The sequence below is a fragment of the Astatotilapia calliptera genome, chromosome 3, assembly GCF_900246225.1.
Source record: "Astatotilapia calliptera chromosome 3, fAstCal1.2, whole genome shotgun sequence".
Lineage (NCBI taxonomy): Eukaryota > Metazoa > Chordata > Actinopteri > Cichliformes > Cichlidae > Astatotilapia > Astatotilapia calliptera.
Genome location: NC_039304.1, coordinates 9,976,989 through 10,049,077, shown reverse-complemented (window position 1 = coordinate 10,049,077; position 72,089 = coordinate 9,976,989). Strand labels below are relative to the sequence as shown.

The window sequence follows — 72,089 nt, the reverse complement described above, 5'->3', positions numbered from 1 at the left end:
GCTCTCGGGCCTGAGCAAACTTGATTCCCCAGCCCTCATTAATAATGTTTATGTCCGGCTGGCGCTGTTGTCTTTCTTCCAGCTCTTTATTTTGGGCTTCCATTCGTCTACACTTGTCCTCCAGTTGACGTTTTTCTTCTTCAATTTGTTGCATTTTTTTCTGGAGAAGGTAGTTTTCCTTCCTACTCTCCTCTAATGCCCTTTGGAAGGATGAGATGCCATTTGGGGAAATTGGCTGGCCACTCCAGGAAGGAGAGGCGGCGTAATCTTTTTGAATTGGTTGTTTTTTTCTTGGAAACATGTTGGAGTTTCTATACAATGACTTTGAAGAGCTTTCCAAATGTTTCTGTGGTGAACGTTTTGTATGCTGCAAACACAGATGCTGCTGAAACGAACTAAATCTTGCTGTTTCTCACCCCTATTTAAGGAAAAACATCAAAGGACTTATGACGTTCTATGACATCATCACTCCAATGAGATTGTCACAAGACGTTTTGGAATGGGGTGTTTTTTTTTAAACTGTTTTCAAACTTAACTTAAAATTTCAGTGTTTCCTAGTTGTGGACTATTGGTTAGTCCAGCCGATGATGAAATTAATTGTCACAAACATCCCTAATATTACATAACAGACAACAGAAAACAAGACAGTTTTTTTTCTAATAGAGGTATAATAAAAGTTTTTTTAATTATCCTACTTTTTATAAAAGAGAACATTTATTAAAGAGTATGTATTTAATTAAAAAACTCTGTTCATCTAAAGCAGGGGTCAGCAACCTTTAAGACCCAAAGAGCCATAATTGGCCTATCTGGGGTTGAAAGGCTCGATAAATGCACGGCGTTTCGCCGGGTACACCGGCTTCCACGAGTGTGATGCTTATTTTGAGCGATGAAAAAATAACAAAATATAATTTTATTTGTATATTGCAAAATCACAATAAGCTTCCAATTTAGAACTACAAGTTAAAAAAAAATCGAGAAGAAAAACGAAAGAAAAATAAAGTATCGCTATTTACCATCAACTAACAGAGTTCTGTCATGTTCTCGTGACAAAGTGCCAAACTGGCCTCAGTCGTGTTTTTCTTTCTTTCATCTTCTCTTCTTTTGTTGTTTTGTTTGAAGCATTTGTTTAATTGTTGTTTTTTTATTGTGTGGAAGGAATTTTTCTGAAAATATAGATATAGAGAAATGATATTATATATAGTTCTATATAAAATGTGTACAAAGGAGAAAGTATATAAAAGGGTTTTCTCAGTGGGGGATCTATGCATGAATTATTTTTAAAGACGCGGGGAAAAGGACACTGTACCTGTCGATGCACGTTTCCCAAAATCTAAACGAGTCATATCGCTCCATGTTTGCTACTTTTGGTTTTTGGTTTTCTCCCGCAGAGTAAGAGCATCGCAGGAGCTCCTGAAGTCAAACGACGCCTCCCAGCACTCATTTATTAAAACGGAGTCGATGCCAAAAGTCTTAAACGTTAGAATCAAAGCAACAGCTGTGAACTCAGTCATGGTGTCATGTGCAGCCTTCATCTTACTGTCACTACTTTTTCATTTTAGGGTACGTGAGGTAAAGCGTCCGTCGATGTAGCTTGACTGTACAAAATTATTTTTCTACGTTATTAACAAAACAGAGCAGAGACTGATGCTGCTCCTGTCTGACCCCCTTGTGTCTGGCACGTGTGTGTGTGTGTGTGTGTGTGTGTGTGTGTGTGTGTGTGTGTGTGTGTGGCAGTCGCTGTGTGAGTGTGATATCACATCTGCATCACTCAAGCGTAGACGGGCCCGCGTCAGACAACAATAAACAAAAAGCAGAAAAAGGCCAACAGTAAAAACTCAGACTCCAGCATGAGCTCCTTCCTGCTGCTTAACCAATCACCTTCCTCCATATCATCACTGCTCCCTCCCTCCTCCTCTCTCCATCCTACACCACCTTTGTTATTTAACACCGACCCCCCCAAACTGATAATCAGACAAATTCCCAAACACCTGACTTCACTGTGTCGACACCGTTCCTGACCATTTCTGACCTCAGGTCAGCTCTGCTATTATCCTCACATTAAGGGTTCGTTCACCTGCCTGCAGATGATCTGTGAGCTCGTCGGTTGTAAATTAAACTCTAAGCACACTGAGGGTAACCGGGAGGCGTTCAGGGCCTGCAGTGCAGAGCTGCAACATGAAAAAAAAGGGATGGGGGCTCAGATCTCCTGAACAGGGTGGAAACAACACGGTGGGTTTGTGCTGTTTGTGATTCCTGCTCCGTCACTCTGGTGGAGACGACTGCAGCTCAGCAGCGCTCCCTGCTGATCCTCTGATGAAGATGTCAACAGTATGTAAACTGAGCTGATGTGCTGCTGTTTGAGCCCACGTGGTAGCGTACGTCCAGTATGGGAGAACTTAGTCACCGGTGCTGTCTTTGCTTGTGCTCTAGCTTTAGCCTGTTTGATTGTTTGTTTTCTATTTTATTACTGCCTAAAAGGGGAGGTGGGGGAAACACATGCCTGACTTCTCCTGTCAGAGGTTTTGTAAGCTCACTGGAAGGGAAACGTGCACAATGTAAATCATAAAACAACTGACTGGGGCTGTGCTGCAGGTGGATCAGTGCTGTGGACAGTAGCTGTGGAAAAGAGACTGGACAAAGACTCTCAGCCTTAAATACAGGACAGAGGATGATCCGATCATCTTTCAGCTAACAGTGTCGAGCAGAAGGACGGCCGGCTGATGCGTCCGTACGAACCCTTTTGTACTCACTCCTGTGTATAAGGAGGCGGCGAGGGGTTGTGTAGTTAACCTCAGCACCACACAGCTACAGCAGAGGAGAGAACACAAACGAGTCCTTTCATTCGGCTCTGTTCTTTCTTCTTGTCGGTTTTATAAGCTAACACTAGAGGGCGCCATTGTGGCACATTCAGCGCTCACTCTGAGGTCACTGGACAGAGAAGAAAATACCAAACTGGGAGACGGATGGAGACGAAACATCTGGAAGATCAGAACTGTACATTTTTAAGTGTAAGAAAAAAAAAAACAGACAAAATATTTGTAAATATTAAGTTTCTTGTTTATTTATACATCCGGCCCTGTATGCTTCAGGAAAAACTGAACAGGATGGAGGTGGACCCCTGCCTGGTGGCTTGGATCTCCGACTACCTCACCGACAGACCACAGTACGCCAGGCTGAAGGACATCACGTCTGACACAGTGGTCAGCAGCACAGGAGCACCACAGGGAACTGTGCTGTCCCCTCTTCTCTTCACCCTGTACACCTCTGACTTCTCTACAACTCTGAATTATGCCATATTCAGAAGTTTGCAGATGACACAGCCATCATGGGGTGTATCTGGGATGATCAGGAAGAGGAGTACAGAAGTCTGGTGAGGAACTTTGTCGCATGGAGTCACACAAACCACCTGCAACTCAACACCTCAAAGACTAAGGAACTGGTTGTGGACTTCGGGAGGTCCAGAGAAGGTCCACTGCCAGTTCAGATAGAGGGGGAGGAGGTGGAGGTGGTCAATAAGTACAAGTACCTCGGGCTGTGGGTGGACAATAAACTGGACTGGTCATGCAACACAGAGCACCTGTATAAAAAAGCCCAAAGCCGACTGTACTTCCTCAGGAGGCTGAGGTCTTTTAACATCTGCAGGAAGCTCCTGAGGATGTTTTACCAGTCGGTGGTTGCTGGAGTACTTTTCTATGCTGTGGTGTGCTGGGGGAGCAGCACAGCAAAGAAGGACTCATCCAGGCTGGAGAAACTGATCAGGAAGGCTAGCTCTGTGGTCGGCATGAAGCTGGACACTCTGGTGACAGTGGCAGAGAAAAGGACATTAAAGAAACTGCTGGACATTATGAACAATGCTGGGCATCCTCTGCACATGGCCATTAACAACCAGAAGAGTCTGTTCAGTGACAGGTTGCTTCTCCCCAAGACAAGAACTAACAGACTTAAAAACTCCTTTGTCCCACACGCCATCAGACTGTTTAACTCCTCTCTGGAGGGGAGAGGGAGGGGAAACAGGAGGACAAAGGAGGACAAAGGAGGGTGGAACAACTAAGCTGTAGTGCCTCTTCACCTCACTGTACAATACCTTTGTGCAATACTTTTGTAAATAGTCAACAGTGCAATAGACCTCAATACTTGAAATGTGCAATTCACTTGTATTTTTATTTTTATTCCTATTTATTCTATTTATCCCCTTCGTATATTTTATTTATATTTGTCTCTGTATTTATGTGTGTGTGTGTGTGTGTGTGTGTACATATATATATATATATATATATATATATATATAACATTCTGTAACTGTAACTTCTGTCGGTGCTGTGCTTTTTTGGAAACCGAATTTCCCAGAGGAACCCACCCGAGGGATTAATAAAGTTCTATCTTATCTTATCTTATTTTATGTTTTGTTTGTTTGTTTTTTGGAGTGAATGAATGATATGCTTATTTTGTGATGACAAAAGACAACAGGTGCAGTTTGTAATGAGAAGAAAAAAATGGCCGTTAGCTTGAGGTTTCAAATGAGTTCATCCTTACCACCAATCAGTTTTGTCTTTGTTTTTTCAACATTTATTTTATTTTTGTCATAACGTTGATCGTTATCATGTGACCATCCTGTAGCAGGAAGGTCGCTGTAGCAGAAGTCATCTCCACTGAAGCCCCCTCACAGCAGAGGGCCAGTCATGCTGTTTATTAGGATTTGCTAGTTTTCAGTGAGAAAAAACATTTTCATCAAGTTTTAAATCCTTTCGTTGCTCTTTTCTCTGCGATTGTCATAAAATCGTCGTCCTCTTTTCAAGCCTTAGCTCGCTTTTATTTTGAAATATGAGTCTTGTGATCAGAGATGAATCTGTGCTGCATGATGTGCGTAACATCAGAGCGATAAAAGCCAGCTTTGCCTTTCAGTGATTCACAGTAAGGACATAAATGACCTAAACTGAGACAGAAAAAAGTGCAGTCAGTTAAATGTTAGCTCACCTAACATGTAGCAGTGTTTACATGTAGCCATGTTTGACAGACTCCAGGGCTTTGATACCATAAGATGCCTCATATCCTCACAGACTCATGAGATCACACAGGTGGTCTGACCTGCTCGTGTCACACTGTGCTGTCTGTCTGTCTGTCCGTTGTTTTTCTCCTGCAGTGATGTTATGTAGCAGAAAAACAGTTGGATGCTGGAAAAGTGCAGAGCGATGGGTGACGTGTGGAGAACATCACAGTCTGTGTGTGTTCAACAGCTGTTAGAGCCACACTTTGTCCTTTCTGTGGTATAACTGCTGGATTTATTTTATTCCAACACTCAAAAACTGTCAGCAAAGCAAAACATGATGATTGGATGATCCTGTGTCACATCCACAGTGTCAAACTTGCACAGAGACAGTGACACCCACAGAGAAACCCTCAGCTTGGTGTCCATTGCAAATCTGCACCTGTTGTCTTCTTTCTACTTTCTTTGTTGAACTCAGAAACTCGAGACTTGAGATGAAGAAAAATGTTAAATAATGGAATAAAAAAAAGATGATTATTAAAAAAAGTAAAGTAAAATTATATAAATAAATGAGGTGATGATATTTCTGTTTACTTTAGAAGTTATTATACACTGTATGCTGTGATTCTGATCTGGGAAACATTAAAGACATTCATAGCCAGACTGCTGACTTTGTGTTTTTATTCAGTCGCCTAACAGAAGTGCAGTAAGAAACGATTTAGCCCATCCTGATTTCTTAGCTATTTGCATATTTGACACACTTACGTGTTTCAGATCGTGAAGCAAATTTTTATGATAGATAAAGACTGTAGGTTATAAACTTCTATTTGAAAACTTCTCCTTTTGACGCATGGTCTCTCCCATGAGTCAACTCATCAGAACCAGGAGAATAACAAAAAGGAAAAGGTTAGTTACACAAATTCTCAGACAACATCATGGCTTCTCCTCCGGAGTAATTTCGCTTCAGCCCTGTAAACCCTGTGTTAAAGACTAACATCAGCATTAATGTCATGGTAAGTGGGTCTAACTCTTGGCTCTGCCTGGAGCCTGCATCCACACCACAATTACCTAGAAACCAAAATCGGTGAGTAAATATGAACTTCACACTTACAAACAACTGTAGGTTATGAGAGTAATAAGGCATCCAACACCACAGACAAAAGTGTGCCATATGCAGTTTATTTCCCCAAATCATTAAAACACTACTGTTACCATAATTTGCCCAAACCATGGATCATCCCATGTGTTTAATTAAAACTACTGTAACCAGTAACTTATCTTAAGTAATGTCACTCACTTGTTTTCACACTTTGAGCTCAACACTTAAAATGAATAATGATATGATAATGAGCCCCACACTAAGATGTTCTGTAATCACTGCACAACTGTCTTCATTTCACTCATGTCTGCCTGAGTGATGCCAGAACTCTTAGAGAGGGAAAAAAAACATTAGCCAGCGGTTTGTCCTGGCAGGTCAGGCCTGGATCAACAGATTCCAGAGGTGTTGCTGTAAATCATGTGGTCAACCCACCTTGTCTGTGAAAGGAGTGATACTGATTTTAACACAGTATGTGTTTCACATTGAATACACATTTTCCTCCTGTAGCATTTAACATTTGCCAACAATACAGTGTGTTACTGTAACCAACAAGCAGCCAGGAAAACACAGTTTTCTCCACACAAAATCAGTAACACAGAAAAGTGCTATCTAAAGGGTTAGGTCTGCAAGGCCCGCCCACACTCATGTGGACCTCCAGTCTCCCCCTCCTCTGGTCTCTGTCATCCTCCTGCTCCTGCAAAAACAAGCAAACAAAAACACACACATCCACCCTTTTTTCACTGTTTAGGGTTTATTAGGCATTAGCATTGATTAATCCTAAAATAGTTACCGTCTTCTCAATTTCAAGTCAGTCACACTTAGTCCACATCATCAGTCCAGCCACAGTCCAATCACATGCATTTATCCAGTCACATGCAATCGTACCAATCATTGCTGATAGTGGAAAACCGCGCATGAATTTAAATATCCACTGACAGCAATATTACATCATTCCAAAAATAAAAACAATTCTTGTTGCTTTTGAAATGGATTGAATCCTTTTAAACACAGGACTTACCATCTGATATGGTCAGCGTCCTAGGTAGGTGAATTTCCTCAGAAGCCCGTTGTAATCTAGAGAAGCTCACCTTATATTTGCTCTCAATTAAAGTATTTTATAGCGCTTTTATTTCCAATCTTGCAGGCCTGCTTTTAAATCATCAACACACAAAATCTGCATCAATTTCAATAGAATCAATAATTTTATTTTTCTTCTATAATCCCAAACTTCAGGTACTGGAATGAAATAACTCAAATCTATGTAAACTATTTACATACCATTTTAAAGGTGAAAGCTGTCAGCGTGATTTGTTGTGACAATATTTTTTTGTGTTGCAACTCACTTTTCTCCTGTGTTTAAGATGAGCAGGGTTAAGAGTTCTGTCTACTTGTGGGGTCTCTGGTTTCTACCTTCGCTGTCAAACCTGCATATAATCAAACTCATCACTGACTGGACCTGAGGACCATCAGAAACCTCTAATATCTCTAAAATTTAGAGTCATTCTCCTCACATACAAGGTCTTGAATAAACAGGTCTCATCTTATATTAAAGACCTCATAACACATTACCACCATAAAAAAACCCACCTGTGCATTGAATCATTAGTTGCTATTATTGAACTCTGGCTCTTTCCCATAGGGTCTTTTATCCTCTGCTCTTTTCTTTTTCTCCTCACCCCTAACATCTTGCAGGAGATTGCTGCCTGTCCCTGAGCAAGACTCTGCTGGAGGGTTCTTCCTGTTAAAAGGGAAAACACTGCCACTGAGTTTTTTTCTTTAATATTTTAGGGTCAATATAAATTACACATTATGGAGAAATACAAAACTAGATAAAAGATCTCTTCATCTGGTTTAAAGAATAACGAAGTAATGTAATCTATTTATCTGTATCTAACAAAGCTCTTATTTTCTCCAGATCTTTCACTGGCCTGCTAAAGATGCAACTAGAGCTATTTCTTAGCTTTAACCAATGACTTTATAGTAAATAGTGTGGCTCAACATGTTACAGTACTGAAAATTCTACAACAGCTTGTGCATCTTGCTCCGTGCAGACAGATGCAATGAAGTAAAAAATCATCTCACCCTGAGCAGGGACTTCTCATTATCAGCGCTGCGGTGCGTTCACGGTACATTGGTAAACTCAAAACTCAACACACAGTAACATTTAAAATAAAATAAAAATAAAATACCATTGCCAATAAAATAACCCTGGGTTACACTCAGGAAAGCAAGCCTGAGCTCTGCGTGATCCGCTAATGATGCTACTACTGAGAGTAAAGTCTGGATACACAAATACGTGAAATGTATAAAAGCCATTAATACAGGAAACCAGTAAAGGTACACAGCAAAATCTCCAGTGTTAAATTAACACTAGAGAGTGTCTATATGGGTCCACACCTCTGAGTGTTAAATACAACAGTGTTGAGTGTTAAATTAACACTTTTGACAGTGTTATATGTTTAAAAGTAACCCAGTCAGTTTTGAAGATTAACAATGGCTAACACTAAGCAGTGCTGGTTTTCTAACACTGGAATATTTCTAACATTTTGAGTTATTTTCCAGTGGACCCATATAGACACTCTCTAGTGTTAATTTAACACTGGAGATTTTGCTGTGTATAAATATAGATGGAACATGATGCTTATGAATGTACATCATGGACAAATAACGCCAGTATTATGGCTTTCATAATAAAGATGTCTGTGCTATTGACACGCAGATGTGGTTAGCCCAATTCAATGCAAAAATATGAATGCTGCAAATTACCATAAAAAATAAATGAATAAATAAATGATGAAAACATTCACAACAACAAGAATAATAATAATAATAATAATAATAATAATAATATCATTTATATGATAAACATCAGCATAAACTTTCTGGTGAGGGCATACTTGTATTTCACAAGAATGTGAGCAGGTTATTAGTCTGTCATCTTATTGCTGAAGAATAGAAACAATAACAGTAGTAGGTAAATGTCTTTATTGTGTGGCAGTTTGCAGTTTACATAAACATTGTTTCCACTTCTATATTTAAGTAATGGCAGAAAAATAAGTAACTTCTGGAAATGTATTCTTAAAAGTTGTCATCAGCACATATGAGTCTGCGCACAATGGTAGCTGATAGTGAAATGTTGTTTTTTTTTTTTTATATCAGACAGTAAAGAAGAATGACAGCTCTAAAAAAAGTTAAACTGAAGTTAAGAGAAGCTGTACTATATGAAATAGAAACTAACCACAGATATAAAAGATGCATTATTAGAGAAAAATTAAATGACTGACTTGAAATTTACAATTCAGCTTGCTTTTCCTCGAGCACTTCAATAATTCTTTTCAGTTGTCCCAGTTTCTTTTCACTTTCCTCTATTTTCTCACCCAACTCCTCATTCTCCCTGTCAATGTTAGCCTTACTTTCCTTGACGGAATTCTTAATGTTCTCCATAAATGTATCAACTCGAGGAAAACCATCAGGTAAAACTTTTGCAGATTTCTTCACCAGTGCGATCAACGGGTCCATAAGGCTCAAGTATTCACTCAACAGTTCAGAACCGAAGTTCACTCCTTCCTCACGCTCAGCCTGATGGGATAAAATGTAACAGTTTCATATTACAGGAATGCAGTTTACTATGTTGTAACGTTATACTGGTCACATATATCCACAAGTTTCTCATAGCGGTTCTCTGAACATGCACTGACCTTCAGTCTGTCCATTTGTTGTTTTATGTTCTGATAGTTTTCTTTGAGTTGTTTCTGAAAATCCAGCATATACAGTTATTAAAAGAATTTAAATTACACCAGCAACTTTGTTTGTGGTGACTCGCAAAATTACTGAAGCTTAAGAAAAAACAATTTACCAGCTGGTCCTTGTCTATCAGTGCACTTGAAAGGCAAACCAGAGACAGCAGGGTGAAGATGAGGAACAATCCTTTGGTGGTGCTGCAAACAGTCACTGATGCCATTGCTGTTCTTAGCAACTCTGTCTCTAAGTCAAAGTTGTACAGCGTTAAAATTTGAATGGAAGGTTTACAAACTGCAGCTGACTGTCTTCATTATCCAGTGGAGTTATCATTCAAAAAAGTGCAACTTTAAGGATTCACAAAGAATCACAACTGAAAAACTCAAATTACAAATCAATCCGAAACATTTTAATTTCTATATTAAAAAAATGTGAAGTCTGTATAAACCATGTTACAGTGATTTACTTACCTGTGATGTCAAAAGAAGCTGATGAATGAAGGAATGAAAATACAGCACATCACAAAGTTCTTTTATACATGCTTGTGGTTACACCTCCCATTTTGCGCAACTGTTTGTGTGTGTGCCACTGTCAGTGTAAAAAGTGGGATAATGGGTATCACACATCCTGTGTGTGGCATTCTTTCATTTCATGAGAAACTTTACTTATTGCTTGTTTTTTTTTTTTTCAGGAAAATGAAACTACATTTACAGGAAAACAAGATTCACAAAGGTGAGGATTTATGGCCTTGGCAACTCTCATTGTGTGAGTGCTTGTTTCTTTTGCTCTCCTCCACTCGTTGCCATCTGGTGTGAGTGTGGCTGTGAATGACAGGTGTAGCAGCCCTTGGCATCAAGAACAACAGAAGAGTCTCTAACGGGTGCAGCCATTTATTTCCTCACCAAACACGGCTCATTCTCTGGACATCGTTGAGCACCGTGAAAACTATAAAATAAGAAAAAATTGATACCTGTACAGTCCCCTTGAACCTTAACAATAAGCAACATCAACAAATGCGCTTAAACTAAATCAGGTAAATTTAAAGAAAAAAATTAAGTAATTCTGAGATTTACAGTCACTGCTTAAATAAAGCAAAAAAAAAAAAAGGCTGCTTAATCGGCATCAAGGTGTTTCACAGTTAAGTAAACGTATAACATCAGATCACATTGCATCACATACCTCAGTCCACTTGCCAAGGGTGCAAACTCCCGTGAACATGTAAACATTCGTCCTGTTTCTCATGGGGCGCTGCTAGCTTGAGCGACACACGTCTAAGTTATAAAGGGTTCAGAAAGTGTGCTTCTTAAACTAAAAAGGAAAAAATATTCCCATGTACCTAGGGAACCTGTTCTGCCATCATCCATTGGGGGCACACTGCACAGTTTGCCTGCCACCCGGGGGTAAGCAGAACTATTTCTTTACTTAGATGCTATTTTTGGTGGGACAATCTGGAGAAAGATGTGAGGAACTATCTCACGGCCTATTCCATCTGCGCCCGGAGAAAGAGTAGCACATCTCGAGCTGCCACGTTGCTGAAACCGTCTACCCACATTCAAGTAAGACTGTCATCCTCTTGGTTATAGACAGATCCCCGAAGGCTGCCCGCTTCATTGCTCTCAATAAACTTCCCACTGCTTCTGAAACTGCTAAAATCTTAGTAAACCATGTTTTCAGACTCCGCAGAATCCGTACAGAAATAGTTTCTGACAGGGGGCCTCAATTTGTCCCCCAAGCCTGGAAGGTTTTTTCCTGCTCTTCCTTAGGAGCCAAAGTCTGCCTGAGCTGTGGATTCAACTTCCAAACCAATGGGCACACAGAGAGGCTTAGACAAGAGCTTGAGGCCGCCCTGCAGCCCCAACCTATAACCCTTCCACTTGGCCTACTCAGTTGCCCTGGATTGGTTGCTGACAACTTTTTAACCTCTTTGGCTACAGGTCAGTCTCTGTTAAAAGCTTCTGTGGATTATGAACCATCTTTGTTCTCTTCTACAGAGTTAGATCTCACAGTGCGTTCTGTACAACTCCAATGTCAGCAGGTTTGTACATCCTCGCACCGCTTATGATAGAATATAAATTGCACTAAATGTGGACGTACATGGTGACGAAGGCCAACTGACATTAAATTTGCCAGTGCACCCACATGCAGGCATTGCTGCACAACTAGAGCATATTTAAGAATTATATCTTTTTAAAGTAATCACATTTTATATTAAATATAACAGAACACTGACCTTTGGTATTGAATCTAAAGAATACAGTTCTCCTGAAAATTAAGGTAGGACAGAAATCACTGGTGATATGATTTAAACAAATAAAAATGAAATCACATTTGTTAGAGTGAACTTTTAACAGACTATAAGTTCACAAAAACAAAAGCGAGGAAAACAGGGCTATTTACACACACACACACACACACACACACACACACACACACACACACACACACACACAGATAGGAAGAGGGGAAATGGATATAAATGCAGACAATCACAAGGGGAAGACAAAAGTCAACCGAAGACACAAAAGATGACCATCAAAATAAAGACAGGGGAAAATCCAATGTATAACTACTAACCATGAACACAAGAAACTCACACTGAACAGGAAAACATGACTTTGGCTAGTGTTAAAATTAAAACCTTGACAAACCCACTGTGCATATAAAAGAAAATAACAAAAGACAGATTTAAGGAATGTGAAGCATTTTATTAAGAATTCAAGGTAAATAACGGCATTGCATGCGCTAAACTTTGTGGAAATGAAGTTCGCGTTTTCCTGTAAAACAAAAGTGAATATTACCACTTCTAGAGAACATAGGCACACAGACACACCCACAGACAAGCCAAGTCACGCACAGGTAAGCTGTGTCATGGGGAAGGGGGGAGGGGACACTAGAAGCTTATAAAGCATTTTGTGGTGTGAGCCCTTTGTATTATCATTCATCAGTTCCCCTGTAGCAGGTGGAAAAACCCCAGCAACACTGTACTATAAGAGGATATTGCAGGTAGATTTTTATACAACATTTCCATTCAAATTAAAACATTTCACTTTAAAGATTTAAGAAGGAAATTTATAAATGTACTTTATGCTTTGTTTGTTTTTTTCCCAGAACAGTGATGGCAGCTGTGAACTTATCCAGAAGCAAAGGAGTGAGTGGTGTCACAACCATCAGGGGTTTATTCATCATTTTCACCCTGTTGGTTCTGGTCAACCTTTCAAGTTCACTGATAAAGAAGGACCAACTGGTAAAATGATTGTGATATATTTCTATCTATATTTTTTGATCTGCCAGTTGTAGTTTTATTTTTCTCCGTTACACTGTTTGCCTTCACATGTTTCACATGGCTGCTTGTGGACATTCTCTATCTGGATTTGCAGGAAGAACTGAAAGAAAACATTCAGAAGTTACAACAAGCAGCAGTGACAAGGAAGGTGAGTCTGTCTCTGTCCATGTTGTGCTCATGAATGAGTAATGTGGAATGTCTATAACTGCAAATATAAATATTTATAAATCTATTAAACAACCAAAGCTCCCCCCCCCCCCCCCCCCCGCCAAAAAAAAAAAAAAGAATATAAAAGTATTTTTACACATTTGTCTCGTTTCATTTTCTCCTCCAGGATAATCTCAAGTTAGACAGATTCTATATTCCACTATTCTATGATGATTTTATGCACTTAATGGACATTTTGTCTGAAACTCTAAATACAACAATGGGAGATTTTCCACCAGTGTTGGATTTAATGAATGACCTGAAAACATTCCTGAAAGCCACCAAGAAGTACATAGACAAATACCTTGAGACGACAGCTGGAGAAATCCAGGACTATGAAGAGAAACTAAATGTTGTGATGGAGCGGCTAACACGCCTAGAGAAACATAAAGATGAATTGTAACACATTAGTCTACATCCGTCTCTTATATTGTGTGTATTCTGTTTGTAAATCTTCTCCTTTGTACCGTGCAGTTTCAGTTTCAGTTTTTGCCTTGAGAGTGGCCTTGATATTTTAAATTGCTGAATAAAGCTAACTGTAAACTTGTGTTTGACCTGAAAAAATAACTTGTCAAGTTTTTTTTTTTATCATTATCTTCATTATAAAAAAATTGTAATGCAAGTACAAACCAATGATGATGGGGAGTTTGTGTGTGAAGTAGTTGATAGTTATTATTGATTTATATAAAATACTTTAATGTGAATAAAAATTGTTAATAAAACTGTTATCCTTTGCTTTTAGTTTTGCCTTTTTTCCCAGAAGGAAGTACGGCATCTGTGGCTGATTGGTGTCCATTGTTTACTGACTCACCAAATTTAAATTCTATAACCCACAAAGTAGAGAATATCAATCAGCTGTTTAGCTGCTTTTGACTAACTCGTTAATATACTCTATGTTTTATATATCCTTTCCTTCATTGCCATTCTGAAATAAAAGGGCCAGTCTATGTTTTCTAGTTATACTTCAATGAGGTGATGAGGATAATGAACTATCTGGTCAAGTTCCCTTTAATGCTACCGGACTAAAAGCACAGGAATATTGTAGACTAAATCTATGATTTTTATGAAAACATCAACCACCAAAGATGTACATTTCTTTGTCAAGTACAATTAGTAAAATGAACTATTTTAAAGGATATCTGAAGAATCATTGTCTGTGAATAAAGACATTAAAGTTGTAATAAATACCTATTTTTACAAACTGTGAAATTCACAAGAAAAGACGACAGCTGTGGCTGACTGCTGAAATTGGCAGTGTGCAAACCTACAACACATGCAATCATTATCAAATGATAACATGTGAGAAACACAGAAACACAAGTTTTTGCATCAAATAGATGCAAAAACTTCTACTTCTTATACTTTTGTTTTCAGTGTTTGCATCACATTATGAACACTAGTATCTCCATAGATAGTTACCAGGTTATAAATATATTACTTCATGCTAATGTTGCAATATATGTAGTGTCTATTTTAGTGTTAAGATATACTATTGATCATATGATAAAGATTATTTGAATATTAAATGAATAACTGAAAACTGGAATTATTGGAAAAGTGGAATATGAACTGGTCTCATTTTTAACAAAAGTGATGCTGGCTCTAACACTGGATTACATTTGCTTTCTGTTCATTTGTATAGTCTTTTACAATGTGTAAAAAAACATTTCTTTGTCTTTATAAGCAGTCCATGTGTTAAGCAAATCCAGTCTCAGGGCAGTTTGTAAAATAATCCCAGGAAAACCATCTAGATTTTCCTGTTCATGTACACAAACGGTACAGTGAGTAACATGCCTAAACTCCTCCCTTTTCTGCCACATGCTTCTGTCGTGGCTGCTGTTAATATATGGAATATTCTTCAGCTGTTTAACAGTCTGATGGGACTTAATTTCCATAAAGTGGATCATATTACATCTGTGAAATGAAAGAGAAAGCACAGCTCACTTAAAGTATTTGTAGTGTTTGAATCCCTTGTGTTTTCAGTCTACACCTGTACCGTGCAGCCGCTCTTTCTCCTTTCAGCAGGCAGGTAAGATCAGCAAAACTGCATCATAAGATGGTTTATAGTTAATACGTTTTATACAATATATTAATAACATAAAACAGGAAACATAGATTTAATTCTTCATTCATCATTTCATTTATTTCCTGTCATTTTCTCTCCAGAAGTTTTTATTTCACCAGTGATGGCAGCAGCAGGCGTCTCCAAAAGCAGAGGACTGACTGGTGTCAGAAACACCAAAGCTGTAATCATCTTCTTGCTGCTGTCCCTGGTTTATGAGGCAAATTCACAGACAACTGAGGAATATTTGAATGTAAAATTAAAGTCACTATAAGTTACTATAACTTTTTCCTTCACTTACAGTTGTTAATATGTAGTTCTTAGGCAAATGATGCATCCTGTTTTTTCAAATTTCAGAAAATCAAGGCCACCTTAGGAGAACTGGATGAAAAACTACAGTTTCTTCAGTCTATCCAGGAACTAATAAAGACATCATCATTTTCAGAGGATTTTCCACCACTGATGGATTTCACAAATAACTTGATTCACTTCATTGAGAAATCCAAGATGCTGTTAGAAAGAAAGGAAAACGAATTTGAAAGAAATGAAGGACAACCTAAAACTCAACGGAATGAACTTTAAACGTTTCTGTCTAACTTCTTTAAAATAAATACATTTTAAGCAGAGCATTTAGCTATGCTTTAGACTTTAGCATCATTGTTTTTTGTTGTTGGATGGGACATGTATTTGTTTTGCTTTTACCATTACTGAATTGTGATTTGTTTTCTTTGCTGAAACTCTGCAACATCATGTTTTGTCAACTTACGTTGTTTTTTAAACACAGAGGTGCCGTCTGCAATACTGGCATGACATGTTGACAGTAAAAGACAAATATCATTCCCATGTTTTGCAAACAGATTTTGCATTTTTGTCTTTGTATTGGATTCTAGTGATGTCTTCTTATGTGTATTAGTTATACAAGTGTCTGTATTGGTAATGTACCATCCATGAACCAATAAATTCCTGCATACAAAGATGTTTGCTTCAAGTGGTGATATAATTTGATAAAGGTCTTCAATGTACATCAAACCACAATATTAACCTGTTTGGACCAGATATCATTTGACCAGGGAACAGAACAAATTATTAGTATAGACATCTATATTAGACAAATATGACTGATATTTGTTCATCATTGTTTTATTTTGCGAGCTGGAGATGCTGCTCCAGCGAGCCAGAAAACCCCTGCCCCTCTCCTCCCTGTGTGGCAAGCAGCAGGCGCACTTCGCAAACAGAGGGCGCCTTTACTCCCCGCACATGGGCAATAGAAAACCGATCAATGACCATGCAATCCCCCAAATGCGCTGGCATGATTCAATTCAATTCAATTCAATTTTATTTATATAGCGCCAAATTACAACAAAAGTCAGCTCAAGGCGCTTCATAGATACAGAGAAAAACTCAACAATCATATGACCCTCTATGAGCAAGCACTTTGGCGACAGTGGGAAGGAAAAACTCCCTTTTAACAGGAAGAAACTTCTGGCAGAACCAGGCTCAGGGAGGGGCGGGACCATCTGCTGTGACCGCTTGGGATGAGAGAAGGAAGACAGGATAAAGACATGCTGTGGAAGAGAGACAGAGGTTAATAACAGATATGATTCAATGCAGAGAGGTCTATTAACACATAGTGAGTGAGAAAGGTGACTGGAAAAGAAAAACTCAATGCATCATGGGAATCCCCGGCAGCCTACGTGTATTGCAGCATAACTAAGGGAGGATCCAGGGTCACCTGGTCCAGCCCTAACTATATGCTTTAGCAAAAAGGAAAGTTTTAAGCCTAATCTTGAAAGTAGAGATAGTGTCTGTCTCCTGAATCCAAACTGGAAGCTGGTTCCACAGAAGAGGGGCCTGAAAACTGAAGGCTCTCCCTCCCATTCTACTTTTAAATACTCTAGGAACAACAAGTAGGCCTGCAGAGCGAGAGCGAAGTGCTCTAATAGGGTGATATGGTACTACAAGGTCATTAAGATAAGATGGGGCCTGATTATTTAAGACCTTGTATGTGAGGAGCAGGATTTTGAATTCAATTCTGGATTTAACAGAAAGCCAATGAAGGGAAGCCAAAACAGGAGAAATATGCTCTCTCTTTCTAGTCCCTGTCAGCACTCTCGCTGCAGCATTTTGGATTAGCTGAAGGCTTTTCAGTGAGTTTTTTGGACATCCTGATAATAATGAATTACAGTCGTCCAGCCTGGAAGTAATAAATGCATGAACTAGTTTTTCAGCGTCACTCTGAGACAGGATATTTCTAATTTTAGAGATGTTGCGCAAATGGAAGAAAGCAGTCTTACATTTGTTTAATATCTGCGTTAAAGGACATGTCCTGGTCAAAAATGACTCCAAGGTTCCTCACAGCGTTACTGGAGGCCAAGGTAATGCCATCCAGAGTAAGAATCTGGTTAGATACCATATTTCTAAGATTTTCAGGGCCGAGTACAATAACCTCAGTTTTATCTGAATTAAGAAGCAGAAAGTTAGCGGCCGTCCAGGTCTTTATGTCTTTAAGACATTCCTGCAGTTTAACTAATTGGTGTGTGTTATCTGGCTTCATAGATCGATAGAGCTGGGTGTCATCTTGATAGCAGTGAAAATGTATGCTGTCTTGTGATGATACTGCCTAAGGGAAGCATGTATAACGTAAACAGAATTGGTCCTAGCACTGAACCCTGTGGAACTCCATAATTAACCTCAGTGTGTGAAGAGGACTCTCCATTTACATGCACAAATTGGAGTCTATTAGATAGATATGATACAAACCACTGCAGTCCAGTACCTGTAATACCTACAGCATGTTCTAATCGCTCTAATAGGATATTATGGTCAACAGTATCGAATGCTGCGCTAAGGTCTAGCAGGACAAGCACAGAGATGAGTCCACTGTCAGAGGCCACAAGAAGATCATTTGTAACCTTCACTAAAGCTGTTTCTGTGCTGTGATGAGCTCTGAAACCTGACTGAAACTCTTCAAAGAAGCCATTCCTCTGCAGATGGTCTGTTAGCTGTTTGACAACTACTCTTTCAAGGAGTTTTGATATGAAAGGAAGGTTGGAGATTGGCCTATAATTAGCTAAGACTGCTGGGTCTAGAGATGCTTTTTGAGTAAAGGTTTAACTACAGCTAGCTTGAAGGCCTGTGGTACATAGCCAATTATTAGAGATAGGTTGATCATATTTAAGATCGAAGAATTAATTAATGGCAGGATTTCTTTGAGCAGTTTTGTAGGAATGGGGTCTAAAAGACACGTTGATGGTTTGGAGGAAGTAATTGTTGAAGTTAACTCAGAAAGATCAATTGGAGAAAAAGAGTCTAACTTAACATCAATGGTACTAAGAGTAGCTGTAGATAATATTACATCTGTGGGATGATTACTGGTAATTTTTTCTCTAATGATAAAAATTTTATTTGTGAAGAAGTTCATGAAGTCATTACTAGTTAACGTTAAAGGGATGGTTGGCTCAAAAGAGCTCTGACTTTTTGTCAGCCTGGCTACAGTGCTGAAGAGAAACCTGGGGTTGTTCTTATGATGTCAGGGCAGCATGGGTGGCAGCAACTTTTTTTTGACGATGCCATGATGCCGCCCCCACCACAATGCCGCCCTGGGCAACCGCCCATGTCGCGATGTCAACCTAAAAGCTCACTGGTAGAGTATCAAGTAGAAAAACGTGTCTTTACAATATGTTATTTCATAACAATAACTGATGGGCTTCTATTCCTATAAACAGGACTAGACAAACACTACTTTCATGAAAACAAAAGTGAAAGGGCTGCTCACATTCATAAGATGCAAATGAGTTAAGAGGCACTGTATATAAAGCATCTGTGGCATGTTATCTCATTATAGTTTCATTCTCCACCTGTATGGTACAGCAGCTCTTCTTACGTTCGCACAGCAGGTAAGAGGAGTCATCATGCACAAAAATATGATTTATTTTGATTAATATTTACAGAATAAGTTTAAATCAATGTGGAAAAGCATGTTGACTCTCTCTCTCTCTCTCTCTCTCTCTCTCTCTCTCTCTCTCTCTCTCTCTCTCTCTCTCTCTCTCTCTCTCTCTCTCTCTCTCTCTCTCTATATATATATATATATATATATATATATATATATATATATATATATATTCAGTTACTTATTAACTCCAAATGTCTATGACATCTCAACTTTTTTAAGCAGGGAGTTTGTTCCAGTTCTAAGAGCGATGGCAGCAGCAGCCTTTTCCAATACCAGGGGACCAGCTTTAGCCAACAAAGGCTTATTACTCATCTTCTCTCTGCTGTGTCTTGTTTCAGTCGCAAGTTCCCTCTATACCCAAGACCAGGTGATGAATTAATTTTTGCTGAATTCCCATTTATGATTCAACAATTACACACTTATTTGTATATATACAGTCTAAGTCAGGGGTCAGCAACCTTTAACACCCAAAGATCCATTTCCACGCAAAAGAAAACAGTGGGAGCCGCAAATACTTTTTGACATCTAAAATGAAGATAACACTGTATATATTGTTTTTTTACCTTTATGCTTTGTGTGAACAACTAAGGCGTGTTGCTTATGAAATCCATGAAGTGCTACAGAGAAAATGACATTTTATTTACGTAATTAACACATTTTGAACTCTTAAAGAAATATAACAAAAGGAAAGACACCCAGCTGGACTAAAATGATCCATGTAGCAAACAAAAACTGTTGTGAGCCGCCACCCTTATATCGCCTTTGGGCTTTTGGAGCCTTGACCTGACTTTTAAAAAATAATTGGAAAAAAAAAACACTATGCTGCTAAAAAATGGAAAATAGATATTTGCAAAATTATGCCTAAATATGTATTTTACCTGGTTAATGTGTGTGGCGGGGCGTGGTCTGCAGCGCCGCTGCAGGGGAGGCGGACGCACCTGAGCGGCACCCGCAATCACGCCTTGCCACCTTAAAAGTCTGTGCTCTCTTTGCTCTTGTGTTGTCGGGCTGTGAGCTGAAAAGCTACAGCTGGCTGTATGCGTACAGCAATCGTGTGTGAAAAGTGGTCAATAAAGAGATGCTGAAAAGCAGCAGGTTTGTCGTGATATGTTTACAATGGAATTTCTGCTCCTCAACCTCCGCACACAGCGTCTGCAAATCAGGGCTGTACGAGGTCACTTTCATCTTTACGGAGGACTGTAAGCTGTCATCTGTGAGGTGTGGGCGGTGTTTGTTTTTAACATAGTTCACGGTGAAGAATAGTTGCTGACATAATGTGGATCCAAAGATCCATAATTAGCCTTCCTGGGGTTGAAAGTCTCGATAAATGCACGACGTTTCGGCGGGTACACCGGCTTCCGCGAGTGTGACGCTTATTTTGAGCGATGAAAAATAATAAAATCTAATTTTATTTTTATATTTTAATATCACAATAATCTTCCAATTTAGAACTACAAGTTAAAAAAAAGAACTAAATACAATTAACATACACTTCAGCTAAATACTTCTAATTTATTTTCCCAAACCACCCGGAGCCGCAGTATAAGGACAAAAGAGCCGCAGGTTGCCGACCCCTGGTCTAAGTCATCACAAGCTCATTAGCTGCTGAATTTTTTTCTTTATTTGCAATGGGTCACACAGATGATGCTTGAGCAGGTGAAGAAAGCAATAAAAGAAGCAGAGAGATGGAAGGTGGGTCAGTCAGTCTCTAAGTTTTAAAATCTGCTGTGTGTAGGCAGAAATGAAGAGTTTAAAAAATACCTTAACAAATCCATTTTACTTTACACCATCTACAGTGATTGATTGCATTACATACAATGTAGAATAATATGGTAAATTTAAATGTTCTTATTTTTTTCTGTTAGGCAGAAGACAAATATAGAAAGGAAACAATCACAAAACTATTTGATCTTTCAAGTTCACTGACCCACAAGGACCAACTGGTAAATTAATATTTAATAACCTTTGTTCATTAGTTTGACATAAATAATCTCTTCCTGTAAGAATGCTCTTCTTTTGCTGTCGTTTTCATTGTGTTCTTCAGCAGCCGTCACACTCACCATGCTCTGTTTTTTTCTGGATAATATTCAGGAACTATTCCAGGAAACCCTAAGCAGCGCTGTAAAACAAGAGGAAACGCTGAAGGTGGGTCTGTCAGTCTCAAAGTTACTCACATGTTAACTGAGAAAGTCTTTAATTCATAAAACTAATAACTCGAAGCCTACAGTAACATCAGCATACCTTCAGGCATCTGATACACTGCAAATGGACAACAAATGGAATGAAATGTTATATCATTTGTGCTAAAATGTTTATTTTTCTCATTCAGGGAGGGGACGAGTTCAAAATGGCAGCAACAGTATTGGATGAATTTTTCGAGAAATACATTCATCAGTCAGAACTGAATATGTTAGCTCATTATCCACCAGTGAAGGAAGTAATTAAGGTTGGTTTGCACTTTATGAAGAACTTCCGAACTTACATGGACAAGAAGATGACTTTGCTACAAGAATAGAGAACAGGAAAGAAACTGGGTGTGATGGGCAGCTTCATAAAACTGTAGAAGAAACAACAAATTGAACTGCTTACATTTCTGTCTCTATGTCTGTTCTAGTTTGCGCATATTTAGTTTTTATGAAAACCATTTTTTGTTGTTTCTAAATCATAAAAAAAATACATACATTACATTCAAGTTATACATATGTGACTTCTTTATATTAATTTGGCACAAAGTTGTAGTAAACTGGGGAGTTCTTTTGTTTTACTGATCTTGGCCAGTGATTCTTTTATTTAGACATTATACGTTTCTATGCATTCTAAATAAATGTGCTATGTAAAGAATTTTTCTTGTGCTTCCTTTGTCAAACCCTAAAGTAAAAACGAAAAAAAATCAGAGATGATATATGTAGAAACTGTATCATAATCCCCTATTTACTTATAACAAAGATGATGACAGGGTTTTTTGCTTCCTATGTTTTGATCATAAGTCCTTCAGGTCAAGCATAAATGATGGAATCATTAATCCATTTTTAGATATTTGTTTATATGTCCAAAGTATTTAGATAATCAAATATTTCTTCATTTTATTTTTATCTATTTATTTACTCACTTTCCTGCTATTTTACCTCTGTCCAGCCCAACAGTGGACAATGGGTGTTATTAGTGGAAATCAGCTAATAGATATCGGCCTGTAGTGGCCTTTTACTACTGCTAGTTTCTTCTGAAGGTTGTTATGACTCATTCAGATTGAGGATCACTAAGAAGAGCATGGAAAGACTCCAGAATCTACTCTCACTGGTTTCCCCAGCAGAATTTGCTTTCCCTGCGGCAGGTGCATGCACTGGGAAGGGAGAGCAGATCCAGTTGACTCCATTACAATCGACAAGAGTCTGGTCACCAGTCTGTTGCAGGGCTAACACATGTACACAGACAACTGTTCGCACTCTCTCCCTGCAACAAAACATTACCTGTCCTTTTATTAACTGCAAATATTAGCTTCTTCATGACTAATTCATTTGCTAGTTAATTAAGTTACGAGTAAAATGATTATTCGCAGATTCACAGTAAATATCCTGATTAGCTTCAATGCATCTATAATAAATATGTAATTTAAGTTTGTTGTTGTTTAACACAGATTTCAGAGGAGCATTGTTGCTTCATCCTTAATAGTTTAAAGAAGAACTGAATTAGAAATCAAAGGTCCTTAAAAGTTTTTTCTGCTCCCAGACCCTCGAAGACAAATTTCACCCATGAGAGCTGACAGGATACGATTTTTAAAAAAAGTGACATTATTAGAAACAAAGGTGAGCAACAATACTTAATATGTGCTTTTAACATAACTGTCATTTACATAGTGGTCTTGTATTTGTTAAACATTTTCCAGGATGGTATCTGGCAGTTTCTTCCACAGAAGAATCCAGAGAAGTTTCATTCATCACTGTGGGACTGGTTTCACCTAAAAAGCTCATTTCATTCATTCCCCATACGTTCGTTTATGGAAATGTTTCAGAGAGACTGATTTCTCTACCAGAGGGTGAACCAGTGTGTTTCCATAGATTACCTCTTTATGAATGTACTTCTTAACCCTTTCACACATAGCAGTCACTACAGTAGACAGCTATTCAAAGGCTGTTTTCTTGTATTTGTGTCAGTGTTGATGGTATATGTCAAGAGATGTATTCTTAAACACTTTTTCAGTTGAGAATCAGAGAGGAGAAACACAGTTTTACTTGTATACAAGGGCAGCACAGAGCACTCGCACTGAGAGTGAGGGCTCTGAGACTCGCAGCTCTGTGACTGACTCTGTGACTGCCCTGGTCTTTATTTATACATCAGTGGGTGTTTGTTCCTTACATTGGAATGTGGATGTGTATAACTAGAGCATATTTAAGAATTATTTCTTTACTTTAAAAAGAATTATATCTTTTTAAAGTAATCACATTTTATATTAAATATAACAGAACACTGACCTTTGGTATTGAATCTAAAGAATACAGTTCTCCTGAAAATTAAGGTAGGACAGAAATCACTGGTGATATGATTTAAACAAATAAAAATGAAATCACATTTGTTAGAGCGAGCTACTATAAGTTCACAAAAACAAAAGCGAGGAAAACAGGGCTATTTACACACACACACACACACACACACACACACACACACACACACACACACACACACACACACACACACACACACAGATAGGAAGAGGGGAAATGGATATAAATGCAGACAATCACAAGGGGAAGACAAAAGTCAACCGAAGACACAAAAGATGACCATCAAAATAAAGACAGGGGAAAATCCAATGTATAACTACTAACCATGAACACAAGAAACTCACACTGAACAGGAAAACATGACTTTGGCTAGTGTTAAAATTAAAACCTTGACAAACCCACTGTGCATATAAAAGAAAATAACAAAAGACAGATTTAAGGAATGTGAAGCATTTTATTAAGAATTCAAGGTAAATAACGGCATTGCATGCGCTAAACTTTGTGGAAATGAAGTTCGTGTTTTCCTGTAAAACAAAAGTGAATATTACCACTTCTAGAGAACATAGGCACACAGACACACCCACAGACAAGCCAAGTCACGCACAGGTAAGCTGTGTCATGGGGAAGGGGGGAGGGGACACTAGAAGCATATAAAGCATTTTGTGGTGTGAGCCCTTTGTATTATCATTCATCAGTTCCCCTGTAGCAGGTGGAAAAACCCCAGCAACACTGTACTATAAGAGGATATTGCAGGTAGATTTTTATACAACATTTCCACTCAAATTAAAACATTTCACTTTAAAGATTTAAGAAGGAAATTTATAAATGTACTTTATGCTTTGTTTGTTTTTTTTCCCAGAACAGTGATGGCAGCTGTGAACTTATCCAGAAGCAAAGGAGTGAGTGGTGTCACAACCATCAGGGGTTTATTCATCATTTTCACCCTGTTGGTTCTGGTCAACCTTTCAAGTTCACTGATAAAGAAGGACCAACTGGTAAAATGATTGTGATATATTTATATCTATATTTTTTGATCTGCCAGTTGTAGTTTTATTTTTCTCCGTTACACTGTTTGCCTTCACATGTTTCACATGGCTGCTTGTGGACATTCTCTATCTGGATTTGCAGGAAGAACTGAAAGAAAACATTCAGAAGTTACAACAAGCAGCAGTGACAAGGAAGGTGAGTCTGTCTCTGTCCATGTTGTGCTCATGAATGAGTAATGTGGAATGTCTATAACTGCAAATATAAATATTTATAAATCTATTAAACAACCAAAGCCCCCCCCCCCCCCCCCCCCCAAAAAAAAAATGAATATAAAAGTATTTTTACACATTTGTCTCGTTTCATTTTCTCCTCCAGGATAATCTCAAGTTAGACAGATTCTATATCCCACTATTCTATGATGATTTTATGCACTTAATGGACATTTTGTCTGAAACTCTAAATACAACAATGGGAGATTTTCCACCAGTGTTGGGTTTAATGAATGACGTGTACATAGACAAATACCTTGAGACGACAGCTGGAGAAATCCAGGACTATGAAGAGAAACTAAATGTTGTGATGGAGCGGCTAACACACCTAGAGAAACATAAAGATGAATTGTAACACATTAGTCTACAGCTGTCTCTTATATTGTGTGTATTGTGTTTGTAAATCTTCTCCTTTGTACCGTGCAGTTTCAGTTTCAGTTTTTGCCTTGAGAGTGGCCTTGATATTTTAAATTGTTGAATAAAGCTAACTGTAAACTTGTGTTTGACCTGAAAAAATAACTTGTCAAGTTTTTTTTTCCTCTCATTATCTTCATTATAAAAAAGTTGTAATGAAAGTACAAACCAATGATGATGGGGATTTTGTGTGTGAAGTAGTTGATAGTTATTATCGATTTATATAAAATACTTTAATGTGAATAAAAATTGTTAATAAAACTGTTATCCTTTGCTTTTTTTTTTTTCCCTTTTTCCCTTTTTCCCAGAAGGAAGTACAGCAACTGTGGCTGATTGGTGTCCATTGTTTGCTGACTCACAAAATTTAAATTCTATAACCCACAAAGTAGAGAATATCAATCAGCTGTTTAGCTGCTTTTGACTAACTCGTTAATATACTCTATATTTTATATATCCTCTCTTTCACTGCCATTCTGAAATAAAAGGGCCAGGCTATGTTTTCTAGTTATACCTCAATGAGGTGATGAGGATAATGAACTATCTGGTCAAGTTCCCTTTAATGCTACCGGACTAAAAGCACAGGAATATTCCAGACTAAATCTATGATTTTTATGAAACATCAACCACCAAAGATGTAGATTTCTTTGTCAAGTACAATTAGTAAAATGAACTATTTTAAAGGATATCTGAAGAATCATTGTCTGCGAATAAAGACATTAAAGTTGTTATAAATGCATATTTTTACAAACTGTGAAATTCACAAGAAAAGACGACAGCTGTGGCTGATGCTGAAATTGGCAGTGTGCAAACCTACAACACATGCAATCATTATCAAATGATAACATGTGAGAAACACAGAAACACAAGTTTTTGCATCTATTTGATGAAAAAACTTGTACTTCTTATACTTTTGTTTTCAGTGTTTGCATCACATTATGAACACTAGTATCTCCATAGATAGTTACCAGGTTATAAATATATTACTTCATGCTAATGTTGCAATATATGTAGTGTCTATTTTAGTGTTAAGATATACTATTGATCATATGATAAAGATTATTTGAATATTAAATGAATAACTGAAAACTGGAATTATTGGAAAAGTGGAATATGAACTGGTCTCATTTTTAACAAAAGTGATGCTGGCTCTAACACTGGATTACATTTGCTTTCTGTTCATTTGTATATTCTTTTACAATGTGTATAAAAAAATTTATTTGTCCTTATAAGCAGTCCATGTGTTAAACAAACCCAGTCTCAGGGCAGTTTGTAAAATAATCCCAGGAAAACCATCTAGATTTTCCTGTTCATGTACACAAACGTTACAGTGAGTAACATGCCTAAACTCCTCCCTTTTCTGCCACATGCTTCTGTCGTGGCTGCTGTTAATATATGGAATATTCTTCAGCTGTTTAACAGTCTGATGGGACTTAATTTCCATAAAGTGGATCATATTACATCTGTGAAATGAAAGAGAAAGCACAGCTCACTTAAAGTATTTGTAGTGTTTGAGTCCCTTGTATTTTCAGTCTACACCTGTACCGTGCAGCCGCTCTTTCTCCTTTCAGCAGGCAGGTAAGATCAGCAAAACTGCATCATAAGATGGTTTATAGTTAATACTTTTTATACAATATATTAATAACATAAAACAGGAAACATAGATTAAATTCTTCATTCATCATTTCATTTATTTCCTGTCATTTTCTCTCCAGAAGATTTTATTTCACCAGTGATGGCAGCAGCAGGCGTCTCCAAAAGCAGAGGACTGACTGGTGTCAGAAACACCAAAGCTGTAATCATCTTCTTGCTGCTGTCCCTGGTTTATGAGGCAAATTCACAGACAACTGAGGAATATTTGAATGTAAAATTAAAGTCACTATAAGTTACTATACCTTTTTTCCTTCACTTACAGTTGTTAATATGTAGTTCTTAGGCAAATGATGCATCCTGTTTTTTCAAATTTCAGAAAATCAAGGCCGGCTTAGGAGAAGCTGATGAAAAACTACAGTTTCTTCAGTCTATCCAGGAACTAATAAAGACATCATCATTTTCAGAGGATTTTCCACCACTGATGGATTTCACAAATAACTTGATTCACTTCATTGAGAAATCCAAGATGCTGTTAGAAAGAAAGGAAAAAGAATTTGAAAGAAATGAAGGACAACCTAAAACTCAATGGAAGCAGAACTTTTAGCTATGCTTTAGACTTTGGTATCATTGTTTTTCATTGTTGTTACTATTTTGATTAAAGAGCTGGATGGGACATGTATTTGTTTTGCTTCTACCATTCCTGAACTGTGATTTGTTTTCTTTGCTGAAACTCTGCAACATTATGTTTTGTCCACTTACGTTGTTTTTTAAACACAGAGGTGCTGTCAGCAATACTGGCATGACATGTTGACAGTAAAAGACAAATATCATTCCCATGTTTTGCAAATAGATTTTGCATTTTTGTCTTTGTATTGGATTCTAGTGATGTCTTTGCCCCAGACATGGAGGCCACTGTATAGGCATGCATCTGCCTCTACTCTTGCACCATTGAAAATTGTTGTGTTGATCATTCAAGTTTATAGAACTCACTTCATATCTTTTGTTAGTTTTTATGGATCTTCAGCATGGCAATGGGGGCTAGCCCCAAATACTTTTTCTAGTTTGAATAAATAATATCATACTAATTGCTCTTTTTGCTTGTGTACTTTTTTTTAAATTTTATGATATATATATATATATATATATATATATATATATATATATATATATATATATATATATATATATATATATATATATATATATATATTACATATTATGCTATGACTGGGAAATTGTTCTTATGTGTATTAGTTATACAAGTGTCTGTATTGGTAATGTACCATCCATGAACCAATAAATTCCTGCATACAAAGATGTTTTTGTTTCAAGTGGTGATGTAATTTGATAAAGGTCTTCAGTGTGCATCAAATCACAATATTAACCTGTCTGGACCAGATATCATCATCATATTTGTTCATCAGTTTTATTTTGCAAGCTGGAGATGCCGCTCCAGCAAGCCAGAGAATCCCCCCCCCCCCCCCCCCCCCCTTTGTGGCAAGCAGCAGGTGCACCTCGCAAATACAGGGCGCCTTTACTCCCCGCAAATGGGCAATAGAAAACCGATCACTGCCCATGCAATCCCCAAAATGAGCTGGCATGATGTCAGGGCAGCATGGGTGGCAGCAACTTTTTTTTGCCGATGCCATGATGCCGCCCCCACCACGATGCCGCAATGGGCAACCGCCCATGTTGTGATGTCAACCTAAAAGCTCACTAGAGCATGGAGTAGAAAAAATTGTTCAGAATATGCAGAGACAAGAGCTCTCCTCCTCCACATTTACAGTATCACCAGCGGCGTGCAGCAGGCATCCTGCTGAACTGATCTGAGCCAGAGATCAAGGCAGAGAAGGTAGGGGATGGAAAGATTGAGGCAGAGAAAGAGAGAAGAGAACAGAGAAGAAAAAAAGAAAAAAAAAGAAAAAAGAAAAAGAATTTTTTTTTATTATAATATGTTATTTCACAACAATAACTGATGGGTTTCTATTCTTATAAACAGGACTAGACAAACACTACTTTGTTGAAAACAAAAGTGAAAGGGCTGCTCACATTCACGAGATGCAAATGAGTTAAGAGACTATGTATATAAAGCATCTGTGGCATGTCATCTCATTTTAGTTTCATTCTCCACCTGTACGGTACAGCAGCTCTTCTTACATTCGCACAGCAGGTAAGAGGAGTAATCATGCACAATAATATGATTTATATTGATTTATATTTACGGAATAAGTTTATGAACATATATATATATATATATATATATATATATATATATATATATATATATATATATATATATATATATATATATTCATAAACTTATTAACTCTAAAGCTTGTTCCACTTCTAAGAGCAATGGCAGCAGCAGCCTTTTCCAGAACCAGGGGGCCAGCTATAGCCAACAAAGGCTTATTACTCATCTTCTCTCTGCTGTGCCTTGTTTCAGTCGCAAGTTCCCTCTATACCCAAGGCCAGGTGATGAATTGACTTTTGCTGAATTCCCTTCTATGACTCAACAATTACACACTTATGTGTATATGTACAGTCTAAGTCATCACAATTAGCTGCTGAATTTTTTTCTTTATTTGCAATGGGTCACACAGATGATGCTTGAGCAGATGAAGAGAGTCATAAAAGAAGCAGACAGATGGAAGGTGGGTCAGTCAGTCTCCAAGTTTTAAAATCTGCTGTGTGTAGGCAGAAAAGAAGGGTTAAAAAATACCTTAACAAATCCATTTTACTTTACACTATCTACAGTGATATATGGCAAGTCTTGCAAGTATAGCAAATGCATTACATACAGTGTAGAATAATATGGTAAATTTAAATGTTCTTATTGTTTTCTGTTAGGCAGAAGACAAATATAGAAAGGAAACAATCACAAAACTATTTGATCTTTCAAGTTCACTGACCCACAAGGACCAACTGGTAAATTAATATTTAATAATTGCTGTGGTTTTCATTGTGTTCTTCAGCAGCTGTCACACTCACCGTGCTCTCCTTTTTTCTGGAAAATATTCAGGAACTATTCCAGGAAACCCTACGCAGCGCTGTAAAACAAGAGGAAACGCTGAAGGTGGGTCTGTCAGTCTCAAAGTTACTCACATGTTGACTGAGAAAGTCTTTAATTCATAAAACTAATAACTCAAAACCTACAGTAACATCAGCATACCTTCAGGCATCTGATACACTGCAAATGGACAACAAATGGAATGAAATGTTATATCATTTGTGCTAAAATGTTTATTTTTCTCATTCAGGCAGGATACAAGTACAAAATGGCAGCAACAGTATTGGATGAACTGTTTGAGAAATACATCCGTCAGTGGGAACTGGATATGTTATCAGCTGATTATCCACCAGTGAAGGAAGTAATTAAGGTTGGTTTGCACTTTATGAAGAACTTCCGAACTTACATGGACAAGAAGATGACTTTGCTACAAGAATAGAGAACAGGAAAGAAACTGGGTGTGATGGGCAGCTTCACAAAACTGTAGAAGAAACAACAAATTGAACTGCTTACATTTCTGTCTCTATGTCTGTTCTAGTTTGCGCATATTTAGTTTTTATGAAAACCATTTTTTGTTGTTTCTAAATCATAAAAAAAATACATACATTTCCTTCAAGTTATACATATGTGACTTCTTTATATTAATTTGGCACAAAGTTGTAGTAAACTGGGGAGTTCTTTTGTTTTACTGATCTTGGCCAGTGATTCTTTTATTTAGACATTATACGTTTCTATGCATTCTAAATAAATGTGCTATGTAAAGAATTTTTCTTGTGCTTCCTTTGTCAAACCCTAAAGTAAAAACGAAAAAAATCAGAGATGATATATGTAGAAACTGTATCATAACACAGTTTTACTTGTATACAAGGGCAGCACAGAGCACTCGCACTGAGAGTGAGGGCTCTGAGACTCGCAGCTCTGTGACTGACTCTGTGACTGCCCTGGTCTTTATTTATACATCAGTGGGTGTTTGTTCCTTACATTGGAATGTGGATGTGTATATGTATTTGTGTGTGTGTGTGTGTGTGTGTGTGTGTGTGTGTGTGTGTGTGTGTGTGTGTGTGTGTGTGTGTGTGTGTGTGTGTGTGTGTGTGTGTGTGTGTGTGCCAAAGTGTGACCCCATAAACGACTTCCCTAAACCTGCTGGTCTGGAAAATCCAACAGTTCATCTAAATGTATAAAAGGCACTTAGACTAAAACTGACACAACTACGTTTATCCTACCGTAAAACAATAAAAGAAGGTACGACCTTTCCCATGCTCCTAGGATGTGGGGGTGAATGCCAGAACACCCTGGAATGTTACAGACCTCCTAGGATGAGACATTCTTTCAATATACCACCAACTATATACTTCTAAACACAAATGATTACATGCAGTATCCTACCACAAGTAAACTTATATTATTAAAAGATTATACTGACTACTAAGTACAATTTTCTATTGACAGTATACTTGCACATAAACCACTACATTGGACACTGATGTGTCACTCCATACCCTGCCACCCACTGGTCAGCCAGTGTTGTCCACCTAAGTGGACATGTAAAAAACTCTTTGAAAAGTACATGTTAAAAAAAAGTTCAAAAATCTTGTTTTCATGCCTAAAGATGAATAAAAATACTTAAGAAAAAAAAATTTGATTGAGGTTGTCATAATTCATATGTGAAAGGGTTAAAGGAAGACAAGTGTTTGTCCTCTGTTGTTCCTAAGGTACAGTGAATGATATTAAGGGGAAGAGGTCAACACTGGGGGGAGGGGGGGGGGGGGGACACAAGAAGCAGAAGTGCTTTCAAGAAGCAGCCACAGTGAGGACACAGCCACCTTACACTGAGGTCAGAGCTCAGAATTTTAAAAAGCATCTGAAACAGCTCAGGTTGGAAAGAAGCCTTTTATTCTAGCTGTTGTTAGGGCTCAAACCCTGGTGCAACCCTGAATTGGATAAGAGGAAGAGGATGGATGAATGGTATTCCAATTATGTAATCTGATAATTTAAAAAACTGAAATTATCTAATCAGAATGTAAGTAAGGATTATACAAATGAGAAAGCAGACAGAGGTGTGACATAAATATAAATGTATTATCTGACATACGAGGACAGCTACAAGTAGTCTGAAAAACAGTTTGCAGGTCTGTCAGCATGAGACATTCTCACATAGAAGACATTGTTAGTCTCTAATTCATTTGACCATAATTGGGTCATAATTAGACCAGCATTTCTCAGATATTATGCTGTACTGTACAATCTTACTGACACAGGATTGAAGCTGCATGATGCAAATAAAATGACTAAATCCTCCTTTTTATGGTTTATCGGTTTCAAACCAGCAGAAAAAGAATTCAGAAGAAGTCGCAGAAGAAATATATGAGGCCGTGTAGTGAAATGTTTTTTTTTCTTGTTATCATAAGACATTTGGAGTGATGGCTTCTACAACTTTGGTTGTGCATAAACTAAAGCTTACAGTCTAAGAAGTCAGAGTGTTGATATTAATGAGAGACATAAGGAAAAGATTAAAACAGCAACTGCATTTGTAGTGACTCTCAAAATTTCTGAAGGTTAAGAAAAAAAAATCACTTTACCAGTTGGTTCTCATCTATGTTGAATGTACCAGTTGGTCCTTGTCTACCAGGGCACTTGAAAGACAAACCAGACACAGCAGGGTGAACATGAGGAACAGGCCTTTGGTGGTGCTGGAAACAGTCACTGCTGCCATCGCTGTTCTGTCTCTAAGAAGAAAATGTACATTGTAAAGCATGAAGAGTTGAATGGGAAATGTACAAACTCCAGCTGAACATCTTTAAATTCCAGCGGAGTTATTTCAAAAAAAAAAAAGAAAAAAGAAAAAAGAGTATAAAATCAATGCGTTACATTGCATCACAAAGGAAATAATTAAAATAGAACTGAATCTAAAATGTCACATCACAATGTCCTTTTACACACATACTTATTTTTCCACCTCCCCTTTTGCTCAGCTTAACGCTGCTGTGTGTTTGTTTCCTGGTTTCCTGGTGTGCAGGAACAGTCACACTTACCTGAGCTTATTGTTGTAACTCAGCTTTCACTTTTGTTTCACAGATATTTCCCTGATCCTGCCAATATTGAAACTAAATGATTTGTGTCATATGCTTACCTTGATATATATATATAGCTGGTTATCTTCTGTGTAGCGATGAAAATGTATGCAGTGTTTTCTTACAGTACTGCCTAAGGGAAACAAGTTTAATGTGAACAGAATTGTTCCCAGCACAGAATTCTTTGAAACTCAATGACTAACTTTTGTACATGAAGCAGACTCCCAACTTACATTTACAAACTGAAATTTGTCAGATAGATATGATTCAAACCAGTGCAGTGCATTTCCTTAAACTGGGAACAGTGTCTTCCAGTGTCTGTGGTAAAATAGTGCTCAGATCTTTTGTGTGTGTTTTTGGGTGGGTTGTTTGCAGGTGTGTTGCACTGTGTTTGTATGTGTGTAGATGCAGTAAAACTTTCATCTTAGCTTAACTTTGAAGCTCAGGCTTTCATATTTGTTTTACAAATAACTTCATTTGCCTGTTTGTCTTTACAGGAACATGCACAGTGTCGCTGTGAGACAGATGCAAATGCCTTAATGACAACATGAGGAGAAAAAAAGTGAAGCACTGCAGAGTGCACTAAATTCTAAATGCAATCTTTAAATATATTTTAAAACTGAACAATTTTGTTTATCTTTACATCATTTGTAAATGGGTCAGGTAAATTTTAGTTAATCCACTTTTGTGGCTGACTGCTGGGGATATGGCAAAAAAAGTTGTATATTTTGAGATAGATATTCTGACAACAAACAGTAGCAGTAGCAGGTTAATGTTTTTATTATGTGTCAGGTCATACAAACATTTTTTCCACCGCAGAAATTAAGTAATGGTTGAAAAAAAAAATCGAAATTCTGTAAATGTATTCCTTGAACATTATCTTTAACACATAAAATCCTCTGGGCAATGATAGCTAACAGTAAAATCCTAGTTTATGTAAAATTGTAAAGAAGGGGGACACTTCAAAAAAGTTAAACCAAACTTAAACAAGTACTATATGATAAGGGAACTAAACAGATGCAACATTAGAGAAAAAGGAAATCACTGAGACGGAAGTTACAATTCAGCTTGCAGTTCCTCAAGGAATTCAATAAATTCATTCTGTTTTTGTAGTTTCTTTACATTTTCTTCTATTTCCCCTCCCAACTGCTCTTTCACCCTATCAATGTAAGCCTCAATTTTCTTCAACATCTCTGTATTGAAGTCCGTTAGTTGTTTGATCTCAGTCACTTGTTGTTTGAACTCAGTCTGATGGGAGAACATTTAATTAATTTCATAACATTCCACAAATTCAGTTTACTCTTGCCACATTATATTTTGTCATACATGTACTCGAGTCACTTATTACAGCTCCTAATGCACCAGTATTCTTAGACAATGTTTGACAGGTGTGTGAGAAACATGTACCGACCTTCAGTTTTTCTAGCTGCTCGTGTGATTTCTGATAGTTTTCTTTGAATTTTTCCTGAAATTCCAAAGTAAACATTGTTTATGTTTTTTCTTTGTTTGTTTGTTTTGGTAACGGTATGAACAGTGAAAGGTGGTGGATTGGCCAGATACTGGCCAAAATGCTGGGTGAAAAACCCAGGCAATGACAAACAAGGTTTTGTAAGGAAGAGCTTTTATGGCCGTGGCAACACTCAGTGTTGACTGCCTTCGTCTTTTGTTTCCCTCCTCTTTTACTTCAGACCTGTCTCTTTCTTCCCAATTCTACTGTCCATTGAGAATGTGTGTGTGAATCACAGTGGTCACAGTATTTTTTAGGTCTTCTGAGTGTGTGGCATTCCAACTCATTCAACCAGTTACTGACAGGAGGTGCAGATTCCTGGCATCCCTGCTTGATTGCACAACTCTCTTTTTTTGTGGGTTTGCGTGCATGCGTTATTTTCATAGTTTTCTGTGAAGTGAAAGTATTTTATTTATCAGTGAGTGTCACCGTGACATTATGAGGGGCAAAGAACTGCATAAAGTTATGCAGAAGAAAAACATTGTAGGTCATGAATAATATTTAGGACATTGCCAAAAGAGAAAAAAATGCCTTTTATACTGCAGTTGATGCAGGGAGTTTTAAAATTTCTTATTCTGTATATTAAATAAAACTGCATGTATGTGTGTGTGTGTGAGTGAGTGATGTGTTGCAAAGTTAATTATTTGGTGAAACCCTGATATGTTCATCTGGTTCCCTTGTCAGGGCTTACTAAGACACTTAATGGAAATAAGTCATCAGCAACATGTAGATACATGGCACCTTAAGAAAAATTACCCCACTGCTTCACTCACATGTTCAGCTCAAAATATGAAACAGATTCCCTGACCAATTATCAGTTTGCTATTCATTCTTTCACTTTGGATATTCCCTCAGGCTAACAGGGAATGCAGTAACTCATTTGGTTTTGTTACAGTTTTTTCTGAATGCTTAAACCCTAACTGTGATTCTTATAGCACAATTTCTGAAACTATTAATACTTATAGCAAAACCATTCTGTTAGGGGTGAACAGTTATCAAACACTCAGGTGAAGAAATGACACTCAGACAGTTCAACAGTTAACGTGCACGGGTGAGAGCTCAGAGAGAGTCACAACCCTACACTTGTCTTGCATCTTTATTTATACACTTCAGTAAAGTGATGTCACATGGCAAAGGAAAGATAAAACAGGAACTTAGCTACACGCTCTTCACTCGTGGGGAGAGAACATGTAGTTGCTGGAACTTAATCTAACAACAACAGCTTGTTTTCACAACTCATTGTGGTGTTGTGATGTGATTGTTCAGAGAGTTCATGATAGAAAGACATTTGCATAAGCAGAAATATTACAGTCTTTTCTAATTGCTTAAGCCCTTTTTTTGCAACTATTGGCTAATTTTGCAAAACTCTTCACACAAATAAGAAAACCTGTCACCCAATCATCAAAACATTGTAGTTCTCTTGCAAAAGCGAACACAGCTAGATTAACTCTTCACACCTTCGTAAAAATGGTGTTTCCGTATCAAACAGTACACACAAGCCATCATCTACTAAGCACACAATGCGCCAACTGCACACTGATGGTATGAATACAAAACACATCTGGCTTTTGCTTTCTCTGTGCACAAGGTAGGCTATGTCAGTTTGAGCTCATACTTCTGTCATAGATCCATAAGCATGGAGGGATCCAAACTTCAAGTGAGTGTTGTGCAGTGAATTGTGCCTACAGTTTTGCAAAGTGTGTGTTACAAAATTGCAAACTGAGTGCAAAGCAGTTTTTGTGCTTTTAGTTTTGCAAACTCAGTGAGTGCTTTTGCTATACGTCTGAATAGTTTTAGAAATTGTGCTACAGGAATCACAGTTTGGGTTTAGGCATTCGGAAAAAACTGTAAACCATGGATTTGATCTTTTCTTCCCTGGTTCCTGTAGACCACAGTGTATTATCGCCATCTACTCCTCTGGAGTGGTGGTGTACGATACTATGAGGCGTTGAGTGCACAAAGTTTAACTTGTCGTGCTTTTATCTGATGAATCAAATCTTATTTATCAAGTTTACATTTTTCATTAACTGAATTTTAACACTAAAAATATTTGCTCAGCTATTTTACACATCACTGATTAAAATAGATGCAATTTTCTGAAACGCTTTAACGGTGGACAAGAAAACAAACTGTTTTAAAATAGGAAGGAAGGCAGAGAGCAGGGTGCATATACTACCATGACTTTGTATCAGAGCAGTGCTGTCAATGACTTGGTTGAATGGATGATCCAGAAATGAAGATCTGATGGGTGATTAAAGGATTCAAATATTGTTACACTTATATGTTAAAAACATGCACTCATGCTGTAACATGTGTCTGTGTGATATATGTAGAAGCTGGTCCAACTGGAAACAGTTATTGAGAAATGATATAAATGAGTGTGTGTGCTTGTCCAGCCAGTGAGGACCTGTGGTTCTGTTTTGCCCCATGCTCGCAGACATTACAGTTGTCTTTATGTTATTGTTGCAAGGCTGTATTTTGCTGAATGTCCGTCCTCAATATCTGCAGAGATGAGTAGGAGGTATAAACACGGTTGGTGATCTCATCGTTCCACTCAAAACAACTCCTCCTTGCCCTTTCTCTCTCCCAGTTAAGATGCTTTTCGTCTGGATGGAAATCTCTGTAACCTGTAAGTGAAGCCCAGTAAATTTTAGCTGCTGTTGCCTCCCATGTCCACATCAACAGCAGCCAAAGATCTCATTATCCCACAGCAGAGACGCAGTGCCTTGGCCTGCATCCTATCCACTTTATCCACATCTAATCTTACTAATGCTATATATACATTTTTAAAGCTGCCCTCTATCTAATTATATTTAAAATCTCATTTACATTTTTCTCAACTTTATTAATGTGCTCTAACCTTTGAATCAAACTATATTCCCAAGAATATATATCTACCCTTTTCCAGCTTTTCTCCAGTGGAAAGTAGTGTAACCCTGGTTTCTAGTTGTGGTAGCGTTCTCTGGTCTATTAAGTGAGGCAAGTGATAATGAATCAACTCCAATTTGTCAAATCATAAGATATTATTACAAAATCAAGTATGCGACAAGAATTCATATTATAAATTTACATCATAATTTATCGACTGACTGAAGAAGTCACTTGGATCAGTGACGAAATGTCCACTGAAAACGCTACATCCAGATGAACAGAACAGAGCACGTTGCTGTTTCTCTTCACTGACCCACAGTCTTTAAATCATGATGTCATTCACATAAAAATAAACGATTTCAGTTTTTGGGCTCGAATGAGGTTTTATAAATGTGAAAATATGTGCTCATTAATCTCAGGGAAGGATTGTGTCTCTGAAGTATTTATATGTATTTTGTCAACTTACATACTAGTTGTATTGTAATCAAATTTGATGAGCCATGTTCTGATACTTTATGTGTTGTGTTTCTGATCTCATGCACTTTATTAAATGAAGTTGTAACAGTAACAGAGTTGTATTATCATCACTAATGGGTGTTACAGTTATGGACATCATTTGGTGGCAAAAAACACGTTTGTTCATAGTTTGCCTCTGTGCACCACCACAAAATATTTGACACTATAATCAAGATGTGACTGATGTGCAAACTTCCAGCTGTAATTTAAGTGTGTTGCATTCAATCAATTAAGACATATTTTTTATAAACAGTTCTCCATTTTCAGAGGCTCAAAGACAATTAGACAAATTAACATTGTTTTAAATATAAGCACAGGTTTTACTCGGTCTAAAGTCCTTTGCCTAAAATGAGCACCTGAAGTCTACCACCCATGCACATCACCAGATGCTGTTTCCATCCTTGTCCTGTTGGGGGAGTGCTGTTGGGTTTGAAATGGCATTTAGCTGATGGCACATTTCAGAGTAACATCCACATTTCACGAACATCAGTTATTTTTCCTTATAATGTTCTATATTACCTCACACTAAATGATTATACATCTTTAACCTTTTAGTGTTAATGCAGGCCTGCAAACTGAACCTTTTGAATATACTGGTACTTTTTGTGCCCCAGTTTCACACAGATGAGCCACTCTGTGGTATCTGTTACTCTCACATTTGTACTCATATCAGTCTGAAACCACAGCCCATTGCTAATATAGCAGTGCTTTACTAGTAAAGCTTCACTGCTTTACTTGGAACTCACAACAGCTTATTTCTTTCCCCACATAAGGCCAAGAAACACACAACATGTCTAAAGAAACAAACACTGAAATCAACATGCTATTAAAGAGGAATTGTTCTGATCACAGTACAAACTTACTGACCATTTTATTAGGTACAAATGTCACTGTTTTTTATGCAAATATGTAATGAGCCAATCACATGGCAACAGCATTACAGTTACAGATATTCTCATTTGATTTAGGTGATTTAAGTAAAGGGGAATGTGGCATTGTTGTTGATGCCAGATGGAAACTTCTGATTTTCTAGGCTTTCCCAAAAAAGCATCTGTTGATGACAGAGGTCAGAGTCCAGTCTGCTTTAAGCTGATAGTAAGGCAACACAAATAGCCACTGATTACAACCAAGGTATGCAGAAGAGCACGGTATGCACAGCACATAGGACGTAACAACAGCAAGAGTGTAGAGCTAATAACAGGAAGCTGAGGCCACAGTTCACACAGGCTCACCAACATCAGAGAACAGAAGATTGTAAAAACATAGTCTGATCTAATGCTTCAGCTTCAGCAACTTTTTACAAACATCTTACATATAGGCAAGAAAAGTATGTGGGGAAGGGGGCGGAGTTTACTGTGTCTCTATGACAAAAAGAGAAAATGAGTCACATGAGTCAAGAGGACAATGGATGACGCGTCTCTACTATTTCTGCTCTGTAAGTGAAGAATGTCTTCCTTTTAAATGTTGAACTTTTTCTGTCTGCTCTGTTAATAAACAATAATGGAGGAGAAGAAAAAAGGCTGAATGGACTGAGCAGCAGGTTAAAGGGGAAATTTTACCCTGTGAACCAGTGAACTTGACAGAGGTTAGTTAGTTATTATATCAGCTTATCTTTAAAGTGGACACACGACTTCATGCTTACTGTTACCGGTCATGTTTCCAAATGTTTCTTATGCATCGGGTACAGTGAGTTCGAAAACATCCAATAATCACTAAAGGAACAGCGTTACAGATTTGGTGTTAGAGATGTGGGAGCAGAAATGTGCACAGTGCTAATAAACTGATGGATTTCTGATTTCCAATATTTAATTTTATTGAGTTCTTGTGAACTTAGCAATAACTAACACAAAGGCACAGAGACACAGTCTTAACACTGGAACCAGAGAAGAACAGACAGGAGGACACAGTGGAGACAGAGAGAGAACCCACTCTACACACAGGAGACGCACAAACATAAAGAAAAAGGAAACTTGAGATGAAATGAGGAACAAAACAGTAACAAACCTTAAGACTAGAACTATAAATATAAACATAGCAACAAGCTAAAAATAATAAATATGAATAGATCTTTTTCTTTTAAAGAGTTCAAAAACACAGTCTGTTATTCTTTTACATTTATGTATGCCTCCCACAAGGATTACTTACTCACATAATTATAAGTGGACAAGAGATCAGAGATAGACGAGATGGGACGAGCCAAATTAATTACAGTCTTTATTATTTTACATGCTAACCTAAGTTTTACTTATCTTTAGTTTTGACTTCAATGCCTTGCAGGATAACAAACCAAGGTCAGTGATTTTCTTTTAAATATGTCAAATATGTGTTAAATTCTTCTTCTTTCATGTTTAGGGTTGGCAGCCCGAACCACATGAGAAGTATTTTAATTCTAATTTAAAGAATGTTGTATCATCATTGCTTTGCACAACCATGACATTTTTATTTTTATTTTTAACCCTCGCAGCTCGTCTGACTGTGAGTCCCAGCAGCTCTCAGATGTTTAAAGATGATTTTGTGTCTCTGAGCTGTGAGGAGGACGACAGCTCTGCTGGATGGACTCTGAGGAGAAACACAAGCAAACAACAGAGGACTCAGTGTGGAGATGGGTTTGGAGAATCAGCTGGTTCTTCCTGCATCATCAGCTATATTGACCCACTGGAAAGTTTAGTTTACTGGTGTGAGTCCAGAGAGGGTCCCATCAGTAACATGGTTAACCTGACAGTCACTGGTAAGCTGAGTGTGTGGAGTTAGTGTTGATGAAGCTGTGTGTAAATGGATGAAATGCTGTAGTTTGTCTCTGTGTTGAGGTGGATCAGTGATCCTGCAGAGTCCTGTCCTCCCTGTGATGGAGGGAGATGACGTCACTCTGCTCTGTAAAACAAAGACCACTCCCTCCAACCTCACAGCCATTTTCTTCAAAGATGGCGTCTTCACTGGGAAAGACTCTACAGGTCACATGACCATCCAGCATGTTTCCAGGTCTGATGAAGGCCTCTACAAGTGTGACATCAGCGGTCATGGAGAGTCTCCATCCAGCTGGATCACTGTCACAGGTGACACACTCACCTGTCTGTGTTTCTGCAGGTTTCAACATTCACAATGTGACGACAACTTAATGACTGTGTTTGCTTTGTTTTAGACAAACACACCACCACACCTCCACCTACATCCACACCTCCACCTGCCTCTTCTGCTGGTTCCTCTCCATTTGTCCCCGTGTTGCTGACAGCTGGAACAGTCTGTGTTGTGTTAGTAGTGATGTTACTGGTTGTTTTGGTGGAACGACATGTTGACAGGAAACTAAAAGGTGAGACTTTCACTCTTTTTGTTGCATGAACGTCTCACGTTAGTATGTTTTTCAATTTTAAACAATATTCAAAGGAAAGATGAAGCTTGGATAAAAGCAGCTCTGTGGAGTTTCTCACAAACAAACATGTCTGTGTAGGTTCTCAGTCATCCAGGTCATCGTAGTCAAAGGAGCTTGCAAAGAAAAGCGTCTGGACTTCTTTAAGTTACTTGAAGACGTTTCACCTCTCATCCGAGAAGCTTCTTCAGTTCTAAGGTCAAATGGTGGAGAGTCCCAGATATAAACCTAGTGGGAGTATCCCCCCACAGAGGGACAAAAGGACCCCCTGATGATCCTCTAATCGCCTGAGCCAAGGTGTGAAACTGGGTGTGGGTCCCAATCAGCCAGAGTTTCGGGTGGGTTCATTGTGAAACCTGGCCCCACCTTATCATGCGAATTCCTGAGATCAGATGGCCCAGGATGTGAGTGGGCGTTAAGGCGTCTGGGAAGGGAACTCAAAACTGGATTATAGATGGCAGAGAGTTGGTGTCGTAAACCCCCGCCTCTGTTCAAAGATGGTCGCTCACAGTGGACATAGATGGCTTCTTTCACTCCTCTTTCAAACCATCTGTCCTCTCTGTCCAAAATGTGAACATTGGCATCCTCGAAAGAGTGTCCTTTATCCTTAAGATGCAGATGGACTGCTGAGTCTTGTCCTGTGGAGGTGGCTCTTCTGTGTTGTGCCATGCGCTTGTGAAGTGGCTGTTTGGTCTCTCCAATGTAGAGGTCTGGGCATTCCTCGCTGCACTGTACAGCATACACCACATTGTTAAGTCTGTGTTTAGGAGTTTTGTCTTTCGGGTGAACCAGTTTTTGTCTGAGCGTGTTGCTGGGTCTGAAATGCACTGGGATGTCATGCTTGGAGAAAACTCTCCTGAGTTTCTCTGATACACCGACTACATAGGGGATGACAATGTTGTTGCGTCTGTCCTTCTTATCGTCCCTCGCTGATGTCTGGTCTTCTTTTCTGTGCCTCTTTGCTGACTTTAAGAACGCCCATTTAGGATAGCCGCACGTTTTGAGTGCTTCCTTTACATGTGTGTGTTCCTTCTTTTTTCCTTCAGGCTTAGAGGGAACATGTTCTGCCCGGTGGTGTAGGGTCCTAATTACTCCAAGTTTGTGTTCCAGAGGGTGATGGGAGTCAAAGAGGAGGTACTGGTCTGTATGTGTGGGCTTCCGGTAAACTTCGATGTTGAGGTTGCCGTTCTCTTCAATGTGCACAGCGCAGTCCAGGAAAGGCAAACAGTTGTCCTTTGTGTCTTCCCTGGTGAACTTGATGTTTTTATCCACAGCGTTAATGTGCGCAGTGAAGGATTCCACTTCTTGTGTCTTGATTTTGACCCAGGTGTCGTCCACATATCTGTACCAGTGGCTGGGTACTCTTCCTTTGAAAGAGCCAAGAGCCTTTCTTTCAGTTCAGTTCAGTTCAGTTCAGTTCAGTTCAGTTCAGTTCAGTTCAGTTCAGTTCAGTTCATTTTTATTTCAAACATTTCAAACATGTGCCTTCACAATCATTACAAAATATCATTCCATTATTTGTTTGAAAAGGAGTAGGCTGAAGTATTTACTTATTTGTCCCTACCCCCTCAAGTTTTACCTCTCATTCATTTAATTTTTTTTGTCTTAAATTAAACAAACAACATATGAAACATATAAACATATGAAGTAAAACAAAACATAACATACATAAATCAAAAACAAGAAATTAGCAAGCCCCACCACAGTATAGTTTCTTTCATATGAAAAATACAGAATGTGTATATTTGCAGATACACAAGTTATGGAAAAACAACAAACCAAAACAAAACAAAAAAACAACCAAAAAAGAACCGCAACACCATTACCAGCAACATTACCATCCTGGGTTAACCCCGTTTTCTTCATTCTTATACTTATTTAAAATTAGGTTTTTATATTTTACTTTAAACTGTTTTATGTTTTGACTGTCTTTTATTTCTTCTGTTAGACTGTTCCATAATTTAACTCCTGCAATTGAGATTGACATAGTTCTTAAAGTTGTTCTAGCACTTTGTATTTTTAAATTCCATTTCCCTCTTAAGTTATACCCACCTTCTCTTTCTATGAACAATTTACAGATTTCTTTGGGAAGCAATTTATTTCTGACTTTATACATTATTTGCGCTGTTTTAAGCTTCACCAAGTCTTGGAATTTAATAGCTTGCATTTTGACAAAGAGTGCATTTGTATGGTCCCTGTACCCTACATTATTTATTAATCTAATGGCCCTTTTCTGTATTATAGTTATTGTTTGTGTGTTACTTTTGTATGTGTTTCCCCAGACCTCTACACAGTAGCTCATATATGGCAGTAGTAAAGCACAGTATAAAATGTGCAGTGCTTTCTGATCCAACATATGCTTTGCTTTTCCCAGGACGGCAATGCCCCGTGCCAATTTCCCCCGAACATAAGTAATGTGTGGCTTCCAACAGAGCTTGTGGTCAATGATCACCCCAAGAAATTTTATTTCATTTACTCTTTCTAAATATACATTGTCAACACATATTTCTACTTCGATGTTTTTCTTTTGGTTTCCAAACAACATAAATTTGGTTTTATCGAGATTCAATGATAATTTATTTATATCAAACCACTTCTTTAATATCGTTAATTCCTGTGTGATCATTTCCAAAACCTGTGGCAATTCCCCACCTGCACACAGTATATTTGTGTCATCTGCAAATGTTACAAACTTTAAAATCTCCGATACTCTGCAGATATCATTTAAGTACATAATAAACATTTTTGGACCCAGTACTGAACCTTGAGGTACTCCACAAGCTATATCCATCAAATTAGATTTATATTCATTTATTTGTACATATTGTTGCCTATTCCCTACATAGCTTTTTAACCATTCCAAAACCACTCCCCTAAACCCGTACTTTTCCAGTTTTTTTAATAGAATTTCATGATTAACAGTATCAAACGCCTTCTTTAGATCTAAGAAAACTCCGAGCGCATACCTCTTATTATCCATACATTCCGTTATCTTTTCCATTAAATCTATCAGTGCCAAAGCTGTTGATCTGTTGTTTCTGAACCCATACTGACTATCTGTCATTAATTCATATTTTTCCACAAAACTGTCAAATCTTTTTATGAAGAGTTTTTCCAGTATCTTAGAGAACTGGGAGAGTATTGACACTGGTCTATAGTTTGTAAAATGATGTCTTTCACCGGTTTTGTAAATGGGAATAACTTTAGCAACTTTCATTTTTTGTGGAAAAACTCCTTTTTGAAACGACAAGTTGAATATATATTTTAATGGTTTTACGATACCATCAATAACTGTCTTTACCGTTACCATATCAATATCATTCCAGTCTGTACTGGTTTTGTTCTTAAGTCCTCTAACCATGTCATAAATCTCTTTCTCTTCCACTGCTCTTAAAAACATTGAGCTACTATTCCTTTCAATATTTTCACCAGTGTCCCTTTCTATTCCATCAACCTTTATTTCTTCTGCCAGTTTTGGCCCTATGTTTACGAAGAATTCATTAAAGCCATTTACTATCTCCTCCATGTTATTAATACTTCTTGTCCCTTCTATAAAGTACCCAGGGTAATCATTATTCCTTGTTTCATTTTTGATTATTCCGTTTAATACATTCCATATATCTCTTGTGTTATCTTTATTGTGTTCTAACCTTTTAATGTAATACTCTCTTTTACAGGATCTCATTATATTAGTTAATTTATTTTTGTAAGTTTTATACTTCATTTCAGTTTCTATTGTTCTCTTTTTTATGAATTCTCGATATAAGGTATTCTTTTTTTTGCTGGCATTTTGTAGTCCTTTTGTCATCCATGGTCTTCCTGCATAGTTGTGTTTCCTATTGATTTCAATTACTGGGCAGTTTTTATCAAGTAATGTGTTAAATGTTCTTAAAAATCCTTCGTAAGCTTTATTAACTTCTGTTTGTTCATATACAATATTCCAATCTTGCTTTAAAAGTTCATTTCTAAGACAATTTAAGGTCTTCTCTGTTCTTATTCTTTTGTAAATAATCTTATGTCCATCGTTGTTCACTTTATAATGGCAATTATACGATGCAAAGACTGGTAAATGGTCACTTATATCATTGATTAACAGCCCACTTTTTATCTTTCCTTCTATTATATTTGTAAATATATTATCTAATAGAGTTGCACAATGAGATGTTATTCTGGTCGGTCTTGTTATCAGTGGAAATAAACCCATGCTGTACATGGAATCAATAAATTCTTCTGTACTCTTATTATGATTTGGATTCAATAAGTCAATATTAAAGTCCCCACAAATAAACATTCTTTTCTGATTTATATTTGTAAATAAGTCCTCCATATTATCCTTAAATATCTCAATCTTAGATCCTGGTGTTCTATATATACAACTGACAATTAGGTTTTTCCTTTTTTCTATAATTATTTCCACTGATAAACATTCCATCACTCCATCAATAACAGTTGTCATTCTTCCCATTCTTTTGTACTTTAGGTTTTTATCAATGTAAAGTGCCACCCCACCTCCTTTCTTGTTGATCCTGTCTACATGAAGGAATTCATATCCATTTATTTTAAAGTCTTCTTCTTTTCCAGGAGTTATCCAGGTCTCCGATATGGCTATCACATTGAATGGCTGTTCAAACTGTGTTATGTAGTCTTTGATGGATTGAAAGTTTGCATATAAGCTTCGACTATTAAAGTGAACCATTGTTATACCCTGTTCTACCTTGAATTCCTTTTTAAGTTGCTCATTTGTATAATAATTGCATTCATTTGTCTTATTGTTAAAGAAATTACAATCAGGATCTATGTTGCTGTCATACATCAATGTCTTATTTTCAATATGAGTTGTTAGTTGAAAATTGTCAGACATCTGCGTTGGTTGTGCACTTGGACGGTCACATCATATTTAGCACTGCTTTGCATTTATCGGTTATATTTTTCTAGTTCCGTCATCTCTTTGATGACTAGAACCTTAGCCTGCTCTGGTGTTCCATTTAACTTAATGAATATTTTACAGTCTGACGTCCAAGTTGACTGTATTTTCTTCTGTTTTCTTAATATTCTTGCTTGTCTTGCAATGTCTGCATTTTTCTTGATTAGGTGTTCATTTAAATAAACATTTGTACCTTTTAGCTTTCTTCCTTGCTTGAGCAGTTCTTTTTTCTGTTTTCTATTAACAAAACGAATGATAATGGCAGGTATTTGATTTTTTCTCGGAAGAGGATGGCATCCCTCAATATTTTTACTGTCCATTTCTATACCTTTGCTTTTAAAGAAGGCCATTACCTGCTCTTCCAAAGAGCGTAGCTCTTGCTCGGGTGGCTCCCCTCTCTCTGCTGCTGCTACCCGTGCGTATGTCTGATGCTTGGTTTCCAGTCCTGTCACTATCACATCATTTACTCTTGAATATTGTTCCAGATCTGACACCCGTCCTTCCAGTTTGTTCCACTTCCTCCATGTAAAGGTTGGCTACAATAGGTGACACGGGGGAGCCCATGGCACAGCCATGTTTTTGTCTGTAAAAGCCTTCGTTGTATTTGAAATATGTAGTGGTGAGGCAGAGGTCTAACAGGGTGCAAATCTGATCGGGTGTGAAGTTGGTCCTGTCCTCCAAGGAGCTGTCTTCTTGTAGTCGTTTTCTGACAGTCTCCATGGCCTCCGTGGTGGGTATGCAAGTGAAGAGAGAGACTACATCAAACAAACCAAAGTTTCCATTTGCATCAAGTATTTCTCAAGCAGAAATTTGTCCTTTATTAATAATGTTGAACATCCTGAATGTAGTCTGTCCATCCATTCTCTTCTGCGTGTCCAGTTTAAGGAAGCAGGGTGTCTGCAGGTGTCTGCAAGAGGAGGCCCAAAACAGCAATGAGACAAAATAAAGGTCTGTATGAGGATGTTAGGGGTGAACAGTTATCAAACACTCAGGTGAAGAAATGACACTCAGACAGTTCAACAGTTAACGTGCACGGGTGAGAGCTCAACAAGACTCACACACCCCACACTCATTTTGCATCTTTATTTATACACTCAGTATAGTGATGTCACATGGCAAAGCAAAGATAAAACAGGAACTTAGCTGCACGCTCTTCACTCGTGGGGAGAGAACATGCAGTTGCTGGAACTTAATCTAACAATAACAGCTGGTTTTCACAACTCATTGTGGTGTTGTGATGTGACTGTTCAGAGAGTTCATGATAGAAAGACGTTTGCATAAGCAGAAATATTAAACACTTATCAGTATATCACTCAGTTGCATTTCTTTCCGGTCTCAAAATATCTAAATGAAGTGTCAACATCAAAATGAACACTTTGTTCTGCAACACTTTGTTCTGCAAAACACAAGCATGATGATGAGTACATTTTGATACATTCTTACAGTGTATAAAATATGAACACTTTTATAAGCACAAAATAACTTTTTCCTTAACAGAGGAAGTAACAGACTGCAAAGCATTCTGGTTGTTCTTCTAATTGGCAATAACCATCACAGACCTGCTTTCATGGTTACAGACCACAAGGTTTAAAACTTTCCACTGCAAAGAAGACTATCTTTACTTCACCTCACACTAACGTGCAGTTTAAACAGTTCACTGTGCTGAGTGAGTTCTTCCTCCCACAGTCTAAAGACATGATAGGTGTTAACTAATGATTTCAAATTGGATAGATTGTTAAGTTGTGTTTCCTAGTCCTGTGACAGACTGGAATCCTGTCTGGTGTGCAACCTGCCTTTCATGCTATCCCAGAGAGGATAAGCTCCAGCCCTCCTGCTTTTTTAAACCATTTTTAAAAGCTTAGTCAAAGACCTACAGTATATATAGATCACTAAGTAGTTGTTCTGTGTTTGCAGTATCTGTTAGCAGTGAGTGCTGTTCTTTGTGCTCCAAACATGTATTTCACCCTGTGTATAACAAAGACTAACAGCTCTGTGGTCGTCCACTTTCCTTTTATTGATGAAAACTCGTCAGCTCCTCAGGGATGTTAATACACACACACACACACACACACACACACACACACACACACACACACACACACACACACACACACACACACACACACACACACACACACAGAGAGTATTAAGACTGTATTAAATTATTTAAAAGTTCTGGACAAAAACTGCATCTGCTCACTTCTTTTTATTACTCAAAAATACTTCATTACGAGTTCACTTGAGGAGATGTAATAATTTCTTGAGTTTCTGACATCCTGTTGCATTTTTCTGTGGTTTCAGGGGGTTTCATGAAAGCAGGTCTGTAGTCATCAGTTCAAATACAGCCTTGTGATTCAGCTCTATCTTCATGTTTTGTAGCAGTAATCTTGTGAAAGTATATGCTCAGTATACAATCAGTCCTAAAAACTCCCTGAAAAGCCTTCAGTTAATCCAAAATGCTGCAGCAAGAGTCCTGACAGGGACTAGAAAGAGAGCATATTTCTCCATCTTTCAGGCCCCTCTTTTGTGGAACCAGCTTCCAGTTTGGATTCGGGAGACAGACACTATCTCTACTTTTAATATCAGGCTTAAAACTTTCCGTTTTGCTAAAGCATATAGTTAGGGCTGGACCAGGTGACCCTAAATCCTGCCTTAGTTTTGCTGCAATAGGTGTATGCTGCTGGGGGATTACCATGACGCAATCAGTATTACTTCTTCAGTCACCTTTCTCACTCACTATGTGTTCATACACCTCTCTGGATTTAATTATTATTAACCTCTGGCTCTCTTCCATGTGTCTTTTGTCCTGTCTTCATCCACACATCCCTAACCAGTCACAGCAGATGGTTGCTCCCACCTGAGCCTGGTTCCAGATGATTTCTTCCTGTTAAAAAGTGCGTTTTTCATTCCCACTGTTGCCAAGTGTTTGCTTGTACAGGGGTCATTTTACAGGGTTTTACAATAGAAAGAACCTTTAGGCAACAGCTGTTATGATTGATGTGAAAATAAAACTAAATTATAATGACAAAAATAACCCTTCACACTGCATGCTTGAATCTAGGAAACAATGGTTTAAAAGAACCCCACATGGCAGGTTTAGCTGTTTCTCTCCCTCCTATTTTTCCATGCCACTGGCTTTTTACTGCTTTTTCATTTTTCTGTCTTCTGATGTGTGGCTGTGTTTACTGTTCAAAGCCTGACCTTGTCATGGTGTGCTGTGTGGCAGGCAAATGCAGGACTCACTGAACACAGAGGGATGAACTGAAAGCGGCAGCTTTATTGCATCATCAGAAATAACTTCACAAACAAACCAAAACCTTAAAAATGGCAAATAGAAAGTAAACTTTATAATGAAAACAAGAAACTGGGTGACATGAATGAGAGAAACTAACCAGACTTAGAGCAAAACTAACCTTCAGCAATTCAGAGGGAAAACCATTTAGCGTAATGCAGGTACGACACAACACTGACAGATCCATGTTTTTTCACTTCCTGTTTCCTGTGTAAGCTCGTCTAATGTGTCGTGAGCCACATTATTTTCAGCTGTGTGCTCACCGGTCTCTCATTATCATCCTCATCAATCTTCTGTTTCCACTCCTTCACAGTCGTGTCATTGATGTTGTCACTGTTGTCGTTTCCGCCTGTGTTCAGTTGTTCAGCTGTTCAGCCAGCCATTCAGTCTTCCAGTCAGTTAGTCAGTCCTGTCGTTCCTGCTCTGTTCTTTCACTCGCTCCAATAAATCCTCATCATTCTGCACCATGAGTCCTGCGTTTGGGTCATCTCTTCCTCGCCCGCACACAACAACCTGACAGCTGGACCTGATCAGTTTTCTATCATGTCCCATTTGAGTCCTGCACAAAAAGGTGGAGCATAATTAATCTGAATGATTTTTATGTCATCGTTAATGTAACAGCAGCAGTATCTATAGGACTGTACTCCCTGGACTGATGCTCGCTTTATGTGTTTTCTTGTGCAGAGAGTGATGCAGCTGCAGTCGACTCAGCAGTGAGAACAGAAGATGTCACTCATGGACAAATCGACATCAAAGAGAAGCAAGAAGAGGCAAAAATGTACAACTGCTCTTCTTTGTCTCCATCATGGTTCAAGATGAATTTTTAAAAAAAATAAGGGTGTGTGAGCAGACTTCTATACTTTACTGAGATTTTTTATGTATACTGTCAGTGATTCCTGAGATTAGGGACAAAACAGGTTTTCATTTTCTAAAATATATTTTTTGATATTTCAAAAACATATTTACATATAATTGTTACACAAAGTCTCACCATGTCTTGGTACAATCTCCCAGGTGTAACATTTTTTAATAATTTATGTTTTTGCTGGAGAAGTGCAAGGTTTTTGTCAACACCGTCAGACACAAAGAAATGCAAAAATATATATTTTAAATTAAGTTGTTTCAGCTATTTTGACTATTAGCAGCTTCTCTATTCTATTGTTTATGCACATATGTTTTCAAAGTAATTATACCACATTTAAAAGTAAGATTGTTTTGGCTTTTTATTATTAGAGTTACAGTCATACATATTTTCAGAAGCTTGTATTTAATCTGTATAAGAAACAGTCATATCAAGCAGCATGCAAATTACACATTTATTGAGAAAATTACGTATTTTTATTGGAAGATCATGAGGGAGGAAACTATATGGTTCTCCAAAAGAGAAAAATAACCAAAAACTCCATTTTATGGAGTTGACAAGGTGCTGACGGTGGTGACACTCTAGTAGAAAACAAGATATTATTTCTTTCAAAATGAAAATTTAACCTTAGCAACCTTTGTAATATCACAAGACACATAATAACAATTCTGTTTTTGCACATGTCAAGTTCTACATCTTAATAGTTCACCAGCCTACTACTCCTTGATTCCTAAAGTTCTCTGTGGTTGTGTGTTTAGACCCTGCTGTACTTTCTCTCCTTTTGTCTCTGTGCTTTTTCTCTTTCTTTCAGATCACTGGTGTTCTTTATTTTTCCCTCTTTCACTCTATTTCTCCATCTTTCCTTTATGAGAAACTCTTTCTTCAACTCAGGCTGGCTGTTAATTTTTTCTCTCCTTTTTTGATCATCCCTGTTCCCTCTCTTTCGTTCCTCTACTGACAGGTTTCCCTTTGCTATTCTAGCCTGAAATGTACCATTTTTTTAATTACTATATTTTTTCTGAACCTTGTGCTTTTTCACAGATTAAGGATGAATATTCACAACACAATTATGCATTCAGCAATAGAAATGCTATCTGGTCTTTAAGTCTGATGTCATTAGCCATTTCCAGGTCCAACCTGGGCTGCAGATCCCAAAGTCAAAGGAACTCTGCGGCATCACTGAGAGTTACAACCTGTCTAAATTCAGATGTAATAGAACAAGATAAAAAGCATTAAAACATTTTAACAGCACAACAGGCTTAATCCAAATCCAACGAACAGAGGCTAACCTGGGTTGGTAGCTGCCCACTGCATCACTGAGTGAATGGGTTAAATGCAGAGGACTAAGCATTTTCCTACAGGATTAATAATGTATACATAAACAATGAGATTCAAGATAAGGCAAATTTGATAATATTTGACACATCTGTGAAGCAGAAATATCAGTAAAATACACAGGAAGTAATATGTCTGAAATATTAATAAAAAATGACTTAACATAAATGGTGAATAGCACACTTTTGTGACATTTGTCAACACCATTAGAAAAAGGGTGAACACCCTCAGACAAAAATCCTGATGGTGTTGACATCTGATGGTGTTGACAAAATACCCGACTTTCTCTCATAACACATGTTTTTCTGACAAAAGCCATCTTGTTTTTCATCATTTGCTTATGGCCTCTACAATCTACCTAAATTAAGCTCTTATTACAAAAAAAATAATTAAATCTTGGTTTACATCGACTTTGGTGTTGATGCACTATGGTTGTGACACAGAGTTTTATCAGAAAGGTGTGCAATAAATGAAATAAAAACAAACAAATTATCACAGCAGTGACCTCATGGCATGTGTATCAAACAGGAAGTGGTAAAGGGGTCCTCAGAGTGTTAGCTGCCCACAATAATTCCTGATTTTTTTGTACTTTTGAAAAAATCTGACGGTGTTGACAAAAACTCTGGACACGATTTTAATCACTTAAAAAATATTTAAAAATAAATTTTCAATTGCATATTTTGATATTATATAAGGTATTGACTTAAATACTTAGTGACGAGAGCCATGATGTTTAATTTTACATTACTTTTAATTTTTTTTCTGTATTTTAATATTATCACACCTGCTTCTGGACAATGGACTTTTAAGGTACTGGTAATGTATTGTACCATTTAAAATAAATATATATTTATAAAAAATGCAAAATCATAGTTTTGTTGTATAAACATTGCCTTGGTTTGTCTTTTAGGCAGTTGGGTTAACACTTGTATGCATATTTTTAACCACAAAATTGGGTTTTATCTGCCGGACATGTTTTGTCCCTTATATCAAGAATCACTGCTGTGGCTAAACTGTGTTTAAAAAAGAGAAAAAAGAAAAAAATCTGCAGATGTTATGTGATCTGAAACTTTTTACATATTATCCATCTTACCATCCGTTTTTATTCCAGTTGTGCAATTCAGGGTTGGGGAATAAAAATGCAATAATGTGAGTTTTCTTGCTAGAGCGTGTCAGGAGCATTTAGGATCGCTTGGAGGTGAAAGAGGTGATTTATTTAAGCCGGTAAACAGGAGAGTAATTTTTGTATGATGACTAATATTCATGCACAATCTTCTCTAGTTTGGATGAGGGGACTACACACACACAGATCAGCTATGTCCCTCTGATGATCAAGATTAAACTGCAGCCTGGTGCTGCCATCTACTGACACTTAATGGCAACAACAAGCCCTCCAACACTGAAAGATCATCTGAAAGCATCTAGTACTTTCAGATTACATAGTACAAACTAACTTTATATATTTATTTTTAGAAATGAAATACTTATATCTCCACTTTTAAAGTGTAGTTTACACAATTATTATCATTAACTTCAAATTTCATTTTCTGCATACTTTTAATTGTGATGCTTTCAGTAACAATGTAATGATGTTATGACCTCATCGGTGCCCAGAAAGCGGAGATGGTGAGATTTAAATAAATGCACATTTATGAAGAATCAACATGCAACGTGTGATAAAAGAGTAACTGTTCTAATCACAGTACAAACCTACTGGCCATTTTATTATGTACACATGTCCCACTGTTTGTTAATGCAAATATGTGAGGAGCCAATCACATCACAGCAGCTCAGTGCATTTAAACATGTAACAGTGTAACAATGTCTCAATCTATATTCCACACACACACACACACACACACACACACACACACACACACACACACACACACACACACACACGTTACAGTTATTTTGTGTGTCAGACTCTAACAGAATTAATATTTTATTTAATATTTCACTGCTAATTACTGGCCAATCACATTAGTTGGTCATATATAAGTAGTAGGTGCTGTCTGAGCATGTTGCAGCCTCCGGTCACCTGACTTCCCTAGCTGTCACATAAGCCTCCCCTCCGTGCATTAGGTTATAGCTGGAGAATCTCCTGATGCTGCTTGTCTGAGCTACTTTACAGAAGTGCTGCTGCTTTCTTTACTTCATGTGAGTTCGCGGGAAGCGAAGGAAACTTTTTGCGGAGATTCTGTCATGTGTAACATGAAGACATGATCTGACAAAAGCTGAGAGGTCTCTAAGGCTGAAGGAAGCTTAGGGAGAGAAACAAAATACACAGCCTTGGAAAAACAGTTTGCAATAGTTAGTATGGTGACTTTACCTGGAGGCTAGTAAGGAAATCTACCATGATGTAGGACCGCAGCTGTCTGGACCAGTAAACCAGCAGGTGGTGAGCTCAATGACTTGGTCTGGGCACAGACTGAACAGGCAGAAACATACTGATGGACTTCACAAATGAGGGTTGGCCATCAAAACATCCTCTGGAGGAAGGGGCTGCTCTGATTGTAACCTGGGATACAGTTTGGTGTGTAAATGGTAAATGGACCAGTTCTTATTGTACTCTGAGTACTCGAATTTGCCTCTTTCACCCAAGCATATTTTCTCTAGGTTCTTTCTCCATGTAAGAGATTCCTATCTAACATTCATACTCTGATGGAGCGGACGGGGATCAAACCACCAACCTCCAGGTTAGTAGGTGACGGGCTCTACCACCTACCACCATCGTACAGGTTCAAAATCAGGAAATCAAAAACAATTCACCTCTGAAAGACGAAGAACACACATTCATTTATTTCCTGGTTTATTCTGGTTCCAGGATTTGAATCCACCTGCTGTTTGGACCCTTTCTCTGATGAGTCTGCATGTTCTCTCCGTGTCTGTGGGGGTTCTCACTGGGTAGTTTCTCAGGGTTTCTTCAAACAGACCAAAGACCTGCATGGAGTTTGATTACAGTTTTTTACAATCGCTAACAAGCGCCTACCCATACTTCAGATACTTTTTCTAAACTCTTAACACAGACCCACACCTACAAAACACAATTGGCCAAATGGATAATATCCTTCCCAAAAATACACTTTGTTAAATATATACTAACTCCTCATTTCAAAATTAGAACACATCTTTCTCTGCACACACTAACTGTACAAAAACACTATAAATCTGACTCAAAATGAAATTAGTCTGTCAAAGAATAACACTTGTTTTCACTTCACAAGGTACATGCAGTCAATCAAAGTACACCAGGTTTCAAAATACTGGCTATTATTGACATTACAAAAACTGCATAGACTTTTATGTTTCAGTTTCACAGGTATTTGCATGCGAAACATGCAATCCACCATACTGACACCAGAAATGTCTTGGTTGGTAACTGTATGTCCACATGTACAGTAATGTTCACATTCAAAAGCATTCCAGTAAAAAGCAAACAAGTTTTTGTTTCTTTACTGTTTACCACAGGAGGTACAGTAGAAACACGGTATGATAGGACAGAGAAAGTTTTACAGTATTGCTTACAGTGAACAAAATATCCATGAAACACACAAGAGCATTCTGAACAAATAAACAACAGCAAAAAGCCAAGATAAAAAGGGGGGGAGGGGGGCTAAAAAAAAGGCAAAAAAGTTGCATCTAATCTCTGCGATCTTCAGGGTTAGGCCACATGTTTTCATCAACATCACATCTGATGTCAGCCAAGTCGATGCACCTGGGATAAAACCGCCTGGTATGTCGGATCCACCCTTGGCAATCGTCAACTGTGATGTCCCTGGAGCCAGCATCCATGGCTTCGAGGAGGGACATCTGGTCATGTGGCTGATGGTCATAAACCTTCCACCTCCACGCAGAAAAGAACTCCTCTATGGGGTTGAGGAAAGGTGAATAGGGTGGAAGGAAGAGACTCACCAGTCTTGGGTGGACTTCAAACCATGTTGTTATTGCTTGCGAGTGATGGAAAGCCACATTGTCCCAGGTAATTACAAAGGTCCTCATGTTTTCACCCTCCTGACCCTGCTCTGGAACCAGGCGCTGGTGGAGATCATTGAGAAAGGCAAGCAAGCGCTCTGTATTATAGGGTCCAACCTGACATCTGTGAAGGAGTAATCCTGCATTTGCAATTGCTGCACACATGGTAATGTTTGCCCCTCTCTGTCCTGGCACATCAACTGTGGCCCTTTTTCCAATTACATTTCGTCCACGTCGACGCCTTTTGGCCAGATTGAATCCTGCCTCATCGATGTCTATGAATTCATGAGGGGCCTGGTTGGCCTCCAATTCCATAACTCTCTGAAACAAAGTTTATGTAAGTCATGTTAGTACTGTATACCATACTGTACTGTAACCTAGTATTGTGTAGGTTACCTACTTGCAAAGTGCAAAGCTTATAGAACTGGACATTGGATCGAATATACACTATACCTGGACATATTGTCGTCGTAGCTCCTTGACCCTCTCACTGTTCCTCTCAAAGGGAACAGTGTAGAGCTGCTTCATCCGCACTCTGTGTTTGGACAATGTCCGCGTAATGGTTGTGAGGCTGATTCTATCGATATTGTCAAATATCTCATGGTCCGCCACAATTCTGGTTTGTATTTCACGCAGTTTTATTGCATTATTTGCAGTAACCATTTCCACAATGGCAAGCTCCTGATCATTACTGAGGAGCTTTCCTCTTCCCCCAGAGGGTGGAAGACGTTGCATTCTTTAGAAAGACAAAAAATTCAACATATGCATTACTGTATGACCATATTGACATGTCAAGTGAGAATAGGAACAATCCATGTAAAATGCAATACTTACCTGTTGGTTTGTTGAAAGGTGCGTATAATGGAGGCAACTGTTGACCGCCTCAAATTGGGCTGCACTCTTTCACCAGCCTCTCTTAGTGAAAGACCATGGTTGATTACATGGTCAATGATAGTGGCACGAATTTCATCACTGACTACTGTTCTTGCAGCCCTTGGAATGCCACCACCACGCATTCTTACACCTCTACCTTGCCCTCTCCTTGGGCCTGCTCTTCTCTCTGGGCCCCTTGTTCTTACTCCTCCTCGACCAGACATTACAGTGTTTGTCTTTTTTTTGTTTCCATAAACATCACTCCTCAAGGTCTTGCCTTATGAACCCCACTGAGTCTAAGCCAGAATGGAAGAAGCTGTCGTTGGCCCAATTTACCCAACATAAATCAGCTGTGTGTCAATTATTCAATTGTTTGTTTGTTTACAGCTGAGATATATTTTTGATATTGATATTGTTTTTGTACTGATATCATTGCAGGGGCAGAGGTTTTTATACTGTATCTACGGTTTGGAATATTGTTTTTGCTATTGTGGGATGTTGTGTGTTAACATTCGTAGATACTACAAGAACAGTCCATAGTTTTGTTGGGAGGTATAGCTTGTCTGTTAAGAAAATGTAAGCATTGTGGAAATGTGTTCACTGACTGCATATTGGGTGAACACGACATGAAATGTGTGAATGGTATGGCCACAACAGACCGATCCTGTGCTAATTGTGTTTAGAGTTTTGCAAATGTGACAACTGTTTGGACAAACGCTTGTTAGCGACTGGAAAAAACTGTAATTGGTGATACTAAACTGGCCCTGGAGGGTGAAGATTGTTGGGTTTCTTTTTTAAATAAAAAAATAAATACTGCTGTGTTTGATACGGTGTTTCCGTATCAAACAGTACACACAAGCCATCATCTACTAAGCACACAATGCGCCAACTGCACACTGATGGTATGAATACAAAACACATCTGGCTTTTGCTTTCTCTGTGCACAAGGTAGGCTATGTCAGTTTGAGCTCATACTTCTGTCATAGATCCATAAGCATAGAGGGATCCAAACTTCAAGTACTGGTGTTTATTCAAACACATCAAAACAAACACAAGTGTTTATTTCCAAGTATAGGATTATTTGCAATCGCTATAATGACTATATGGGTTACTTGGTCTGCAGTGAACATGCTTCCTCTGCCCCAGCATCTGGTCATCTAGCAATTCTGTAAAGTAACAATTTCAGTATTTTTACATCAATGGTATTGGTGTGTTTCTCATTGGCATATGGCAGTGCTACAAATCTTTGTGCGAAGTGACTGTACTAACCGATTCTCATTTCAAGATGTCCCTATGGTGCTTGCTACAGTGTAGCGGCTCGAGTTAGGGTGGACCTGTTGGCCAGCTACCCTCAGGGTCATTCCACGGTTGATTACATGGTCCACTATTGTAGCTCTGATGTCATCAGCAATTCTATTTCTTACTCTTCCTACCCTTCCTCTCCCCCCTCCTCATCTTCCTCTCCTCCCTCCTCATCTTCCTCTTGCTCCTCCTTGTCCTTGTCGTCCTCTTCATCCTACTTCTTCACCTCCACGTCCTCTTCCTCGGCTTCCTCTACTTCTCACTCTTTCTGCTCCCTCCATTGTACTCCGCACACACAGCTTACCTGTATTATAGTGCTTAGGCTGATTGCAAAGTGAACTGATTATCTAAAAAAGTTTTCACATGTGAAAGTGTGCCAGACAGTTGGCAAATTAGTGTTAATGATAGCCATACATGTGTATACTTTTGCTAGGAGTGTGTTGGAAATTTGGTAATTGAGTGTTGTGCAGTGAATTGTGCCTACAGTTTTGCAAAGTGTGTGTTACAAAATTGCAAACTGAGTGCAAAGCAGTTTTTGTGCTTTTAGTTTTGCAGACTCAGTGAGTGGTTTTGCTATAAGTCTGAATAGTTTTGGAGATTGTGCTACAGGAATCACAGTTAGGGTTTAAGCATTCAGACAAAACTGTAATCTAGCTGTGTTCGCTGTTGCAAGAGAACTAAAATGTTTTGATAATTGGGTGACAGGTTTTTTTATTTGTGTGTAGAGTTTTGCAAAATTAGCCAATAGTTACAAAAAATGTGCAGCGTTACAGTTTTGTCTGAATGCTTAAACCCTAACTGTGATTCCTGTAGCACAATTTCTAAAACTATTCAGACTTATAGCAAAACCACTCACTGAGTTTGCAAAACTAAAAGCACAAAAACTGCTTTGCACTCAGTTTGCAATTTCGTAACACACACTTTGCAAAACTGTAGGCACAATTCACTGCACAACACTCAATTTCCAAATTTCCAACACACTCCTAGCAAAAGTATACACATGTATGGCTATCATTAACACTAATTTGCCAACTGTCTGGCACACTTTCACATGTGAAAACTTCTTTAGATAATTAGTTCACTTTGCAATCAGCCTAAGCACTATAATACAGGTAAGCTGTGTGTGCGGAGTACAATGGAGGGAGCAGAAAGAGTGAGAAGTAGAGGAGGCCGAGGAAGAGGACGTGGAGGTGAAGAAGTAGGATGAAGAGGACGACAAGGACAAGGAGGAGCAAGAGGAAGACGAGGAGGGGGCAGAGGAAGACGAGGAGGGGGCAGAGGAAGCATGTTCACTGCAGACCAAGTAACCCATATAGTCATTATGGCGATTGCAAATAATCCTATACTTGGAAATAAACACTTGTGTTTGTTTTGATGTGTTTGAATAAACACCAGTACTTGAAGTTTGGATCCCTCTATGCTATGACAGAAGTATGAGCTCAAACTGACATAGCCTACCTTGTGCACAGGGAAAGCAAACGCCAGATGTGTTTTGTATTCATACCATCAGTGTGCAGTTGGCGCATTGTGTGCTTAGTAGATGATGGCTTGTGTGTACTGTTTGATACGGAAACACCATTTTTACGAAGGTGTGAAGAGTTAATCTAGCTGTGTTTGCTTTTGCAAGAGAACTACAATGTTTTGATGATTGGGAGACAGGTTTTCTTATTTGTGTGAAGAGTTTTGCAAAATTAGCCAATAGTTGCAAAAAAAGGGCTTAAGCAATCAGAAAAAACTATAACCCCTCACACCTTTGTAAAAATGGTGTTTTCGTATCAAACAGTACACACAAGCCATCATCTACTAAGCACACAATGCGCCAACTGCACACTGATGGTATGAATACAAAACACATCTGCCAGTTGCTTTCTCTGTGTACAGATGTCAATTTGAGGTCACACCTTTGTCATAGTGTCATGTAAACATACAAGGATCCAAACGTCAAGTATTGGTGTTCATTCACACTCATCAAAACCAAGACAAAGTCAGAACACAAAATAGGAATTCCACAAATAAAAGGAAAAAAAAAGACAATCAGCCTACATCATGTCGTCTTTCTGGGTCCGGCCACAAAATTTCGTCCACATCGCATGCGACATCCTTCAGTCCAAGGCACCGGGGAAAATATCTCCTTGCATGCCGTATCCAGGCCTGACATGATGCCTGGTCAATATCTCCACATGCCTCCTCCATTGCCTGTAAAAGGGCTACCTGTTGATGAGGATGACGGTCATACACTTTCCAGCACCAGGCAGAGAAGAACTCCTCAATGGGATTCAAGAATGGAGAGTATGGAGGGAGGTTGAGTGCCATGAAGGATGGATGGTCTGTAAACCAGTTGCGGACCAAAGCAGCCCTATGGAAACTAACATTGTCCCATATGATGACATATCGGGTCTGCTCTGGTCTCTGAACAGTGAGCATGTCATGCAAGGTGTCCAGGAATGCAATAATGTGTACAGTGTTGTATGGGCCTATGGTTGCATGATGGTGAACAACACCATTTTGGCTTATAGCTGCACACATGGTTATGTTACCACCACGTTGTCCTGGGACATTGATGATGGCACGGTGTCCAATAATGTTCCTGCCACGTCTCCTGGTTTTACTGAGGTTAAAACCGGCCTCATCTACAAAAAGTAGCCCATGTCCCATTGCATCTGCTTCTAGTTCCATCACTCTCTGGACAAGACAAAACAAATGCAACACATCAGGCCCATGCACAGCACTACAGTATGCACTTCCAAATTCAGAACCAATGACACTAGCTTACCTGCACATAGTCATATCGCAGTTGCTTTACACGTTCTGTGTTCCTCTCGAAAGGAACTCTGTAAATTTGCTTCATTCTTATTCTGTGGCGCGCAAGTACACGACTTAGTGCAGAAATGCTTGCACTGTGTATATTTTGAAAGATGGTGTCATCATCCATTATGCGCTGCTGTATTTCACACAGTCTTATTGCATTATTGGCAATCACCATGTTCACTATATGGGTCTCCTGCTCTGGAGTGAACATTCTGCCTCTGCCCCCAACATCTGGACGTCTAGCAATTCTGTAAAGTAACAATTTCAGTATTTTTGCATGTATGGTACTGTTGTGTTTCTCATTAGAGTATGGCAGTGCTACAAAGTACTTACCGATTCTCATTTCGGAATGTCCTAATGATGCTTGCCACAGTGTAGCGGCTCAGTTTAGGCTGAACACGTTGGCCAGCTTCCCTCAGGGTCATCCCATGGTTGATGACATGGTCCACTATTGTAGCTCTGGTGTCATCAGTTATTCTGTTTCGTACTCTTCTTACCCTTCCTCTTTCCCCTCCTCGTCCTCTTCTTGCTCCTCCACGTCCTCTTCCTCCGACTTCTTCACCTCCACATCCTCTTGCTCGGCCTCCTCTGATTCTCACTCTTCTCGCTCTTACTGCTCCTTCCATTGTACTCCACATAGACAGCTTACCTGTGGCCTGTTTATAGTGCTTAGGCTGATTGCAAAGTGGACTACTTATCTAAAACAGTTTTGACATGTGAAAGTGTGCCAGACAGTTGGCAAATTAGTGTTAATGATAGCCACACATGTGTATACTTTTGCTAGGAGTGTGTTGGAAATTTGGTAATTGAGTGTTGTGCAGTGAATTGTGCCTACAGTTTTGCAAAGTGTGTGTTACAAAATTGCAAACTGAGTGCAAAGCAGTTTTTGTGCTTTTAGTTTTGCAAACTCAGTGAGTGGTTTTGCTGTAAGTCTGAATAGTTTTAGAAATTGTGCTACAGGAATCACAGTTAGGGTTTAGGCATTCGGAAAAAACTGTAAGCCCTGTGGTGGTGACTATTTCATTTATCCCCCCCCCCCCCCCCCCCCCCCTTTCCTCCTGTAAAGACATTCTCTATGCAGTTGCCTGAACTAGAGTCCAGAGACCACCAGCTTACATCAATTATGACACAAAGGAACTAGTCACAAAAAGTGACATAACTAATTTTTATTGGGTGAAACTAGTAAGATGATAAAATATGCAATGTATTGACTACACTGGGCTGAGACAACGTATATAACAAAAGGAACAAAAATAAATACCCCTCACCACTGATAACCTAGAGGGCTCTATTATTGACTAATTTTGAGATGAGTGTAAGAAAATGTTTAGCTCTACACTTTTGGGAACATTAAGCAATGAGCTGCTTATTTATTTTTTTGGTTTAAGAAACCCACTTTTCAGAACCCAGTAAATTGTTAAACTAGTTATTTTTGTTGACTTAGATTACGTTTTGTTCTCTGATTAGACTCTTGCCTCCACAACCTGAAACCCCGTAAGCAATAGAAAATGGATGGATGGATCTAATCCATGTCTTTCCTTCCTTCTTCTTCTTTTGCTACGTACTTCTACACATTACTCTGTTTTCTCACTCACTCTAGCCTACACTGAGAGTCTGCTCAGTGCTGCAGGACAGCTAAACAGAACAGAGCAGCAAGGAGGGGTTGAGGCCAAGTGCACCTGCATGAGAGGAGAGGTGTTTTTGCATAGACATGTCTCCTTTCCGGTGAACGTGAGCAACAAACCTAACCCCTATTAGCTTCATGGTTTACCAGGATGTAAAAGGTGCATTGTTAATGCACCTGCGCTTTTGCAAATATGCAAAGTCAACATGTCTGCCTGTAAAGAGGTCTATTGTTTAAGATGACTGGCAGAGCAAAATGACTGGCATGAAAGTGGTCACTTTCATGAGTAATCACATATAAGTTTTTACTATTTCTTTTCCATATGGGGTGGCTTGTTGCTGAATACCACTTCACACTTTATATGCTGTACTATTAAAAACTCACTTATAAAATGAAAGCTAGCTAGATGCTAAAGTACTGCAACTGCAACATATGGACACGTGCAGTTGTTCCAGTGCTGTGGTGAAAAAAGAAAAAAAAAAAAACATCGGCCCACTGACTACAGCGCAGTTTTTTCCTTTTATCTCTTTTTACGTGACATGCCCTGGTGATTAGTACATGAGATATGTTACTGTTTCGGCTCAAACTGGTTTGATGTCTGAACGGTTATAGTGATGTAAAATAATAACTCTAAAACATAAGTGCAATAAGCATGGTTTGTAAATGTAAGGAGTGAAAAGTAAATAGATTTCTTTGTGTGTTTGCATCTGTGTGTGTGTGCTGTTGGGTGTGCTGCAGTGTGGTCTGTGTGCAGAGGCATTAACACTTAGCTATCTCAGGCTTTCATTTTTGTTTCACAGATTTTAGCCTATTTCACAAGAAGATGCACACACATCTTCATGTGAAAAAAAGTGTAGAAAAAAGGAAAAAAGGAGGAAAAAAGTGTACAAAACATACTACAAAACCCCCTCAAACTTTTAAATATTTCAAATGTGCACAAACATTTCTGCTCACCTTTTGCATAATATGTAAATTGCTTTGGATGACAGCTGGGGATGATGCATAAAAGATAAAAAGTTGTTGAATGTACAGTATATTGCACGAGATGCAGAAATTAGAAAACATTTTCTGTTTACTAAAAAAATGTGTCCATACTTTAAGCAGTAAAACAGACTGACGCTGACAGTGTAAAAATTGGGATAATGGGTATACCACATGCTGTGCGTGGCATTCTTTCATTTCATGAAAAACTTTACTCACTGCTTGTTTCTCTTTCCTGTAAACAAACCACATTTACAGGAAAACAAGATTCACATGTGTTTGAGGTCCTGTTTCTGCTCCAGATATGTTCCCAACAACCCTGCTTTTGATCAGCTCATTACCCTCTGTGTATTTAAGGACTGTTTCTACAGTCAGACTGACAAACTGTCAGATTGTACAGCTGATTATGCAGACCATTTTCACAGCTAGCAGCACATCAAGACTTTCACTCCAGTTAAAATATTCCTGGACCTGTTCCTCTCTTGTCCTCCGTCTTAGGAAACCCTTGGTGTTTCAGCTGTTACCTCCTCGCTGTCTCCTCTTGATTCATAACATTTTTAGATTTTATATTAGATCTCCTCTTGATTCATCCCTTGGAAAAAGACAATTCTACATCAGATTCCGTGTTCAGTTTGACATCTGAAAGGAATTCTCCCAACCAATCACCACTTCACTGATTAATCCTCTACCTTGGCTGCATAGGGGCTCATTTGATCATTCGACTCATTCAGTTTTGTTAATAAAAACTGTAAATCTGTTCTTAGCCTTAGCCTGTGTGCTTTTGGGACTCCAGTTCGAGTATAATTATGATAAAATGACTTAACTAAAGACAGGGCCCAGGGGACACTGTGGCAATAAATCAGCTTTTAGGAAATCAAGGAATTCTATTAGAGCAATGAAAGCTGCACTGAGATCCACAGAAAAAAAGAAAAAAAAAACAAACCTAAAAACTGACAGCTAAGTGTAAGTAAGCATAAGCAACATCCTGCAACAGTTTAAATCTTCACCTTCACCTGCTGCAGCTATATTTTTGGAAGGGTTTGAAGCTATTCTCACAGGTTTTCTGGTGAGCTACATCACTACTGCTTTGTCCTGTGAGACTTATTTATGTTCAGCACTGAGGGATCCAAGGTATAATACATTGTGGGGCAGCGGGATTGGTTGGTACGTGGATGAATTATATTTTGTTTGAGTTTGAGGAAGGGAGCTTAAGAAAGTTGCATTCTGAGAAAGCCATTAAATGAGTGCTAAATGTATATTTGTTTTTTGTTTTTTTTACCGTGGCTGAGTCTTCCAATTTCAAAGAGGCTTTCAGAGGCATTTTTGAAGCTGAGACTTAGTATGATGACACAAATCTTTGGGGAGTAATTCTACACAGAAACTGCCAGGTGGCTAAGTTGGGACTCATTAGCAGATGTATTGTCGATCTCTTTTACACCTCTCCGGGTGTACTTGTTCTTGAATGATAAATGAGTAAAACCCTGCACTGTATTGACTAACGTTATCCAAATATTTAGATTTTTTTCTTTTTTTTTTTACCTTTGTAAAAATGTCAAATAACAATAGACTTTGACATTTGTTATGTCTTTCATGAAAGATTATGTGGGGGCATCATCACAGTGAAAAATAAATCACTGATTAGTTTTGCTCTAAAACCTGTCAAACTGTTTGCTAAGTTTGAGATATGCAGATATCATCATTTAACACACCCTGTTTGACACACTGAATACTTAGCTATACCTGCCGGTATAACAGCCACCCCATTCAGCTTGTCAACCTTTGGTTAATCATGTACTCACATGATTAACTGTCACAACCGCTTTGTTTTTTTGACCTGAGTGACAGTTTCATTTTCCTATCAATACAATCTCAAAGAACATCGTATCCCCATCTATTTAGTGCACGGGGGAAATAAGCACTTAGATTAAGCTGAGAAATGTGAGATCTGTGCCTTTTTTGGGATATATTGAGAGTGTGCAAAAGACTTGCAATTTGTTAATTATTCTGTGCTTTTCAAGACACTAAAGCAGAAAAGTATAAGGAGGCATGGTTACAGGTGAAGTGCTAGAAATGTAGTTGTCCTAGTGTGCCAAATGTGCTAGTTACTATGAGTACTACAAATGTTTGTGTTCAGTTGCTTTCAAAACAAAAGCATTTGTGACTCTAACAAATGAAAATGGGGAAACTCACTAACAATCTACAAAAAAACTTTGGTTTAGTTCTTCATGTATTTTCATAGTTGAGATTTCAAAAGAGGAAAACACAAGTGCATTAATCACAGCAGAAATCCCCAAAACTATTTGATTTTGAGGAGGTGCTTTTGGATGTACACCACATTAAAAAACGCACTGTTTAAAGTTATATTGTTTGATTTAACTATGAAAAAGTATTTTGATTTTGAATAAACATTGTTCAGAAGTTTATGGTACATCAACACATTTACTACCACTCCATTCAAGACTAAATCAGCTACAAGGTAGAAAAACTATTTCTGTAACTACCAAACACACTTAAAACGACTCTGAACATAAAGCATGGATTTCCTTGTTATCCTGACAGCATGTACACTATTGATGTGTCATGCGCAAAAACATCAGCCGATGTTTTGTAGTGAATCAGAAGAGACAACTCCCATTGAGTGAGAGCCTGCTCCCCACTTTTTTTAACGAGGTTTGTTGTGTTGCCACAGTATTTAACTGGCTTCCCACATACATCGCACACAGAATAATTTCTATGTTGAAAGTAAAGGCAGTTATGATCTGTGAACCAGTCAAGATTGTGTGTTTTGTGGTCTAATGTTTTGTGCCTCGGGTTTTGGTACGTAGCACGCACATGAATGAGAGGCGGAAGGCGATTGTAGTTCCTGTTAACAGGGTATTGCCGACTATCCCGCTAATTGCAGAGTTTAAAACCAAATTTAATCAAATTAAATATTGATATTTTCATAAGGGAATTGATCCTGCAACATGAAATGCTGGTATTGGAATATTTCAGGATCGCCCGTCACGTCACTACCCCTCAGTCAGTAAGTGAGATGGTGAGGAGGAGAGTGCAAGTGCATCGCAAAAACACATAAATATTACTGACACGTGTAAACGAAGCAGCATCTGACTGCAATTTAAGAGCCATTAGGGAGCCAAAAGAGCCAGCTCTTCTTTGGGAGCCGTGCCACAAGAACCGGCTCTCTGGAAAGAGCTGAACTTCCCATCACTAATGCACACAAAAACACAATGTCTCTGCGAAAAGCAGATATGTCACAGATTCATCACTCCAACCAGAATTCACTGACAAGCAGAGACTTTACGTGTCTGTGTACATGCTGTCAGGTTATGGGAATCCATGATTTTTTGTTTATATCTTTTTGCTTAATTTGTTTAACTGGTCTTTAATTGGAGTTCCATTGAAAATTAAAGAGAAAAGCTGCACACTTCAATCAGCAGCAAACTAGTTATCTTCCATCCGGACAAGCAAAGCAAGCAGTGCTTGCCTTGTCAAATCTAAAAATATACATAAAAAATAATCTACCAAAGTAAATCAATATTTCTCTCAGACAGCTGTCATAAAGCTTCTCCCTGTTTGTATCCATTCTTTATTTTGCTGCCATCTTTTGGCAGCAGTTGGCAATTGTTGCAAATTGCTGCTGGCTCCGAGTTCTGTAACAACATTTGCCTTATTGTGGAAACACAGATAGTGTTAGCGAGTAAAAAAACTTAAGTGATTGAGTTTCATTTTACTAACCACCTAGAACAATATGTGTGATGTCGGGAAGAAAGAGTGTGAAGAAGTTGTTAATGTTTTTTTTTAAAAACATGTTAGTAAAGAAAGCTGTGACGATGATTGAGAAGGTGCTCTAATAAACATGGAAGTTATTTTTAACTTTGACATGTTATGCATAATTTTCCAATTTTGGTCCATACATTGACCAAAAGAATTACTAGAATAAAAACTGCACGTCTAACTGAGCACTTGTATTGAGGTAGTCAGATATGACAAAGCTCACAGAATACTGACTGAGATCACAAGAGGGCGCCAAACCATAAGAACCAAACAAACATTAGACGCATTCAACCTACACACAATGTTTGAAGTTTGTCATGTATTGAAAAAAGCCAAGGTTTTCATAATCATTAATTGTCTTATTAACCACAGCTTGGACAACATTAAAGTATTGTGAATGTCAAGTTAAGCAGAGTCAACAATAAAATAAATTATTGTATCTTCAATCGTATTTATTATCATAAATTGTGAAAAGGAATGGACCTAAATGTATCACCCTCATCAGCTCTGAGACCCTTTTTACAGACAGTATGCCTACCATATTTCAGGGCTACATATGCAGAAATGGTAAATATGTGTACATATCAAAACATAATAAAAATCTTCTGGTTGTGTCAGGTTTTAAAATAAGGTAAATCAAAGTCCTCAAACCAACTGTCAAGCACGATGGTGGAGGGGTGTTTCTTTAGGCTTGATTTTGAAGCCACAGGACCTGGCCACCCCAGAGTTGACCATGAATTCCTCTAAAGGATCCCAGAAGCCATCTATCTGATTGGGTCATGCAACAGGACACTGATCCAAAGCACACCAGCAAAGCTACAACAGAATGGCTGAAAAGAAAATCAAGATGTTTCTATTTCCCAGGGAAAGTCCAGATCTTAACCGAATTTAGATGCTGCGGTTGGACTTCAAGAGAATGAATACCCAGAAAATCCAATGAACTGGAGCATTGTTGTAAAAAGTTGCTGTCGAGCTTAAATACTTTTAAATAATTTTTTCCTCATGTGTTCGTATCCTCCTTGTTGTAGAAAATATTTTTTAACACATCAATTTCTGTTGACTGTATTGTGTATATTGTAGCCCGACACTTAAATGAGTTGCAGTTCTCTCAATGTGCAGTGTATCACATCACTAAAAACATTCTAATAGGAAATCCAATTTTTTGAGTTCACAGTTTAGTTCTTTGTTTATCGCCTGTATGTGTGACCAAACTTTATTGAAAACGTGATCAACATGAGACCTAATGACTCACCATTTCTTTTGCTTCTTTCTCATGTTCTTTGTTTTTCTGAAATTTGAAGAAAGAGGACATGTTTTACTTGCTTGAGTTTTACATACTACAAATAACAATAAATGTATGTTGTAAAGTTCCAACCATTAAAGAGCCTATGGTGACTTGCAGTGACTGTAACTGTTACTGTAATTGTTTTTACAAATAAATATGTATCTTGCTATATCATATATCGTCACACTGTGACAGTTCACATATTGTCATAGTTATCCACATGATCTTTGGTTTTCTTTATTTCTCCTGGGTGGCTACACGTTAGCTTTTCAACCAAGCAAGCCAGCAACCTTGTAAGGCCCCCCAGATACTTTGGTAAATATTTTATATTGACATGAATACAGATAACTTTCACTTCAATACAAATAGAATGTTTAAGCAGCTCCACATTCTTGTTCTCTTTCCATAACCCATTTGGGATACACGGAGCACACCTACACAGCCAAAGGGATACATGCAATCTCCACATCTGCATATCAAATGTTAAAAGAAAAAAATTGGATGAATATGTTATTTTCTTCTTGCACTGCTACAATCAGTTCAAGTGCAGGCGAAGGAAAATGGTTGAGAAGTGGATACATGGACATTACTAGCAATGTATGATGGTAAAATGTAAACTGCGTCAAGATAGGAACAATCTTTATAATATTGCTACCACAACTTCAGCTGTTTGAAAACATGTACACAGACAGAATGCTAACAAAAAGCTAGCCAGTCCAGAATTATGTAGTGGAGTGCATGTTGACTCCAGCTCAGCAACTATAGGTTGATCTACAGCAGGTAACAAAGGGATTAACAGGCAGTCACACTTGTAGCTTTGTACCCTCCATTTTCACCTGCACTTGTTTCTACAGCACAATCACTATGACAGTTGCTTAGAAGATGCTTTCTTGTTTTTTGATCTTATTTTCATAAATCTAAACAACTTAAACAATGATTGTATCCTCGTGAGCATAAGGATTTGTGTTGATGTGTAAAAATGATAATTATTAGCATATATTTAACACTATGTAAATATACTAGTGCTGTCAAAATTAACGCTTTAACGTGAATGAATCCGCCATATATATATATGAACACCCAGCACGCCCCTGCGGGCGGTTTATCCTTCAAGCTCGGGTCCTCTACCAGAGGCCTGGGAGCTTGAGGGTCCTGCGCTGTATCTTAGCTGTTCCCAGGACTGCGCTCTTCTGGACAGAGATCTCCAATGTTGTTCCCGGGATCTGCCGGAGCCACTCGCTTGGGAGTCACCGCACCTAGTGCTCCGATTACTACGGGGACCACCGTTACCTTCACCCTCCACATCCTCTCGAGCTCTTCTCTGAGCCCTTGGTATTTCTCCAGCTTCTCGTGTTCCTTCTTCCTGATATTGCTGTCATTCAGAACCGCTACATCAATCACTTCGGCCGTAGTGATTGAGTTGGTCTACCATCACTATGTCCGGTTGGTTAGCCACCACCATTTTGTCCGTCTGTATCTGGAAGTCTCACAGGATCTTAGCTCGGTCATTCTCCACCACCCTTGGGGGCGTCTCCCATTTTGAAAAAAAAAAAAAAAAAAAAAAAAAAATATATATATATATATATATATATATATATATATGAATGCTTTCAGTATCCTCTTCTTATTTTTATTATTTTCTACTAAAACTTGAACACAAATATATGGTTGGTCTTTTTATTTTGTAAAATCTAGTGTTGGTGTAGATCAGGGGTGTCAAACTCAAATACACAGTGGGCCAAAATTCAAAACTGGAATAAAGTCGCGGGCTAACATTAATATTTATTGAAATATATTTATTCCTCCAGATATAAGAATGAATCTTTTCTTATGGACTCAAACACGTTTTGCTGAAAAACTGAATATGGAACAAGCAAAGCTTAATACTAAACAATATATATATTAGCTGTATAATACCAGTAGGCCAGCTCTAATAGTAATTTGGTATGGCTTCGCGGGCCAAATGTAATTAGGCTGCGGGCCAAATTTGGCCCGCGGGCCAGAGTTTGACACCTATGGTGTAGATCATTATCTTGTCTTTGAGTGTGTTACTTTTAACCAATAAGTTGGAAATTCCCTCAACACTAATTGTAAAAAAATGCATTTATACATTCATTATTTTTATTAGATATGAAGGATTTATAACACGCAGTCAGGGCACTGACAGAGTCAACAAGACTGTTGATATCAATCATCTGTGTTATACATTAGTAGCAGAGGACATAGCAGTAATACATTATTACATTATGTACATTTTAGGTTGAAGACTGATATGTAATACTCAAATGTTTTTTTTTTATATTTTAGTATTTTTAGGCTACTGTTTAGTGTTAATGAGTTTATTGTTATTCTGCTGTCTTGCTTTGAGTCTTGCCTCCCCCTTCTGAATATCCTGATTATTTACACCTCTGTCCTATTCTCAAAGCTGTGTCCACTTCCATAATTAGCCTCAGCATTGTGTGTGTGTGTGTGTGTGTGTGTGTGTGTGTGTGTGTGTGTGTGTGTGTGTGTGTGCGCGCGCGCGCGCTTGCATGTGGTTGCTGCTGGTTGCAGTGGGACACTGTGTTACCTCTAGCAGTAAGGAATCACCATTATGTTATTATTACACAAAGATAACCAGAGTAAATACGAAATGCTGTTTCTAAATAAAACCTTCACTTCTTAATGGAAAAAAAAAAGCTATCCAAACCTTCCTGCCCCTGTGTGAAAAAGTAACCGCCCCTAAGCCTTACTGTTGTGCCACCCTTGGCAGAAATAACTGCAAACAAGCTTTTATTTCTTTCACGTCACATCACACTGCTCTCAAGGAAGGGATATACACTACCGGTCAAAAGTCCAGTCTGGACACACCTTCTTATTTAATGATTTTTTTAAATTTTGCTTTCTATACTGTAGATACATACTGAAGACATCAAGCAATGTATATGTCACGTCCGGTGTGGCAGACGTGTGGAATATATTAGGACCCAAAATGCGGCAGCTCTAATGCAGGTGAGTATTTATTAAACAAAAGGAAATACAAACAACAATGGCACTGGGAGTATAAAACTAGAACCTGAATTGGGTAAAACTAACAAAACAAACCAGAAACGAAGATGCAGGGAGGTCCGGGGAAATACATACGGAGAGACGCAGGGAGACCGAGGGGAAACAACACAGACGAACCAGCAACGAGGACACGGTAACACACACTATAAATACACATGCCAGGAATCAGGGGATGGGAAACAGGAGGGGAACACACCTGGAATACATGATAACTGACAAGGCAGGGGAAACGTAAACAGAACACACTGACATAAGACAGAGCCCTTCAAAGTAAAACAGGAAACACATACACGTAATGACACAGACTCAGAGACGCGGACTAAACACAGAGACTTACTACACTAAGGGAATGCACAAGCAGGGAAGACATCAACCAGAGGGAACACCACTAAATGCTAGAAAATACAAAACTATCAAAAATAAAAGTACATAACCAAAAACACTGGGTCACCGACCCAGGACCATGACAGTACCCCCCCTCCCCCCCTCAAGGGCTGGCTCCAGACAGCTCAACAAAATCATCCAGAAAAAACAGCAAACAACCTGACCAGGGCGGGCGGCGGGGGTCCAGGAAGGAGGG

At 38.3% G+C, this 72,089-nt stretch overlaps 2 protein-coding genes across 2 annotated transcripts in view; one reads left to right on the top strand and one right to left on the bottom strand.

Moving 5' to 3' along the window:
* LOC113012102 (trichohyalin-like) overlaps nucleotides 1-831 on the bottom strand; it is a 1,799-nt gene extending 968 nt beyond the window's left edge. The window contains exon 1 of the mRNA XM_026152092.1: nucleotides 1-831. This exon is cut by the window's left edge and continues 968 nt beyond it. Coding sequence (XP_026007877.1) covers nucleotides 1-301 — 301 coding nt within the window. The 5' untranslated portion in view covers nucleotides 302-831.
* A 39,685-nt stretch (nucleotides 832-40,516) lies between these two features.
* LOC113012475 (Fc receptor-like protein 5) lies at nucleotides 40,517-50,466 on the top strand (the record flags this gene model as incomplete). Its single annotated transcript, XM_026152716.1, has 4 exons — nucleotides 40,517-40,787; nucleotides 40,867-41,112; nucleotides 41,199-41,366; nucleotides 50,324-50,466. Coding segments are annotated over 4 exons (828 nt in total), but the record flags the coding sequence as incomplete, so codon positions are not given.
* Nucleotides 50,467-72,089: the final 21,623 nt, after the last annotated feature.